Source organism: Chelonia mydas, chromosome 8, assembly GCF_015237465.2.
Source record: "Chelonia mydas isolate rCheMyd1 chromosome 8, rCheMyd1.pri.v2, whole genome shotgun sequence".
Taxonomy (NCBI): Eukaryota; Metazoa; Chordata; order Testudines; family Cheloniidae; genus Chelonia; species Chelonia mydas.
Window position 1 is genome coordinate 5,997,704 of NC_057854.1, and position 71,420 is coordinate 6,069,123.

Consider the following 71,420-nt stretch of genomic DNA (forward strand, 5'->3'; position numbering starts at 1 on the left):
ATGGGGAGGAAACAGAATGCCCAGATACTGTAACTTTTCCATGACTAGCCATCCTGACGGAGAAACCCTTTCCATGAAGGGGAGGAGGTAACTGAGGACTATTCAGGATCAGCTATTTCTTTCCGGTTCAATGCTGCAGTTTCCTCCCCCCCCGATGAACACTGGCAGCAAGAAGCATGACAGGGACAGCTGGCTCTTTACTCTCTGGAGGCTCACGCTACAAGGCGCAGAGACAGGTAGTAACTTTTTCTGGGCCAAGACAAATGTCAGCCAGACACATGTTGTGATTCCAGCTGCCTCTCTTCAGGACAACCACGCTATTCATTCAAGGCACTGCACCTTCTCCAAGCAGAGGTAGCACAGCCAACCTCAGGAAGAGAATCAGGGACAGCGTTTCATGCACTGAAATCCATCTTATCACTCAAGGGACCAACAAAAATTGTTGGCATATGAGAGGTGGTTAAACCTCTTGGCTATGCTTGTCTGCTGAAAACAGGGGCTGCATACTAGAGAGGGCCTTAGCACAGTTGCGGACTAAGGTTCATAACAGCAGAATCATTTATAGAAACACCGTTTAGCCCAGTAGTTCTCGAACTTTTGTACTGGTGACCCCTTTCACACAGCAAACCTCCAAGTGTGACCCCCCCCCCATTATAAATTAAACACACTTTTTTATATATTTAACACCATTATAAATGCTAGATGCAAAGCAGGATTTGGGGTGGAGGATGACAGCTTGCAAACCCCCATGTAATAACCTCCCAACCCCCTGAGGGGTCCTGACCTCCAGTTTGAAAACCCCTACTTTAGCTAGTCATCAGTTCCATCCCTCTTCAGTTAGAACTCAAAGTTGAACTCAGACCACAGCTTGCTAGTTTAATAAAACGTATTATGTTTCCCCTTCAGCTGAGGAGAAAAAAATTACAAAAGACCACGACATTTGACTGAAGTGAGTTTAGAGTTGACCGAAAACCTTTATTCTTGGGGGATTTACTGTTCCCCTCCCGATACTTCTAGAAAGCTCTGATTCAGGTACATTTATGTACGGAGATTAGAACTGAAGCATGGGGACATGCCCTCCATTCCTTACAATGGGGACTTGATAGTACAGTGATAAATGCATATGGGCTAGACCAGCAGGTAGAAGGCAAAATAGATACGTTTATACTCTTGGCACTAGTGTTAATTCGACACAAATGCCTGCTCCCTGGGAAAGTGACTATGCACTTGTTACCTCTAACCTAGAGACAGGAAAGCTGCTTAACACCCCACTTCATTTTTGTAGAAGTCTGGAACCTCAGGAACCCTTCAGAGCAGGGCTTATGAAGGCCTGCTGCCGCCTTACTAAGCAAAGGGGCCTGTTCGCTTGGAACAAGTACTTCCTCTCTACCAGAAAGGCATTGGGAGCAGACATATGCAGTCACAGTGCCACTCAGCTTTGGCACATTCACCCCGCCACAGATGAACAGAGGAGCAGACATGCCCAAACTGGGTGACACTGCAACGCGTACCAGGTCGCAACACTTACAGGGATGAGCCGGACCCACACCCATGGGACAGAAGCCACCTTGGGTGCAAGGTGGGCTCATCACAGACTTCATTCTGATAGTTACTGTGAACAACGTGACCTCTATGTGAAAACTGTAGCCTTAATCATGAATTCATAGAGTTTGAGATGCTGTCGGCATAAACTTCTTTTTTAAGAAGTAACATTTCTCCGATAACAAAAAACACATGAAAAAGATGCAAGACTTAATTTCTGCATTTCATTCACCTTAGACTATGACAAATATCCGATCAGTTTTGCCTCCTGGTGTTCTTCTGGCACTATAACAATGACGTGGTTCACACCACAGAAGACTGGCTGTCTAAACAGAGAGAGCAAACACAAAATCACTTAGGCTTTGCAAGTCTTCTCCACTGCCTTCCCGAAATTATATTTTGAGTCAAAAACTATGACAAAATCCCTTTGAGGAAGTACTCCTTTAACAAGTGGAGAGGTGTTCGCAGCTTTGGCATGTGCAAGGCAAAGGTGCTATTTACTGAAGCTTTGATAATCTGAAGTGCAGTATCTGTTGCTAGAGTCTGATTTCCCCTCAGCAGAGGACGTTCTCCTTTTCCTCCACAGTATATTATACGTACCCATCATTATGGAGCTGTAGGTATGAAAAGCAAAGAAAGAACACCAGTGGGGAGACTTCAGAGAAGGACTTGCACTTAACCCCTTGACAATGGTAGAAACTATGTTTTCCTGATCTGAAGTTGGGAAAAGCATTTAGAACAGACACTACCAGTTATTACCGCAAGAGGGAACTGTACATTTCCTTTATGTCTGTGCACTAAGGTGGCATACTGCCAGGATAGCCATTACAGTTAGCTCCACTCAAGTGCCAGGACGTGCCTCTATACTTTTGGGAGCAGGTGAAAAAAGTCAAGTCAGTCCGTAAAATGTTTGAGGAGAGGTGGGTTGAACAACAGTTTTTAAACAAATACTGAAGTCTCTGACAAAAGCTTCCGATGACTTTAGTGAGGTCCGGACCGTTTAAACTACACCAACTCTCACAAGTAACTTTTTCTGGTATGGTTTACAGTGACCTCCCCCTGGCCACAGACAGCTCTGTTCTAGTTTGTAAAGCGGAACGTGTCAGAGGCCACGAGATATGTATATGCCATTACATCACATCTGCACAGATCCTGCATTAGAAAACCCAGAACTTAGACACACTGAATCCTGGTTCACATGGAAGACAATTACTAATAAGCTCTCCAGGGTGCCCGCTGTGATGCAGATACTGCAGGGGGCATATGAGCTTGATGTACCATCCAGTCACTTCATATCAATGTAAGGTGGTGGGGCACTGAGCCACCGCTCTAATCGGACTGCAGTGGCTTCTGGTATTAAACTGGAAGCAAGATTGCAATTTTCTTCCAGATGTTTTTCCATACAATGGAAGTTAATTACCAAAATAGTGAGCTGTTCCCCAGAATCCTTTAAGACTGCTGTAATAAAAATTGTACACAGTCTTGCCTTTTATTTTCAATTTTAGTTGAATCTGAGAATGAAAAAGATACTTATTCAATACCAGGAGCATATACCAGCAATTGATAAGCAATCAGTACACCTCTAGCATAATTGTCACAGGCTGCATCTGATCTAGGCAGTTTCACCTCTGGGAGAGGGGAGTTTCTAAACTAATGCCCAAACTGCAAAAGCAGCCCCCCCATAATAAAGAACAGAGTAAGTGTACATGATCCTAAAAAGGTCATTTACATTTCAACAATAAAGATATCCACAACCACAGTTTTCTAGTCACAATGGGAGTTGTTACAAAATCACGTAACTTTTCAGTCAGCTGGATAAAGCAAACATTCAGCCAACCACCAACGTGCTTTATAATATTAGACATCTCTATCTACTGCCACAGCAGAGGTTGCTTCAGTTTCCAAAGAACCTTTTGTCGTTATCTTCAACAAAGGCAGTGATGGGAGGAATGGAGGGGAAACTCACCCCTCCACAAGAATTCCAACATACTCCACTTGATAAAGCAAATCTAGACTTTTTTTATTTTTTTAACAATTTGCCAAGACTGGAATGAGAGATAAATAGAAGGCACAACAATTTTGCTTTTTTTTTTTCTTTTTTTTCCTTTTTTCTTTTTTTACAAATACAAACTAAAACATGAAAAAAAAACTCCCTATTTCAATAAAAAATTTCACAAGTTCAGGAAAAATGTTTTAAGAGTCAAGTTCTAGACATTTAAAACCTATCCCACAATCCAAAATTTGTAAGTGGTAAAACAGTAGTTAGAATTCCTTTTCGTGATCATGTATCAAAAGAAAAAAGATTCTATGGATACCCTTTATTCCACTTTACAGCGCCACAGAGAGAAGAGCGAATGTCAATTTTCCAAGTGGCAACATGGCCAGACCAGAGGATGTGCACGTGACCCTCAAGGGACAAACAATAGTTTCTCCTGCCTTGAAATGCTTGCCAAGCGCTAGGTTTTCCGACAGGCTCTTGAACACATGCAGGTGAAAGATTATTCCACTGTCTGAAACGCACCCAATTTCAGTAGAGAGAGGGAAAAAACAAAAAGAAAAAAAACCAACCACACATTCCTTTAGGAAAGACCACTGGTACAAAAAAAAAAAAAAAAAAAAAATCCAGTCCGTAAGTTTGCAGTGAGCAAGGAACTTCAGTTCTTTTCTTTTTAAAATCCACTTTTCCTAAAATATTGTTCCACAAAGCTGGAATCTGGGACAAGGACTAGGGGGGGAAAAAAAAAAAAAAATCACAAAACCATAACAACAAACGAAAAGGGGCCAAAATAGTATCAAACGTAGCAGTCTATAACAGGCTAGGGCCACATTCCAAGATACCCAAGGCTGAAATTCACAAATCTGCAGGAACAAGGGTTTGTGCCACCACGCCAACATCCTTGATGCATTCACTGACGTTGCCCGACGCCCCTTCCAGCTCCAAATCCTGGTTTCTGAGACATGCCTCCACGTGGAGGCCCTCGAATCCCACCCCCCAGCCCTCCCCGAGTGCCTCCAGGTCCACGTGGTCTGTTGTCTCTGCGGTCACCCTCTCTGGCAGCTCGTGTTTTCTTCTCCTCCACGTTCAAACGCACCTCCCCCCTGAACATGATGGGCTGCAAGAGAAAGAAAAGAGATTTACCAGCATTAACACTGCAGCTGTAACTTTCCAACAAAGCCTTTCACCTGGGTAAATTTATGCTGTTCCCTTCAATGGGATTAGTATTAGGAACAGGAGCAAGACAAGAAAGAAGGAAATAAAGCTCATGACAGCTACCTATTTACAGGTTGAAAAAAACAAAACACACTATCTCAATTGTGTACTCAGCCACACATTTTTGGGGGTGGCAGGAGAAGGCTGGGGGGGGGGGGGGTGACTGTTCAAACAATTGGAAGGATGGATCAACTTGTGACTTCTCAGGCAGTTGAACACTTTACATGCTCCACCTTTCCTGGCAAGTGGTTAGATAAGATGAGCTTGTTTCACTGACACACTTTAATACAATGAAAAAATCATTAAGATCACTGCTACAGTGTTCCAGTTGACTTTTCTTCTGATTTGAAGCAGCTCAGAGGCCCATACTGCACCCTCCATGCATTCTGGTGAAATCCTTCACTTTCAATATAGCAGCATTTTGTATTGCTGTGATGAGGAGTTACTGAGGGCTTGTCTATATGGCAGCAAGAGACACACATAGTGTACACAGCCACACTCTGGGACGTTCAGTGTGCTGCAGCAGTGTCCACATGGTGAGTTAGCACACAGTGCGCTGTAGATTCGCTGCCTGGCTTGCCACGCAGTAACTCGCTGTGTAGACAAACCTTGAGTTGGCAAATTTCACTGAAGGAGAGAAGAGGCCAATCAGAACACATGGCCCGTTAGCATAAGTAGTAAATAAGCTACTGCCACATAAGGCTGAGGAATTAAGTCTAAGAAAAAAAGCTAAGAAATTCAAGAGTGAAGGTTCCTTCATACATATATCAATTATACCTCATTAGAGACCATGAGTTATTCTGGATGCTGTAATATATAAAGAAGGGCTTGAAAATTCCTCTTAGCTGAAAAGCTTTCTGCTTGTCACTGGCAAGATTCCCACTTGATGATCAGTTCTCACGGAGCTGCCCGAGCCAATACCCTGGCATGAGGGGTACCAACACCCTTCCTAACAACCAGGTATGGGAATAGGGTTTAAGTATCTCTCTGTCACTTTGCCCCTAGACTCCACTGGCAGGGGCTCCCTTTCACACGAACTGCTAGCAAGCAGGTTTAGCTCTCTGGTTGATAAAGATTACTAGTAATCTTTAAATTCCAATATGCAGTATTTGTAATGTAGCAGAGATAGTATTGTTGCAAGAACCGGTATAGAATTAAAGGAAACGTGCTTGTGTCCAGCATACTGTGCATGATCGTTGGAGAAGATCAATACAGATAACTAAAGTTAAATTACAGATGAAAATAAGGGTTCTGAATTATTAGAAGTAAAAGATATTTGAACTGTTCAGCTGTGGGTTAAATATACACATAAAGCCCAACTACTATCTTATATTATCAAGAAGGAGAGCATCACAGTTAATTATACTTTAAGTCTGACACAAACATTCCCTAGAGCCTGCAGATTTGAGACTTGCAGGAAAAGAGCACAAAATGACATAAACAGATATAATACAGAAAGGGCCAAGGACTGGCCACTCTTCTCCAAAAGCCTGTAAGTGTGGGGTCACACCGAAGGGGTGAGGGACGAAGAGAAGTGCCCGACTGCTGCGAACTCTCTAACGGCTGGCTGTACAGGCGCAGATGTGCGTGGGTACAAAGTGTTTAGATCTACCACATACACAGCAATCTCCATGGGGTCACTAGCTATAACCTTTTACATTCATAGTGGCTGTGGCCAGGCTGAGAGCAGGTGACTCTGCACCCAGCCTGTTTAGGATGTAAATTCCTTCTTCAAAGCAAACACAAACATGGTTCCCCCCACTTTTTCAACGCTTCTTTATTTGGGCTCTGTTTTCTCCATGGCAGTTTTCTCTCTCTTTTGGTTTGCTTTAGGGATGTAATATCCATTTTAAAAGTTAACTGTTTAAACTATTAAAATTATGTCATTTAAATGGTTAACCGACTAAAGGGAGAGGAACTGCTCCCGAAGCGGGCAGCTGGCAGGGCCTGGGGCGGGCAGGCAGCCAGCAGGGTCCGGGGGCTAACAGTTAGGTTTGGTTAAAGACTAATGCTTACTGGTTAACTGTTTAGGTTTGTAAAATACTAGTTTGCTTCAGCATTAAATTTGGCCAACTGCATGTGTTAATTTCCAAACAGCGTGAACAAGTAAATCACACTTATTCAGAGTGGTTCATTTATGGATGTAAACTGGGGGCAGAGGAAGAAGAGAGGGGCTAAAAGAACATCCCTTCTCCTTAAGGGACAGACAGACATTGCCCACCATTAACAGAGAGGAACGGATTCAAAAACTTTACTTTGCAGAATCAAATCTCCGCTGGTCCAAACACCGCCACCTTACCCTATTGCTAAGGATCTTCTGAACTGGTTCAGGATCATCAAATACCACAAACCCAAAGTTAGGGAGCTTCCCACCACTGTTGATGCGGAGTTCCACAACGTTCCCATAATCTGCAAGAGAGGAGGCAAGTTCTTTGGTCACACATTAGAATGTTCTGCAGAAACAGACATGTGCTTATGGTTGCAGCCCCAAAACCCTGTGGTGAACAAAGCAAAGTCAGCAACTTACTTTGGAAGAAGTCCTTCAGTTCAGTTTTATCCACATCATGAGGAAGGTTTCCAACAAATAGCTGGTGACTGTCTGGGTACCTAACAATCCGTCTTGTTTCCATGTCACCCTGCTCACCTTCACGAACTTAAAAACAAACAAACATACTTGCTTAAAGCCAAACAGCATGCATAATACCTGAACAGTCCTAATCATCAGAGTAACTGGCAAGCAATAAGATTCAGTCTCAAGTTCTAGTGGAATTTCAATAATTTTCACAACAGCCATGCATTAGAAACTCACACTGATGAGCAAACCTAAAAACAAAAAAAACCCATCTAAATACTACAAACTTTTTTATATTTGTGAAAGTTCATTTCTAAAACAGAGGTTCAGGTCCAGATCATCTAAAACATCAACAGCAGCAGAAGTGACTTAGAATATCTATCATTAAGAACTGAAAAAACAACACTAATCAGCACATCGTATATTGAGTGCTTCATATGCTCCTTAGGCAATTAAAAGGAGATAGAAACGGGAAAAAAAGTGAAGTACTTATGCTCTTCTAGTTTTTCTTACTTGGTCTAGGCCCTCTTTGTGGTGGGATGCTTGTTCGCTGCTCCCTCACCCTCTGATCCCTCTGAGGCCTTTGTGGTGGAGTCTGGGATTCAGGCTTGGATTCAGGACGGGGCTGCAGAAATGAACAAGCAATAAGTGATATGTAAAAACAGGCAAGGCTAGTAGCAAAGTTCATTTTTCAGAGCTTACTATCAAATTTTAGATTATACTGAGATAATTTCCAATTTGCAAAAGATTAGCAGTTCTTTTCATCAGTGGCAACAGATTGCATTTCAGCTCAAGTTATACTTGTAACCTCAAAATGAAATGCTGTTCTGTTTTTACTGTGTAGTGCTAGACTTTTAATAGTTATCCCTCACTCAATAAAATGTACCCTGGTGCTACATAATGTTGGAAAGGCAGATGAAGTGTATCTTGCCTAATCATGGCTGAAAGATTTTAGTACCTCTAACTTGGCAAGTTTGCCCAAGCTCTGTGGAACTGCCCTCACTAGATTTTTGCGTATGTTTTTCAAGGCAGATACACTCAATACACACTGTGAACACATTTGGTCCATATTGATGAAGGTTTTCTTCCCAGCTACAAAGGGTTACAAATGTGATTTTTGTTTAAAAGGTTATTTACAAAACCCCTAACAATTCCAAAACCCCATGAAGAATCCTAAAATCCATGCTATAAGCAGGGAATTTCTACTGCATATTTTCACCCAGGTCCCCAAGTATTCTGTGATTAGTGCAGTATTCCTACTTGCGAGGCTGGTACTTTCACAACATGAGGTGGTATTCCCAATACTGGAACAGCTCCACTGGGTGGGAGGTTCTTGCTGGTTACAGACGCCCACGAAAATGTCTAAAGGAATGAACAGTGTTACTAAGTTACTCAAGGCCTGCAGTTCTACTTCTAGCAAGAGGCCCAGACCCTGAGCTGTGCCTCTCAGGAGTGGCAGCTGAGGTGGTGGTAACAGCTTTAAAGACACCTTTGAGCCTTCTGAGTTCTGGATCCAGCCCTCAGCCGTTTCCCCACAGCTGCCTATGAACCATCCCAACTCAGAAAACCAGAGTGCAGAGCATTAGAGCCACACACGGTCTCCTTCCTAGGGCTACTATACTAGACCTGTGGCACCCATGGATCCCCCTCCCCTGCTACAATGGGGGAATCAAGCTGTTTCTAACCCCTGAACACTGCATAAATAGGCAGGGATGCAGCACAGAACTGGGGCTATTGTTAGACTCATCACTGCAGGGGTTACACCCTAATCATATTTGGAAAGATGCCTTCACAGCCATAAGTTGGCTGGGCAGAGTCTGACTTCAAAAAGAAAAAAAAATTTAGTGCCTATCGATGCTTATTAAATTTTCCCAAATGTGCAAAATGCATTTTAAGATTCCTTGTACCCAATTAAATGTTCCCAGTTGTGGGAAATTACGAGGGGAAGACGCTTATTTAACGATAGTAGACGTTGAGATTCAAAGAGTTCAAGCTTAATAACCGTTAACACACAATATCACATGTCAAAACACAAAAGTAATTATGCTGAAATCAAACTCTAGTAAGTTCTCAAGCAGTATTTTTCTTACTTTGCCTAAATTTCGATTATTAACAACCAATAAAAACATAATTCTTCCAAGCCTCACCATAAGCATTCAATTTATTGGAAAAAAAAAAAAAAAAAAAAGTCAAGAACAAATTCAAGCCAGTTTCTGGAGCAAACTGAACAGGTACAAAATAGAGGGCCTTGATAATGTGTCCTCCTATTGAGATACCAGCAACCAGCTAACTGACCCATTGTTTTTCTGTGGAGAAGCTCAATTTGAGGTGAAAAGGATAATTCAGGAGCAGGAGAGAAAAGTCATATGCAAAAGAATTTGGATACCTCTCATCCAGCTACCCCCATCTTGCCAGAGCAAAGATGTTGGTGTGTTATACATAAGGAAGAGGAGGAAAAAAAAAAAAAAAAAGATGAACATATTGATTAAACAATACAGCGAAAGTCACTCATTTCATTACCCTGGAATCCTCTTGCACCACAGGAGCAGGGTCTGCAGGGACTGGAGAAGGACTCTTTTCCACCGTTTCCTCAGGAACAGTTTCCTCCAATACCGGCTCAGATTTTTCTTCCTGCACTTCTGGTTCTGGCTCCGGTTCAGGCTCTGGTTCAGGCTCAGGTTCTGGTTCCACTACTGGCTCCTCCAGCTGTTCCTCCAAGTCATTGCTATAGAAAAACATCATGAATGGGAACAATCTCGCTTTTCAATTTGGATAAAGAACCGTACTGAAGGCATGCTTATAACCCAGGTATGCAAAGTACAATGCAAAGTACTGCGGCATAGCAAAATTCACTTAAATAGGCATATACTTCTGGGGGACGTGAGTTACAGGTTATTCTGTAGAACGTCAGTCTCAGCCTCACAGCTAATAGTGTATCATTTAACAATGTTGATGCTACAGCTCCTGCAGCAGAAGCCCAACTTCTAGAGATAAAACATGTTCATTCCTGACTTCTCTTCACATCTGACTCCAGACCTGGTCCTTAAAGAGATCACAACGCACAAGGTTTGACTTCCCCATAGTAAAAGTATAGTCTTTTTACCTGACAGACTGCTCGTAGTAAGCACCGGGATCATCAACAGTCTCAGGGGTCTGCTGTCTTTCCTCAGGTTCCTCCACCTCCTCCTCAGATTCTAGAGTGGGTTAGGGAAGGAGGAGAACTCAAGTTACACCCATCACACTGTCCAAGCTCAACAAAGGGATTCTTTCATAAATACATATATGTTTTGGGAAGTTTTATTTGAATATCACTGCAGGAAGGAGGACTGTGACAGCAACTGCAGTATCTGTATTCCACCAGCCCATGCTGAAGTACCAGCAGTAGAGAAGGGACAAGGGGAAAAAAAAAACCACAGGAGACACAATTTGAATTTACTGCAAATATGCCTTCTCGTAACAGAAGAATCTCCTCTAGTCTGAGGATTGAGAGTTGCTTACTATGCCCACTAATGCCACAAAAGCTACCACCACTAGAATTCTCCAGGCTCCTGGTACTTACTTACCCTCTGGAGGCTCAGTGTCCGAATCACCAAAAACCTCATCTTGGTAGCGGAAGATGTCGTTATGGACATAAAACTTATTTGCAACAGAACCCTGGAGGCAAGCAGGAATAAGAAGTTGGTTCCATTATATTCAGTCCCAGAGCAAAACATTACATGATTATGAAGAGTTTACAGCCACAGTGAAAGATCCTGGTCACAGTTCTGCCCCTCCTGTGACACTCTGGCAGTGCAGAAGTAGCAACTGCCCAACAGAGGGAACCTCTGGGTGGCACAAAACCAGCAAAGTTGCTTCCACACTCAGCCCCCAAGCAAAAGGGACATTCTTAGGCAGGCCATGAGGGGAGAATATTAGCATGTGCTGCACTCCAAAGAATCACCACACTAGGTGATGCAACTTAAAGCAAATTTGTAGTTGAGGCTGTCCTAAGCTAGGATAGGACTGGTTTGGCCTCCAGTCAAGCAGAGGATCAAGGGAGTGGAGAGGTTGCTTTGTACCACTTTTTACCCTCCATTCCATGTACTGCACTAAGCAGTTTGGCCAAACCTAGGGATCTGGGCCACAGCGATTGGCAACTATTTCCTATTCTATGAGGAAAAACCTATAAACTCATCTCCAATATGGAAAATTCAAGTACTAGGTTCATATTTGCTTTGACATACATATAATTTTTAAAAATAAAGGTTTGACACGCCTGTCAAAATGGAAATACTATTGCAATCATAAAAGCCATTCTACCATAATAGCAAGCATACACCTGTAGGCAACAGAGAGGACTATGACATAACCCATAAAACTCAGCAGAAAGCAATGAGACACTGTACAGCTTTTCAAATGATTCCTGAAGCAGAAAGGAAAAATGCTATTCAGTCCAAACAAACACCTATACCTTGCTTCATTATGGCTGACAGGATCAATAAGGCCAAATTAAAGCCAAACAAAAGGCTAGCAACTGCATCTAGCTGTGGATTTGAGAAAGTTTTTTGGAGGCCAGCTTGAGAACAACAGATCACAATTACAAAACAGACTTATGGGCTTGGAGCTGCTCTACAATAATTCATGAATACTGTCGGTTCATCTGGTAAATTGGAACGTTTACTGTGGTAATATAGAAGGAAAACAAGCAGGAAGGAAACAGAATGGCTCAAGATAAGACACCTGATGATAAACACACTGGGGCATTAAAGAGACAATTCTAGGATGCAAAAAGCCTGGGAATCAAAGTCAAAGACTATGGAAGTTTAAAAGGGGACTCAAAAGCAATGTTCCCTCTAATTTTTCCCATGCATGTGAGGAATGAATTTTATTATGTGCACCAATATGGAGGTGATGTGTGGCGGGGTTAGGGCTGAGGGGTTCAGGCAGAGGCTTGGGGTGTAAGGAGATGAGGGCTCTGGCTGGGAGTGCGGGCTCTGGGATGGGGGTCAAGGATGAGGGGTTTGAGGTGCAGGCTGCCCTGGGGCTGGACGGGAGGCGGCCACCTCTCCCCAGCCGCGGCAGCTCTGGGGCTGGAGGGGGAGAAGAGCTGCCTCTCCCCGGCTGTGGCAGCTCTAGGGCTGGGGGCCATGGGAGAGGTGCCTCTCCCCGCTGCCACACAGCTTAGAGAAAGTTAGTTCAAAAGGGGCAGGCAGTTGTTCAGGGAAAGCAAACCTAACCCAGGACCGGCTGGGATGTCTGAAGAAGATAGGCCCGCCTTCACTACCATGAGGATGATAAGTGTATAGTAATAGACATGTATATACCAACTATTTTGCTGCACCTTGTCCGTGTTATTTTCTACTTCTAAGACACAACTGAGTTTTATTTCAAATAGAAAAGGGTCAGAAGTTCATTCCACTTTATAAAAGTAGTTAGCACTTGGTAATCTATCTGTATCCTGATAGCACACCATAGCTCGTGTGTCTGTGACTGTACTTCAGAGAAGAAAGGGTGATCAAATACAAAACAGCCAGCTCTTTATGAATACCAAGAGACTGATGAGTAATCTAAATGAAATACCTGAAAGCATCTTGACTTTATGGATAGGTCTAGTGTCATATTGCCTATGTAAGCATTAGAGAATTTATTAATATGCTCAGATGTTGCATAGCAGTAGTTTCCCTAATGGTGCTGTATTTAAGAAGTAGTATTTGAAGCATGTCAAATATAAAAAGTGTAATAGATCACAAACACAAAAGCAGGATTTTAGGTCAAACTAAGTCCATTTAGGAAAGGCTGGAGACATGGAGATTAGGAGCTACCCTCAACTATACAGCCTCTAGAATGCAGAAGCAAAAGCATGTCCTCAACCTAGCAAGGTACTTGTAAATAAGACGGGTGGGCTGCAATAATGCTCATCATGGACCTCTCTTTCCATGCGTTAATCAAGACTCAGGGAAGAGAACAATTTGTTATGAACTACCAAAGTTGAAAAAAAGACTGGGAGCTACAGCTTCCAAAATGTAAATTGGAAATTGCCAAGTTAAAAATGTCACTCAATTACCATCTCTCTTTCTTCACTCCCACTTTCAACTGTCACATGATTTTGAAAACTGCTATTTTGAAAACAACTGCAGCAAGAAGTCAATACTTTATAGTATCAGAAAGCTTGGAATGCAAGTCTTCAAATGTTGGAGAGCATTGTTCTCCAACACTAGATGTCTGAGGTATCAGCTGCAAGATACAACTGTTAAGTGGACATCAGCAATATTTTGAGAATACCTACCTAAGCAACATTTTAATGATACTTATTAGGCACAACTCAAAATGTTACATCCCCTCCAGATACTGTTCCATGTTAGCATAAACAAATTAAAGAAATGTAACTTCTTAAAGCATTTGCAGCACACCATGGCTGGGCTCTTGTGCAAGAAACACTTTCTAATTGGAATCCTCAGATTCCAGCGTGGAGCTGAATAGCTGCAGCTATTTTCAGGTCAGCACTAGCCCACGATTGAAGTACAATAAAGCGTACCTCAGGTGCAAGTACAAATGTCTGCATGAACCTGCGCACTGGCTGCATGTTATTGGAGAGTTCTCCCATCACCTGGACTACAACACCATCATTAAGAGTAGCATGGGCATCCACATGACGGATCTTTGTGTGGCAGTCCTTAAAGTTCAGTGACAGCACCTTCTTGTGGATGTCCTGCAAAAGGCAAAGAAGAATCAGTTACCCATTTTCTAAGTTAATTCAGTTTATCAGAAAGACTTCTATAGTGCAGATTGGCGGGTATAGAGAATATCAAGTTCAGGGTGAGGCTTGCAGTCTAGGGTTGCCCTCAAAGCCCTACAGAGCATAGTCCCAAAAGCCACTCCCCCTTGGTGTAGTTCTTTATATTTAAACTTTCCTTAATACCTTCAGCCTTCACTGTTTTAATCTCTCTAGGTCAGTCTGCTGTTTGGCTTTTTTCCCCCTCCCTCTCCAATTTTGGTGCCACTTGCAAATTTGATCACAAAATGAACTCACATCAAGGCAGCACCCAGACAAACAAAAAAACCCAGGCAATCATGCCATGTGCTTTTTCTTCTGAGTTGAGACAAGAGTCAAAGAGGACACTTGGAGTTCGTGTTAATTTGCAGAAGATATCACTGCTTGAATACCATTAAATGCTTCACCACTGCAACAGCATAGCCCAGGGCACTCAGCTCTAACGTGGTGTTCTTATCAGTATTTAATATTCATCTCCAAATTTCATAGCTGTCGACAGTTTTCGAAACATGTGACAAGTTTGCCTATCAAGCACAAAAGGATGACAAATTACTGCAAATTAATTCTCAAGTCCCAGAGTAGGTTTGTCCAAGATGTTCACATTGCACCAACTACGAACACCCCAGAGAGCATGGACACACATATGCTCCGTATCTAATAGATAGATAAGATGGATCTGCTTGAAACACTAAACAAGCCAGAAGACCTTAGATCAGAAAAAAATCTAATTGTAACTATTTAATTCCCTGCAAAAGTATTTCACTCAGTTTTACAAAAGCTTACAGATTGCCCATAGACGGCATCAGCTGGTTTTCCATTGGAATCCAAGCCACCATGGACATAGGAAGAATTCTTTCCATAAAACCTGTAAAAAAGGGAATTTATACATTAAGCCTTGCTGTATTAAAAGTCGAATCATATTACTGGTCTTCAGAAGACAGTATTTTACTATTAAAATACTATATTTGAACTAAGTCTTAGTAATAGCACATGGTCAAGATTGCTCAGTCCAAAATTTCACTGCATGCAAATCCAAAAATTCCTATTTGCAAGTATTTGTTCTCCAAAACCAAAATTCTTCAGTTGTCCGACTGCAAGGTGCAGAGTTCAGCACAGAAGTTAATACTCTCACTGAACAGGCCATCAAGTTTTCTGCTCTTTTAAAAGAATTTGAGGGTGTCTGACCTGAAGTCACCTGGTCAATTCCAGGTTCTCTGAATAGGTTTTAGGAAGACAGTATCTTGGGGGGGGGTCGGGGAATTGGTATCTTGAAATCCTTTGCAAAATGAAACTTCCATTTTATACATACTAAAATGTTTCCACTAGAGCGATTTATTTTAATTTTGACAAGCACCACAGCTCATCTTTAATTTTTAATTTTCCTTCTAAAGTTAGCAACCTAGTATGCAGGAACAACATCACAAGAGTGAGAATGCAGCGATTTACAGACAGAATAGTGTCATCTGTAACAGATCAGAGTGCGGGGGGGGGGGGGGAGAACCCCCCACAAAAAGAGTCCTGTTTCAGTCGAAAGTACCTTGACACTTCCCATTCAAAGTGCTGCTCAGTGGAATCGGTGCCACAAAATACATTCACACTACAAATAAACTTTGCCTGTCGTTCTCTTTGTACAGTTTGCCAAGGCTATTTTTGAGAAATACGAGTAATACTTCCTAGACACTTGTATGTCCTTCACTTAACTGAATGGATTGTCAAGCCATCTATCAATTTCTGTAGAAATTCAGCTTTTTAAAAGAGTTCTTAACACTGGTAATTGCAAAATAAACCTATTCTGCACACTTGTGAACAATTTTAAATCATCTTCACCCAATACCTGGTGACATTTATACATGAAGAGGGGTTTCAGGATTGTAGGAGTTCTTAGCTTATCTAGTGTGGCAAAGCATAACCCTAAGCAAGCATACGTCTCCCAATGAATGATATAGTTATCATCAGGGTGCACCTATTTAAGTCAGCAAGCAGGAAACCCTAATTTAAATCATTGATTTTAACTGTATTTAGCATTTGCTCTTCTTTTCCTAAAGAGAGGTTAATTTTCACTGATTGGTGTAACCATTAAAACATGTTGATTTCCAATCAAATATACTTGGCGTTTACACTTCATGTGTCTTTTTGCTAACAAAAAGAAGGTTATGGGGTGACTATCACAGTTTATAACTAACTACATTAGAAACAAAAATGTGATTGATAGGCTCTTCAATTTAGCACACAAAGGTGTAAAAAGATCCAAGGGCTGCAGAGTAAAGCTAGACACATTCAGACAAGAAATAAAGCACAGATTTTTATCAGTAAGGGTAATTAGCTACTCGAACAATTTACCAAAGATTGTGGTGGATTCCCCATTACTGGTAATTATCTAGATGGGATGTTTGTCTAAAAGATATGCTCTAGTTCAAACAGGACTTAATTCAGGAAAATTCTAGGACAGGTGTTATGCAGGAGGTCAAACTAGATGATCACACAGCAGACTCTTCTGGCTTTATAATCTAGGAATATCCAGGATGATAAGCAATATAATTGCTTAAATAAATGTGAATAGATATACTATAACATACATTAATTCAGATTCTTAATTTTTACTTTAGGTTAGAAACTGATGAATGATGCATTTCTTATTTACTAGATAATGATTTCCCTGAGCATGCGTCAAGCTGCACTTGGATGGAAATTGGAGTTCAGTTAAAAGTGTACAAAATTCAAAAGGGCCAGGCTTTATCTTGAATGAACTAGTCCAAATGAAAATATTCTCTCTGTACCTGTTAGCTAACCTGAAACCCAAAGTCATCAAGACAAAAAACTTTTCTGCCCAACAGAAATCAGAAGTAGACATTTTTCTAAATGTAAATACCAGCATTCATTTCATTGTAAAGACTGAAAATATGGATACTTAATGCAGCACGTGACATTGTGAGTTATAAAGCTTGAGTTGATCTCAAAAGTAGAGATGTTTTTCCTCTGATTCTCATACAATTTAAAATTTCAGAACGCTTTAATTACTTACACTTTTGGAGCAGCTCAAGGATATAATGTACCTTTGAAAAATTATTTTAAATAATTAAATTAAGTTTAGGCCTTAAAATAGGTTGCCATAAATTTCAGATTTAATTTAAATTTTTTTTTTAAAAAAGGACTGATTTTTAACCAACCTTGTTATGATACTAAGTCTTACAAATGAGACCTGAATGAGTAAAGAAGCTTCAGGCTAACAGCGAACAGAGCAGTTCTCAAAATAAAAGTACTGACCATTAGAAATACCTCAGACAGATAAAAAATTGCCTGCTGTAACCTTTACTTTTATTTTTGTTCTATTTGGTCGCAGCTGGGAGTGAATTAATTTACTGTAAGATTAGTGTCCACCCAGCACAAGTTAATACATTAAAAAAAAAAGTATTCATATCTTGCATCTGGCAAGCCAAAAAGGAGGGCATAGGTTTGTTACAGTTTATAACATAAAAGTATTGTTAAATACATGCAAAGAAAAACAAAGAGAAACGTTCAGGAGCGTTACCTGTGCAGGTAGTCTGGTGCTTGATTCAGCAGAGTATAATACTGCCTTACAAATTCCCGCCCGACCAGCAGGGGACTTGGCTTCTCCATCACCATTTCTTTGGTCAACTGAAAACTGAAGAACAAAAGCTCCATGAAAATGTAGCTGACTATTTTGTTGTACATACTGAAACAGGAGAGAAGATGAAAGTATAGAGTTACAATGAAAAGCACACACGGCCAGCTACAATGAGCTTGAACACAATAATGTTACCCACTTAATTGATAAGGCTGTACTATCAACTTTTTTTTTTTTACTGGGGGGAAATGACAACGGGAACTCCATTTGAACAACTGGATTTTTGTCCTGTTTCATCCACAAATCCTGGTAGCAAGCATACAAGTAAGGAAATCCTCTTGAAGAACCTAAGGGGTTAAGTCATTCACAGCAGATTCAAGCTCTATTTACCTCACCTGACTTCACAGGAAGAATTTAGAAACAAAACAAAACATACCCATGACACTCTAAAGTGAAGCCTATGCTACTGTATTAAGACCATTTTAAAAAAAGGTCAGTCCAACCCATCTTTTCCAACAGCACAAAACTCCTACAGGACTCTAATGCAGTTCTAAACAATCTCAAATTTAACAGGCATACTGGACTGTATTAATGTAGCCTAACGAACAAAAGCAAACTCCTTCCTTCCCACCTATCTTCCCCCACTTAGCTGATCATGTGTCAGCTAAATCCAACAGATAAGTCAAATGAGTTACAGCGTACCCAGCCTCGGACACAGACAGTCTATTTACCTTTTACTTAATCCTGCTGGATCAAGAATTATAAAAAGAAAATTTTTGCTGCTGAGCGATTCACAAAACATTCTAAATCTTAATGTCTAGGTCAGTCTAAAAAAGGAATCTAAGAACTCATGGTCCCTATGTGCTTCCCCTCAATTATTCACATAAAATTGGTGCAGATTATAAATCAATGCCAGAGTTTTTTTTTGCTACCAGTACCAGAGTTCAAGCTGGGCGATTGTTGCTTCATACGTCACCATTACAGAGATGGATACTAGGATCAGTGCTTGGTTGACAGTTTTGTTGTTGATGTAAGGCAGAATACATGACGACTGGCTCTCCTGCCGCTATACTAGCTCCGCAGTGCTGGCAGTAATAAAAAACTAGCAAAGGTTTGTAGTAAACCGAGCAGATGTTACCCAAAAGACATATGAAAGACACATTCCCCCCAATGTTTGACACTCTAATCCCTTCTCCCTGCTGCCAACCAGGGTTTTAGAAATGTGACATACCTGCCCCCACACCCATCACTCAACTTGAGCCTCACAGCCAAGTAGGTCAACAGTGAATTTTAGATTGGTTTCATTCTTTTAAATTTGTGCTACTAAAAATAACTTCAGGGCTGGAATCTGGTCTCCAACAGCTTGAAGGGGCCATAACAACCTCCTGGGGAATTTCTCCAGCACAAAAAACAGCATAGAACCAACAAAGGCAGCCCTACTCTGCCCTCTGGTATAACGCCAGCATGGAGGTATACACAGAGAGAGAGAGAGAATATCCTTTCTGAATATTCTATGATGCATAGCAGCCTGTAAGTGGTCAGGCTAGGCTGCCCTAAGTCAGAACAGCCTCTGGACTGGCTTTAACTTATTCTGGAGGCTACACCAGCAAAGGAGGTAGCCCATGGTACATAGCCAACTTTGCCCTCTCTTACCTGGGCTACATCTTTTGTGCCGCACCTCTGAAGAAGTACAGCACGACATCTCAATCTTAGGCTGCGTCTACGCTGCCACTTTCAGCGCTAAAACTTTAGTCACTCACAGGGGTGAAAAAACACCCCGCTGAGCAACAAAAGTTTAAGCACTGAAAAGCTCCAGTACAGACAGCGCTTTATTGCCGGGAGCCACACTCCTGGCAATACAGCTGCCACCTCTTGTTTGGGGTGGTTATTTTTTATCACTGGGAGAGCTCTTCCCCGCTGATAAAGCGTGACTGTAACATGGGCAGTGTAGACATACCCTTAGTTTTGTTATTTTAAAGTGAACCAATTGGAGTTCATCACAAACCAATTAATCAGAAATATTCTGAAAGCGAAAGTCAATAGCTTCAGTGTTTGACTTTAAGGACATGTTACTTCAAGTGCATCTTAAAAACTGCTTGATTCACATGTTTTATAAAAGCTACATGCAAGGAAGCAAGTTATTCACAGATGAAGAAAAGTACAAACACAGACATACAAAATTTGACCATTAAGGGATCATAATGGTCCCATTCTCTGTAGGACAAGTTGTTATCAAGATGCCTGGTTTATTAGTCAAGGGTAAGTTTTGCACAAGACTCAGTCTTCTATAAAGAGCCAGTGGGGGAGGTGGGAGGAGAGATCAAAAAGAGAAACAGCAAGAGATGGTCTCGAGAGACAGAATTCTAACGAACAGTCCTGAACAGAAGTCGCTTGACTCTCACAAACAACAATCGAAATCTAATCCAAGCCTACAGAGTTTTTTACATTTACATATATAGAGTATTGCTCTTGCCCTTAATTGTATGCCATCTCATCCTGGGCCAAAGCCTCAGCTCTGCTCTGGCAATGCAATGGGGATGGAAAGCCAGCTGGGTACTCCCCATACGTAGAATATCCAGGGAAACCAAGCTAAGGTAGCTGGCTCTGACACCTGCTCCTGAACTTTTCTTCCCTCCCGCCCTGCATACAGGGACATCCAGAAGCCCAGTGCAACCTTGAGTCAGAACTGCCCCAAATTACCTTCAGGATTCAGGAGTGAAAAAAAATTACTGATGTCCCCTGCCCAGACGCACTATGCCTGTTCCAGCATACCTGAGGGTCTGGGCCTATGCCGCCACAGAAGAGTGTTTTTGCCAAAATTATAGGCAAGAAGCCCCATCAAGCTTACAACATGTGGCAGTCTAATGGTCTGTAACGAAGATAACACCAGAACAATTTAGTAAGCGACAAATATTGATGGTTTCCAGTATGCACATAGGCATGCAGAGGAAATTATGGCCACAGTGGAAGATGTAGCAGATACACAAACAGTAATTTCAAACTCCAAAAAGAAACACAGGGAAGTCCTGAATATTACAAATTCCTAAGTCTACCTTATCAGATTCTTTATACATTTCAGTTTTGTACGTCTGATAGCCCACAAGATGCCTCCTTCTCTACAGTAACCAAACCATGCAGATGAGGTTTATTCTCTGTTTGGCAGGACTTATGAATAATACATTTAAGTATTATGGTAGCACCCAAAAACTCAGTTGTGACGAAGATGCTACTGGGCTGGGTACTACGAAAATGTAGGAGATAATCCCTGCCCTGCATGATAGTCAAAAAGACACAAAACAGACAAAGGTTAGGGGACAGGGATACAACACACAAGCAAACTAATATGCTGACGCTTGATACAGCTTTGCAAGTTACACGTTCAGTTGTTTAAATTGCAGCGGAGAAGGGTGAAAAATGACAAGGATTGAACAAGCATGAGGGAAGTCAGAAAAGGCAAGTGGGGAAATAGCCATGCCTAACCATGACCTGCAGTGAGGATTTTGTAGACACATCTGAGATGAATCTTAAGTAATTGGAGGATAAGAGAATGGCTGAACAGATTGTATCAGGAGTTTTGCCTATATAGGCAGTGGCGTGGGAGAGACTGCAAAAGTGTTTATAAAGTAACAGCCTTACTGATGGGCAAAGGCTGGAAACTTTTACAGACTGAAGGAGGAGCATGGCTCAAACACTGTTACTAGATCAGCTAGGTAAAGCAGGGTTAAGTTGTGAAGGGCTATTTAAAGATGACCTACAAGGGATTAAAAGAAGATTTGTGCTCTCTTCCCCCACCCCCAGATGTATATAAAGAGGTCTAATATGTGACTTAAGAAACGTATTCGTGTTTTAGCAATATCAGGAATGCCAAATCCCGGAAGATCAGATTTGACATGCCCCAGAGGATACATATTTGTGAGCTCCTGTTCCTTTCATTGAAAAGGCTGGTGTTTCAACTCTTGGAAACAAAACAAAAATCACACATCCTTTCTTCAAGGTCCTACAGGTAATGGTGTTAAACAAGAACTAAAACTAAAATCAGGTTCTCTCAAAGTTAACTGAATAGCTTTCAGCCTTTTGATATAAATCTCAAGAGTTCTGCAAGTCCCCACAGACCAAGGAAGTTACACATATCTGGCCCACAGGACATACTCCAATTCTGTAGACTCAGCGTTCATTAAACAAACAAACAAACAAAAATTTCTCACCATGACGGTTATGCAAAAAGCCTTCCAAATGTGAATCATATGCATAGATCCAGCTCCCCATCCACTATTAATTTAATTGGGTACTTAATTTCATTGGGTGACACTGCAAATAACCTCAAACTATTAAAGAAGGGGGTGGGGGGGGGGAACGCATTAAATTGGTGGAACTACAAATAATGAAAAATAAGAGTAAAGTCCTATCCAATACCCACTTTAAGAAAAGAGGCAACATTTAGTTACTGCACAGATCTCATTCATCAATAAACTCATGAATGATAGATTTTTTTCATGCCCATCTCATTGTTTACATTTGAAAATGAGCTGGATTCCATGTTAGTAGAGGACATAATACTTGCTTGTTTGTCCTATAAGCTTGGTTTTTGTAGCACACAAAATATTTGGGAATACCCACATATAGGGCCTGTTCTAACTCCCAGTGACTCAATAGGAGACTTTTCACTCACTTCAGAGGAAGCTGAATCAGACACACAAAGGTAACCATTTTCTATTGCTTTCAGAATGGAAGTCCAATTTGGTACACTTTTGTTTCACAGAGCCTTCATGACCTACTACCACAGAATTCTCCACAGAATTTGACACAGTCCCAAATCCAACAGAATATACTGTACAAAAAACATGAACATTTTATCAGAATCCTTCCCCCTTTGATTTGTATCTTTTCCCTTTCATAGATGAATGTTTCCTAGCTACATTCAGCCACTAGGGTTCACATTACTTTGCATGCTGCTGTATTAAACTGGGCCACTACTATACTGAAGACAGATTTCTACCTCGGCTAATCAAAGATGGATTTTATCATACAAATACCAAACTAAATTAGCAAAGGGCAATTCTAATTCAATACTTGCTACTTAGTTCTGATATAGTCTTTTCATATTTACTGCTGACTTGTACCATGCAAGGAGCAATAAAAGGGAGTCCAACCCTTATTAAGCAGATTTTTTTTTAAAAGTGAAAAACCAACAGGACCTAATCAGTGGACAGCAATCTGTTTTTACTCCAGTTGCACCTGCTGCTTTTCTACCAGCAACCATCTGCTCATGTTCTCCAGCCAACAACCTGAACGATATAAACCTCATCTCTCCAGAAAGAATATTTGCTCCACACCACTCAGGAATATATTGCTACCATTAACCTATGTTCAAGGAACAGGATAATGTAAACGTTTATTTTATACCGTCCACACCACAGTAGTATCTGAATTATCACAAACCCATCTTTTTGGCAGTGGTGATGAGGGAGAGGGTCTTAAGAGAAGAGCTGGAGACCGAATTATTTCCTAACATTCATTCACCTTACTCCCAAGTGTAAGAAATAATTTATTAGGTTACTTCAGTGCTTCTCAAGCTATCTGATGTGGGGGACTGGCATTTTTTTTCCCCCCTCAATGTGCATGCCAACCAGCAGCCGATGGCTTGTGGACCTGCATCGGTCCACGGACCACCACTTTGAGTAGCACTGGGTTACCCTACTCCAACATAAAACCAACAGGCTATCTACATTCTGTATACTGCTACCAAAGTTTAAATCCTAGCCATTTATTAAAGCAAGAGATTAGATTTAGACAAAATACCTCAGCTAAACTGGTCTTCACTTGGTTGGTGGAATTCCCACTATCTGTTATAATGCTACAACTTTGCAGAAAATCTGTTCTAGTCACTGAGTTTCCAAAGTACAGTTATATAAATTAAAAATTGATTTATGCAAACAGTGCATTCAACAAATTTAAGATTTAGAGTCACATCACCACATTACCATATTTGGACTGGGACAGATAGGTGGTCTTTCATCTTAGTTTGAGCCAAAATTGATTAGCATTTTCTAAAACATTCACCCAAATTACTATATAATCAAAATAAACTGACCTGTGACTTTCAATAACCCAAGACTGAAGTTATAAAATTCAACGAGAGTCCTAGTTGTGTCACATTTCCTCCAGATATCCTTATCTCCTGTGCTCTGTATGCAGAGTTCAGGTTCACAGCGAGCCCAGCTAGTGATCACAAAAGCCATTTAATCTGTCATAATGATCCCAGAGGGGTAGGTTCAACTGACATTTTAAATCAAAAGGATTCCAGACATCCCTTTTGAGGAGACTGCTGTTGTGTTTAGTACTACCAAGTGTGCTACCAGAAGGGTGCTTTACACAGCTGAAATCAAAACAGAGAGGAAGAAATGGTTTCTAGAAACACTAGGATCAGGCTACAGGTTTTCCGAATAGCCTACCTTCACAGCCCCTTGTACCTTTATCTTCCACCTAACTCATCATATCGTCTTTTTGCCAACATTTCAACCAAAGAGAAAGTATCTACCAAACTATTAAATCACTTCAAAGCATTAGTTTCTTTTGATGGGAAGATTTTGCAGCATAATGAAGTGAATAATCCTGCAGCAGTCTTTGATTCCCAATCTTCTACTGTTACCATATGTAAAAATAAAGACTCCTCCGATATCTCCGTTACATCAGTCCGCTTTTTATGACTTACTGTAAATTTACAGAATTGTGAGGAAAGCTGTCCCAAGCCTTCGTAACCATAAGGTAAGTGTGCGCAAGGATTCTCATGGCACTGTCACACCACTTAAGTGACACCCACAATAGCCTTGAGAAAATACAACACATTTTTAGTTTTTTCACCTCCATAGCCTTATCTAGTTATAGAAGGGACATTCTGGCACCATGCACTCACTAGGTTCTCTATGTGAGGATTTTTGCAAACTTCAGGGTATGACTATACTTACTATATACCATAGCTCTTGACTGCGTTGGTAGCCGAGTAGTTCCTTAACCTCTATCAATTGCTACCTTTTGAAAGCTGAAGAATTGCTTATAAAAACTTGCACAGTAACAGAGATTTATAGAAGTTGTATATCCTATTCCATACTTGATAAATACTGAATCCAAAAGGACATTGGATATTTAAGATATAGTCATTAGTAATCACAACTGCAGTAATGAAGTGCCATTTTCAGATTTTTCCAGGTTGCTTAGTAACAGGTGAGAATGACCTGCTCGTGTGAGAATGGCTCAGTATAAACAGTGATTTGTAGAATAGCCTACACTAGAATCACAGTCCAACGTGAGTCCACAATGGGACGAATGAAACTATTAATAAAAGCATAAATATTCCATTCTGTTAGCTTCTGCTTCAAATATCTTTTGGATGGATCCATTCGGCTTTGTTTGCTCAAATGAGTGGGGGAAAGCAGCAAGTAGGTACCTGTGGAAAACTATAGTGTTACAAACACTACAGATCAGATAGACAACATGGTACAAGCAGAATAAACTTGCATCTCTAAGTGAAATTTAGAGCACTGGTCTCCTAGCTGGTAAAGCATATCATTAGACCAGCTTGTTCTAAAGTAGAATAAGTAATGTGAACTTTTCAAGGAAATGCATATTTAAACACGAAAAAGGTAACAAATATTGAGCTACCAGAGATCAGAAAGAATGGGAAGGCCACTAAACTCACCCTCAACTACCCGGGGAAAGAGGCTATTAAAAGAACAGTTTTTGTTGACAAACCAGTCTGCAAGACTGCAAGCACTGGTAGGGGCCAGCACCCAGTGAGCTTCAGGTACAGAAATCTTGAAGCATTAGTTAGAATCAGTAACATGGGCAATTAATTTCAAAGTTCTGTCTCCCATGAGTTGGGGAATAACTACAGTAGAACCTCAGAGTCACAAACACCTTGAGAATGGAGGTTGTTTGTAACTCTGAAATGTTCATAACTCTGAACAAAAGGTTATGGTGGTTCTTTCAAAAGTTTACAACTGAACGTTGACTTAATACAGCTTTGAAACTTTACTTATGAAGAAAAATTCTGCTTTCGCTTTTTTTGTTTTAGTAGTTCACGTTTAATACAGTGCTGTATTTGGTTTTGGTCTCTGATGCTGCCCCATTGTGTACTTCTGGTTCCAAATGAGGTGTGTGGTTGCCTGGTCCATTTGTAACTCTGGTGAGGTTCTACTGTACTCGCAAAGATAAAGGGTGCCTTTAAAAAAAGGTGAATACCATTTAGGCATTAAATTTCAAAAGCCAAGAACCCTAAATGAAAAAGAAAGCCTTTATATAAAGACAGATGGAAAGCAGAAAGCATTATAGGAAGTTACCTGTTTATAGACACTAGCACTGTTTTGTACTTCGACTGTATGGGAGACTGTATGGTCTGCCTGTGAGAAAATCTTACAAGCTGGCCTTCCAAGCATAGATAGTTTACAGTAAAGCCGATGAACTACAGCAGCTGAATGGGCACAAACTGCTCTATTGTATCTAAAGATATCAAAAACCTCATCTCTTTGGAAGTAGGTGCACAAAGCTAAGTGATGGAATGTTTGACGCAAGGTCTTTTATCCATGAATAATGGGATTTGTAATGAGTTACAGTGACTGGTATTTTAACTGTTACGTTACTTTCTCCTGTGAAATACTACTAATGCAACCCGTAAGTGACTGCCCACTGAAAAACAGCAGCAGGTGAACCTCAGTCAACCAAGCATAGAGTAATTAAAAAGTGTACCGTGTATATTAATACAATTAAGTGGATTATGATTACTAAAGGACATTTTAACTCAAAATGTAGCTGTGTCTAATAAAAAGTTAACCTGGATCACCAGCACATTCACACATTTTAGCCAGCCATACACTAGGTCTGCCATAAACTCTAGTCACTGCTGTAGAAGGAAAGCCACATAACTTATAGAAGGGTGGCAGCAGAGTCTAGTGGACAGAGCGATCGACTGGGATTCAGGAGATTTGAGTTCTATTCCAGGCTTTGACACCGACTGCTAGATGATCCTGAGCAAATCACTTTTCTCCTGTTTCCCCATCTGTTAAATGGGGATAACAACTTACCTCCTTTGTAGAGAGCATTGAAAATCTGATGAAAAACACATTCTAGAGAGAGAGACACACACACACACACAAGCAGCTGGAGGGCAGGGGTCTGAACCAGAGGTATATTTCCTGGTTGAAATAATATAGCCAAACCAACATGACAGGAAAAAAATCTAAATTTTAAAAAGGGTCCTTGAAAAATATGCTTTGTACCACACAGAAATCTTTTTTATATGGATGTAACTTTTTTGCTCAATGACACATGCTAAAAAGTTCACACGTAAAAAACATGCAAAACAGCTCAAAATTAAGTTTAAAGTTAGCATTGCCCTGACCAATACTTTTGGGGGGGGGGGGGGGGGGGGGGGGGGGAGGGGAGGGGAGGGGAGAGGAGAGGAAGAGGTCTACTTCACCACTTGCCAATGGCAGAGGGGAAACCTTCCCAGACAGGCCTCTATACAATATGAATAAATAAGCCACAAACTTCCTAAATGACTTGTATTCTACAGAAGTTACACTTTCTAGTCATCATTGTTGCTAATAAACTTTCCAAACGCGAACCAAGAGTAAATAGATGCAGCACTGTCTGCCAGTTTGTAGACAAAACCCAGTGTCTGTGCTGCTGTTCGCAGTTTTGACAAGCAGCAAGAGCTAAACTAACCAGTGCTTTTCATTGCTGCTATTTAGAATCGGAGAGCAGTAGTGGCTCAAGAATGTTAATTTCATGTTATAGAGGCAGGCATAGGAGGATGTTCATAAGAGAAGAAACCCCAGAATATGAAGGATAAGGTAGAGTAGTGGAGACCTGCTCCCCTCAGAGAAGCCGAGAAGCTCTTAGCAGGAAAGAAATTAAACAGACCAAAAAAATCCACACCCCCACCCCGGCCACCTGCAGCTAGGGGCATGGGAGGGTGCAGCTTTCACTCTATCACCACCCGTACTAGCTAAAGGCAGATATTAAAGACATAGTCCCACACAAGTAGGGCTCGGAGAGAGCAACCTGGTAGAAATCCCAACTTTCTCCCATTATCAGCAGCTGAGGATAGCAGGGCTCAAGATGTCACTAAGATGTTGCCCTTGGACCCCACTGACTGAGCTTCCTCATGACATTTCATAATGGGCTCTGCCTAATAGGCATCTAGTAAGTTTTTCATACCCTGGCCCAAATACCACATTGCTATACAGTGCTGCTGGAGATACTAGTGGTATTAGAGGTTAAAATATTTCAGTGAAACAAAAAGGACTAACCCACATAGAGTTCATTTTTTCAGAGAAATATACAATAGGTTGGAAGCTAGTTTACTATGCTAAACAGACTCTTCCCCATATTGCTGGAGTCAACAAGAATAGTCAGTCAGCAGGTGAACACAAGAACCAAGCTCAAAAAAGGACTAATATATTTAGTGTTATTTTCACCAGAAGGTAATAAGTTTTAAATATTTCCCTAGCAGATCTGGATACAAGGGGTCAAATAAAGGGACATCATGAGAGTTAAAAATTGAGTGCTTGCTATATAGAAGGTGGTTTGGGTTTTGCTTACATTCTAGACAAAAAAAATTCATAGACCCAGTTTATTTCACCATTTATTTATTTTTTACTCCTGCTGGAATCCTGCACCACTGTGTAATGCATAATTTGCACAGAATTAATGTTTCCTGCAGAATTTTATTTTTTCCCCCAGTACTCCTGCCCAGGGCTGGCAGTGGGAGTCCCATTATTCTGTGTTATTTTGATATATAATATATAGAATTTTAAAATATTGTATGCAGAATTTTAAATTTTTTGGCAAATTCTCCAAGGAGAACTTTTTGTCCAAAATGAGATGTACCACGGACTAAGAAGTTTCACTTTCAGGTTCTCCTGCTACTAGCACAAGGTTGTACCATGTGTTGCAAACACTACTGGGTAATGTCTGTTTTTATTACTGGCATATCTCCCTGTAAACTCAACATGAAAGCAGATCTCCAACCCTACTTGCCTTCTAAATGCCCAGAAAGAGTAAAAGAGCTTCAGAAAATTCATAGAAATTTCAATTACCCTTAGGTTTCGTAAAATCCTAGGACACAATCCCCCCCACAAATGCTGGTCCTAGTGCAGGCATAGGAAACTTCTGATCTGTGGTACTGGATCAGTGCCTGCAGAAGTTTACTGATCCTAAAACCATTTGTACTGATTCTCTAGTGCAGGGGTGGGCAAAATTTTTGACCCGAGGGCCACACCTGAGTGGGGAACTTGTATGCAGGGCCATGAATGTAGGGCTGGGGTGCAGGAGGCGGGTATGGTGTGCAGGAGGTGTGTGGCAGGGGGGTTAGGGCAGGGGGTCGGGGTGCAGGTTCTGGCGCAGCACCGCTTACCTCAAACAGCTCCGGGGTGCCAGCAGCAGGCAGTGGGGCTAAGGCAGGCCCCCTGCCAGCCCTAACCCCACACCAAACCCTGGAAGTGGCCAGCATGTCCAGCAGTGGCTCCTGGGGGTGGGACAGGTGGCTCAGCCGCGCGCTGCGCTCACCTGCACATACCACCTCTGAAGCTCCCATTGGCTACAGATCCCCATTCCCAGCCAATGGGAGCTGCGGGGGGCGGTACCTGCAGGCAAGGGCAGCGCACCAAGCCCTTTGCCCCCGACCCCACCCCAGGGGCCGAAGGGACATGGTGCCAGGAGCGGAGCAGGGCCAAGGAGCCTGCCTGAGCCCGGCTGCACCACAGGGCTGGCAATTCCATGGGCCAAACTGAAAGCCCTGATGGGCCAGATCCAGCATGCGGGCCATAGTCTGACCTCCCTCATCTAGTGTTTCTAGTCCTGACAGTTCACAAGATATTTGAGCCTAGAAGCATGAGGCATCAGTTTATTAAAAGAGTCAATATTTTCTGTGTACCATGCACCAATTAAAGTACTGACTTATAGGAGTATTGAAGCTTTTTTCAGTATTTTTACCTTTTCTGCACTTCCCTCAACCAACCAAAATGACAGTGGCTATTGCTATGTTATTGTCATAATAGCCAGTTGTTTTGACAGTCAAGAGCAGCTACAATGGCTCAATGAAGAGAAGAAAAATCATTCATCATTAGGTTCACAATTTTTCCATCTGGATTCATTGGGCCATTGCAGCTTCTTCTAAATATAGACACGGGGTCTTATTTCAGTCCTGTTTTATTGTTAACACAAGTAGCCCCTCAGATTTCACTTTAAGAGGGAACTAAGTAGCAATACAAATGTTAGAGTTAAGTATGAATGCTATGAGATATTGACAAAATTAGCATTGGACAAGCATACGGAAAAGAGGTTTTAGTATGTTAGGCAACATGCACACTTTAAAAAAGCAGCTTATCCTGACCATCTTGCTCTTGTCCTCACGTCAATGCTGGCATGACTTTATAGACATGAAAAAATGTTTTTGCCATTTGAAAACAGGATTCCAGAAGTTTTGAAATGGATGTGAGACAGGCTGTACCCCATATTCACCCCTTTTACAAGATGATAAATTTTGTGCAGGGTGTGCCTTGTGAGAGATCATTTGAGAGTGATCATTGTTGTCCTGGTGGGATGTGTATGGCAGCATTGTGTGTAGTGCTGCAGAATTCTACTGTGTGATGTTGCTGGGACATGTTCCAGGTCTGGAGAGCAGTCACGGGCCAGCTCCACTGAGACAGGGGGGTGACTGACACCTCAGTCAGGTGTCAAATGGAGTCTGGTGGACCATCGCATGGTTGAGTGGCTGTTCTTTGGCAGGAAAGAAGGTGTGAGTGAAAAAAATAAATCTACATTTTGACAAAAACAGATTGTGGCTCTCATTAACTCAGACGGTATCTCCTGGACCTCAGCTGGGGATGATTCTTGAAGAAGAGAAAGAACTAAAAGGGAGAGCAGATGCCCCAAATTCTCTCCCCCTTTCTCACTCTACCCACAGCATCGACAAGACCTGAGGAACAAGGAAGCAGCATTGGACTGGGGGAGGGATTCTGACTGAAAGACATTCAGCCAGTAAGACTGCAAAACATAGTGAGACCCCCCCCGCCCCGCTTTGAATTCACTTCACTTGTTAAGTTAGGCATTAGTTGCATTTTACTTTTATTTTCTTGTAACCAATTCCAACTCTTTTGCCTCCTTACCTGCAGTCACTTAAAATCTATCTTTCTGTAATTATTAAACTTGTTTTATTTAAAACAGTATGTCTGGGAAACCCCATTTGGGATTACTGGATTTGTGCAGTATTAAAATGACCGACTTTACATGAGCATGCATTGTCCAGTAAAGAGCTGGATAGTATAAGACATACACTTCTGGGGAAAATCTGGGACTTGGAATTTCCTAGTGTTGTTCTCCAGTGTAATTCATGAGTGGCTGGCTATAGCACTCAGACTCTGTAACTGTACGTAACATGCTAGAGTCTGTGAGTGAGCAAACCAGGAGTGGTAGCTCTCACAGCAAAGCAATGTAAAAGGCTCCCCATGTTGGAGAACTGAGGAGACAGCTGTTCATCAGTTCAGATTGTACCTTGGGTAATTTCACAGCGCTTAACACTGTTTTTTCCTTCATCTAATAGTCAGCACAACAGCACCAATAAATTAAATTGGAACCGAAGTGGTCTGGGATATGACAGAAGATGCAAGATAGTGACCAAAGTTTAGAGGGTGATTTTAAAGGATAATATTACACATATCATTACAAATGTGTAGGATATTGTGGGTGCCTCCAAAAATATTTGTAAAAGTTGGGGGGTCATGATTCAAAAGAGCTTGAGAACCCCTGTTGTAGTATCAGATGCATTCATTTAGTAATTTGTGTTTAATATCCGACCTCTCTTTTTTCCTAGTCAAGGCAGCTGGAGACATTTCCAACACAGCAGCTTTAGCTGAAACAATTCTGACTGATATTTTAATCCAATGCTAAAGACTTTCAATACCAGTCACTTGACTAAAATGCATGTCAATAACTGTACACATCCCCACACTTTGTGAAAAAAAAAAGTCTCATTACATAAATGAAACCAAAGATGAAGTGCAACAAACTCAGTAGCTGACATGTATGTGCACAGGACAGCATCACTTGTCATAAGATCTGAGACCCACTCCATTTTAATCCACCTTCTGACTTCTCCTCTTCAACTTCCCACCTGCCATGTCACTTAAAAATACGCAGCGAAAAAGGCTTGGATTACGTCATTGGAAAGCTGCAGCAGTTAGTTTACAAGTGTTTCGTAACTCATCCAACAGGGCTTGTCATTTGTCAATTTCAGCAGCTCTCTCTCAAAGTCACTACAGTTAAAGGCCAAAAACCAAACAATTGTCCTACAGTTTGAGAAACTAGCCCTCAGGTTTGTTTTTTTTAAACTATACTTTCTTTAACCAGTGTTCCGCCGTGTATAATTTGGTATACACACTGTGCAAGGGGAAAGAACAACCTCAATTAGCATGTGTTTTCAGTGGAGTTCTCAACTATCCTCAGCAGGTGACATGTGCTAAAGCCATCCTGGGAGATGTTTTTCTGCAGCATGAACTGAAATGTTAATAGGAAAAGGTTTTTTGGTCTAAATTTCAGCCTTAAGAATGCTGTTTGATAACAGTGAGCTAAAGGAGGTAGACTCAATACAGTGAGTCTTTAAAGTACTTCACATTATTTCTAGCAACCTTTATGGAAGTTTGAGACTAAAGTGAATATACACCGGACTCTAGCTAGAACATAAGATTTGGGATCCATGCGCAGTACCGCGTTATAGCGGGGACCACATTAAAATGAATTCCAATTAAAGCAATTAAATTTGGGATCCATGGCTGCGTTACATGAGAATTTGTGCGATATAGACGTGTGTTCTAGCGAGGGTTTGGTGTAGTTATTTCCCCTGAGAGAGCTTCTAGCCTGGTTTGGTACTTTAACAAATAGATAAGAATACCAGAACTACAGCTCCTAGGCAAATAATGGACTTCTCAAAAATATTTTCAGAAGTTTTAGTAGATTTTAAAAACAGACAAAAAGTTCAAATTTGTGTCATTACTATCCTTGACAGTCACCATCAAATATGATACCATGGCTGCAGCAGAATGGACAAACAGCCAATTGCAGACTAGTGAACTATTATACAAAAAAAATGTCCTCTTGTCACTAACAGACATAAGACAAGACACTATGTTTGTACCTTTATTAGTTTTGCTGCTTTTGTGGCTGCCCAGGACCATGAAAGGGCACATGCAAAGGATTCTTTGCTATGTCATTCCATATTAGGGCTCCTACAAAAGATTCACGTTTTGCCAGGGAGTTTGGGAATGTCAGGAACACATGTGGCAAGTATTTTTCCTTTCCTTGCTTCCATCTTCTAGCTTTCAAGTTGGTTACATTAAGTATTAATGTAAATTCACCAAATCAGACACTGAAGGTTTCCCCATCTTCCTACTAAGCCAAGACCTTATAACCGATTTAATCAAAAGAAACTTGAAATGTACTCCTGCTTTCTAACAACTAACTTCTAACACAAGAAAAATAAGTAAACAGGTATATTTTGCATGCTTATATAAGATATTTAGAAATTGCTCTTAGGGCATATTAATCTGAGGGATACATTTTAACATTTAAATCACACTTCTGATACCTGGGAACATAAATGTATGAATTTCTCCTTCACACAATAGTATTACTCTGTTTCAGGGAGCTCTCTAGTTATCCAAATACTTAAAGTAAACTTGCAGTTTAATATGACATTCAAGTGTAACTGGGTAGAACAAGCAGCTGCACTTTAGACATTTTGCTGCAAGTCATGACTCGATTTTACTTCAGGTCAGCAGAGAAATGCGTAGTATCTTCGGAAAGATGTGAAGAGTGTGAACATTCTACCACAGCCAATAACACTGCCATAAACATCTGAGAATCCTAGTCAGTCAGCAAATATGTTGTAGTCTACTCTCATCTTCCCTGAAATCCTATTTGAGAACCTGGCATGTTTTCTTAACCTCTTTTGCCCATGAATAAGTGAAAGTGACTGATTTAGTGAATAGAAGATGCTGTTTTCTAGAGAAGAAAGTAAGCCTCGGTAGCTGAAACATGGTTGATAAGATGTGCATAATGGCCTAACATACGCTCCAAATGATTTTATTTATACCAACTGGAGGTTACTGTTCAGGGCTTGATTGCCTCTCTACATTTCCTAAAGCTGTCATTAGTTTGTGAAAGGATAGGCCTGACAAAAATAGCAGACTGGAAACATAGCTGTTTGGTGCAAATACTCCTCACATCGAAATAGGAAGATGCCACTTCCTTCACATGGAATACATTATAGACACAAAAAGAAAAGGAGAACTTGTGGCACCTTAGAGACTAACAAATTTATTTGAGCATAAGCTTTCATGAGCTACAGCTCACGTCATCGGATACAGACTAACACATCTGCTTCTCTGAAACCTGTCATTACAGACACAATGCTTAATGTGGATGTCTCACCACACAGATAACATCCATGTACCAATAATTCCAAGTACAATCTTGCAAACTAACTCTATGGAAGGCACCCAAAGCGATGAACAGTAATACAGGTAGGGCTTTCACAATCAAGTAGGTCTGGGGCCTCGCAAGTGACTGGGAGCTCTTCAGACACACTATTCTATACACAGTTCTGCATTTAATCCCAGCTCCACCATTGTCTTGCTGTGTGACCTTGGATAAATCATTTAATGCCACAGACACGAGAATGTTATCCCATCTGCAAAAGAGGGCTGAAACTTACCCTCTTTTGTACAATGCAGAGATTTACAGGCGACTAAGGCTACACAAATGCTAAGCATTATCGTCTCAGGTGGATATTTTTCCATGCCACCTTAACCCAGTAAGAAACTCTGCAGCCTAGCTACTACATGGGGGCATTTTACATAGTTGATGGAACACACAGGCAATGTAAAGCACAGAACAAAGGTTACAGCTTTGTATTTAGCCTCACACAATGAAGAAAAGGAGTACTTGTGGCACCTTAGAGACTAACCAGTTTATTTGAGCATGAGCTTTCGTGAGCTACAGCTCACTTCATCGGATGCATAGCATATCGTGGAAACTGCAGAAGACATTATATACACACAGAGACCATGAAACACAATGAAGTTTCCTTCTCTCCCGTTTGTATCCCTCCTCTGAACTGCCCCCCCTCCCTTTAAATGTTTGCCTTCAGAGAGAACACTATCCTCCACGATCCCAACAACGTTCACTTGTTTCTCTAGCGTCACTCCTTTCCGTGGGCCTAGAGGAAGGTTCTTCTCACATCCCGGATACCAAACATACAAGGGCTTTCAAATCAATGGAACCGCTTCGTAAAACGGTTTTGCTGTTCTAGCCCAAAGTGCTCGAGGTTTGCTCTCCCCACGTCCAGCACAGGCAGCCCCCGTCTCTGACGCGTGTCCATGGGGCCCGCTGAGCCTTGCAGGTCAGGAAGCTGCGGGAGCCCCGGGCCACCCCACCGTCCCCCCGCCAGTGACTTACAGCCCCAGGCCATCCCCCGTTCCCACAGACTCCCCGCCCGGCCCCCCCCTCGCCGGTGACTTACAGCCTCGGGTCACCCCACCGGCCCCCCCTTCCCACAGACCCCCCCCTTCCCGGTCACTTACAGCCCCGGGTCACCCCCCCAACCCCCCCTTCCCGGTGACTTACAGCCCCGAGCCGCCCCCCCGTTCCCACAGACACACCCCCGACCCCCCCAGCGATTTACAGCCCCGAGCCGCCCCCCCGTTCCCACAGACACACCCCCGATCCCCCCAGCGATTTACAGCCCCGAGGCCCCCCCCCCGTTCCCACAGACGCACCCCCGACCCCCCCAGCGACTTACAGCCCCGAGCCGCCCCCCGTTCCCACAGACGCACCCCCAACCCCCCCCCAGCGACTTACAGCCCCGAGCCGCCCCCCCATTCCCACAGACACACCCCCAACCCCCCCCAGCGACTTACAGCCCCGAGCCGCCCCCCCATTCCCACAGACACACCCCCAACCCCCCCCAGCGACTTACAGCCCCGAGCCGCCCCCCCATTCCCACAGACACACCCCCGCGACTTACAGCTCCCCCACGGAGGCACCGCCCCCCCCCCACCTTGCCGGGCCTGGGGGGAGAGAACACCAGCTTCCCCTCCCCATTTGCTGCCCGCCCAGCCGACAGGCCCCGAGCCCCACGGCTCAGCCTGGCCCGGGCGAGCCCGGCCCGCGCGTCTGTGACGCTGGGAGGCGCCGCAACCGTCCCGGGAGGGACGTGACGCCGTTCGAAGCCGCCCCGCTCCCGGCAGCCCGAAGGGGAGGCCGAGGCCGCGGCCGGCCCCCTCCCGCGTTACCTGCGGACGGAGCGGGACTGGAGCAGGAGGCTTCACGACAGGCCGGCCAGGAAATAGAAAGACCTCACGCAACGGCGTGCTCACCCGCCGGCTACATATATCCGGCGCGCAGCCTAACCCCGCCGCAACCCGCCAGCCAATCGCTGAGGGACGCCCTTCCCTACTCGGACGCCGTTTGGCCAGTGCTGCGAAAAAGGGGCGGTGCTTGTGGAGTAGCAGCCAACCCACCCTATCCCACTGCCTTGAGGCAGGCGGACGTTAAAGTGAGCGACGTAAGTACCAGCCAACAGAAGTTGTCGTTTCAGCCACAGAGGTGGGACAAAGCTCAACTGACTCCCCCGCTGGCCAATGAGGCGACGCACCTCTCGCTATTAGATCAGAGTTGGAGGAGGTGGGGACTAAGTCTTAGTAGTGTGGTTGCGTCGTCCAGCGGCGCCCTTGAAATCTAGCAAGGTAAACCCCGTTTTCGATCGGGGCGGCACTCACTCCGGCAGTGAGCGCAATAACCAATTAGGGAGCATGGCTGGGCGTGACTGACAGGCCGGAGATTAGAGCCACTTAAAGGGAAACGCACCACTAACAAAGGGGCTACCCTTCCCCAGCCGGGTAGACAGCGCCCCCCACCGCTGGAGGCAAGGGCCGCCTGCTTCCCATCTTGTCCCGGGCTGCTGCAAGCCCAGTGAGCCCGCCACAGCTCTCCCGGCCTGCAGCACCAGGCCCAGGCCCCCCCCAGCCTCCTGGGCCCCGGCCGCAGCCCACAGAATCAGAGAATATCAGGGTTGGAAGGGACCTCAGGAGGTCATCTAGTCCAACCCCCTGCTCAAAGCAGGACCAATCCCCAACTAAATCATCCCAGCCAGGGCTTTGTCAAGCCCGGCCTTAAAAACATCCAAGGAAGGAGATTCCACCACCTCCCTAGGTAACCCATTCCAGTGCTTCACCACCCTCCTAGTGAAATAGTGTTTCCTAATATCCAACCTAAACCTCCCCCACTGCAACTTGAGACCATTACTCCTCGTTCTGTCATCTGCTACCACTGAGAACAGTCTAGATCCATCCTCTTCGGAACCCCCTTCCAGGTAGTTAAAAGCAGCTATCAAATCCCCCCTCAGTCTTCTCTTCCGCAGACTAAACAATCCCAGTTCCCTCAGCCTCTCCTCATAAGTCATGTGTTCCAGCCCCCTAATCATTTTTGTTGCCCTCCACTGGACTCGCTCCAATTTTTCCAAATCCTTCTTGTAGCGTGGGGCCCAAAACTGGACACAGTACTCCAGATGAGGCCTCACCAATGTCGAATAGAGGGGAACGATCACGTCCCTCCATCTGCTGGCAATGCCCCTACTTATACATCCCAAAATGCCTCAAGGCATTTGGCAACAAGGGCACACTGTTGACTCATATCCAGCTTCTCGTCCACTGTAACCCCTAGGTCCTTTTCTGCAGAACTGCTGCTGAGCCAGTCGGTCCCTAGTCTGTAGCAATGCATGGGATTCTTCCATCCTAAGCGCAGGACTCTGCACTTGTCCTTGTTGAACCTCATCGGATTTCTTTTGGCCCAATCCTCTAATTTGTCCAGGGCCCTCTGTATCCTATCCCTACCCTCCAGTGTATCTACCTCTCCTCTCAGTTTAGTGTCATCTGCAAACTTGCTGAGGATGCAATCCACACCACCTTCCAGATCATTTATGAAGATATTGAACAAAACCGGCCCGAGGACTGACCCTTGGGGCACTCCACTTGATACTGGCTGCCAACTAGACATGGAGCCATTGATCACTACCCATTGAGCCCGACAATCTAGCCAACTTCTATCCACCTTGTAGTCCATTCATCCAGCCCATACTTCTTTAACTTGCTCGCAAGAATACTGTGGGAGACCGTGTCAAAAGCTTGTTGTCAAGGAACAACACGTCCACCGCTTTCCCCTCATCCACAGAGCCAGTTATCTCGTCATAGAAGGCAATTAGATTAGTCAGGCATGACTTGCCCTTGGTGAATCCAGAGCCAGAGCCTGCTCGTCCCGACCCCAGTTCCTCTGGCTCCTGCCCCCTTGGCTCCATGGGGGCCTCTACAGAGCCAGGGATCCGCCCAGAACCCAGCACAGCCCAGTCACCCGCCGAACCCGCCGCGGCCGGCCCCCTGCACGGCCCAGTCACCCGCCGAACCCGCCGCGTCCAGCCTCCGGACCCCTACATGGCCCAGTCACCCACTGGGCCCCGGCCTTGCTCAGCCTCCAAATCCAGCACGGCCCAGTCACCCGCTGAACCTGCCTACTTCAGCCTCCGGAACCCTGCACGGCCAGCCTCCCGCTGGGCCCAGGCCTCGCCTGGTCTCCATTCCACAGTGTGGCCCACACCAGTGTTGCCACCTGTCTTCATCTAGGCATGTGTGCTGCACTGATCATCATGGTATCTCAGTGCTTTTCCCCACCATTCCAGTCTCCCTGGAAGACTCCTGATGCTGCTCCACTTTGTGCAAAGCACTAAACCGTCTCCATTCCCATTTATTTCCCTGGGGCTGCCACAATGTGTAAGGCAGTATCAAGGTTCAGCAGTGCCATCATTACTGAAGCCTTGGGGCTGATACTGCATCCTCTAAATGGTTCTGACCCAGGGCTCCCTGGGTTTACAGCCCTGCCAGCTTGTGAGGCAGGAGTGCGTGATCTTCACTGCTCCCTTAACCCATTGGGAAAGTGAAGGACCTGCTCTTAAGAACTTTCAGCATAGGAATATAATCAAATCCATTCCAATTACACACAAAACTCCATCCTGGGAATTTCCCAGCAAACGTCCCAAGTGACAAGTCCACTTGGATATCAGATCAGTAAAGATCACCCGCTATGCACAGCGAGAAAAGCACAGACTGGAGATCTGTGCCCACCTCAAACGGAGTTGAGTGCAGGAGCACCTGGATGAGAAGACAAATAATCTAGTTCACCTGTTTGTACATTAGCATTCTTCTTTCACAGTCTCTTACCAAAATAAACAGAGAAATCCATCCACCTGAAACTTGCTCTTAGAGTTTTGATAAGAAACAAGTCACCAAAATGAGCCTGGGGTTCATTTTTTTGCATTGCCTTTTCACCTCTCTACCCTAAAAATATCACTCTCCAAGTGGAAAGAAATGCCCAGGTACTGATCCATCACATAAAATCCAAGTCACATTAACCCTTTTAGGTGACTAAAGGCAAAGAGCCCCATAAGGTAACAGCAGCTTTCATACCGCATCCCTGCTTTAACAAAGTAAAACCCGTCAGTGCTTGAGGTCAGTTTCCTAAAGCATGTGTTTGTTTTTGCTGTATCTCAGCAAGTCTGTGTGGAGGTGGTGGCCAGGAGGCAGACAATTGCTTGGACCGAATTGACTCTTCTTCCAAAGGGCCAAAATTTCCCTTCACCTGCATCTTGTGCAAACCCAGCTAAATCAGTGGTGGTGTGGAAGCGAGGATAACATCTGACCCTATAGCAGGGACTTAATGCCTCTTGTTCCCCTAGCGGGCAGTGTTTTAAGAAGCCATTGTGTAAACCTCCTCCCCTCTTCTCTTGTACGGAGATTTACAGCTGGCATTATGCCATCCCCAACATTAATATCCCCCCTCCCTTTTTTTTCTTTTTGCTATTTATATCCTGAACCACATTGCAAGCTGCCAGCTCATAAATCAGTAGCAAGGCCCTTGCAGAGTTTAATACAAGCCAAGGGACGGACAGCCGTGTAAAATAACCCCTCTCCCAGCCCCACAGTTGGGACACTTGTGATACAGATTGAGAGAGGCACAAGGCACAGTGCAGCAGCGTGGTCTCTCGAATAACCGCTCTTCTTATAAAAACGATCACATCAGCACCTACTTTTACCGCAGTGAAACAAGACGACATTTTCATATGCAGTGAAATGGATCCACCCTGACCCCTGTGCTACTGGGCCTCAAGGCTGGTATCATCTTCCACCCTGCCTCCCTTGAGGCGGGCCCATGTCCAGCTAATTCAGGGAGAGAGAACGTCATGACTCGCAACTGGAACCTGCTGTTAAGCTTGATTCAAAGAATGACTGCTTTAAGAAGCAATTTAGCTTGCTTTGATCAAGGGCCTGCAGGAGATGCTCCCCATTCAGATTATTTATCCAACTGAAGCTTGGTGCTTTTGCAAGAGAGTGGTGTGAGCCAGGCATACAGTGGTCAGTTGCTGTTTGTAACTGCCTCCTACACAGTGCACTTCCTGTCTTATCCCACACAGCTCTGCCAACGCACTTCATTCCTGACCTGCAGCAGGCCTGCTATTCCAGTCCTCAACTCCCCATGCACGACTCAGACATTTCTTCTAATCTGACCTGCCGCACCCCTTTCTATTCCAGTCCTGGGCTCCTCAGGCAGCTCTACCAATGCATCTCAATCCTGATCTGTCACACTTTCTACATCGATTACCTACACCACTGTCCATGCCTCTCAGTCCCACCGTGCAGCACCTCCTTTACATCACACCCTTCTCTCAGATTTACAAAGCAGATTTCTTCCACTCCATTTCTTCCAAAGATTAGTTTAGTGCCGTGCTTTGGGATGGGGGCCAAAACCAGGAATCACCACCTCACTAGCCGGCGCTTGGGAGATACTTGCAATTCCAGAGGGGCTAGGAGATAGTGTTCCCAGATGGATTTTTATCTGTCATTTCACCTGACCTATTCTAGAGCAGAAAAACCAGAGCATCTATCAGGCTTTCACTCAATGCTCTACCCCATGCTGGAGGGTTCTCCTGCTCCTATACACTTCAATAACCTCTTACAACTCATAGGCTGAAGGGTGGTTTCCTGATGCAACCAAGCCAAGCCAGCTCCCTCCAGCCCATTAGGCATCTAATCCTCACTGTTACCTCCCCACCAGTGGGACCTTCCCCCAGCCACCAGCACCCTTTTTATTCCAGTGCTGAGAACTATCGCTCCAGGGTGCATGTGGCTCTGTGCTAAGGATGGTGGAATTCCCCAACAGCTCTTAAGTATCCACCATTGATTCAGAACTTTCCCAATTGTTTCACCAACTTCTTTCTTTTACACTCCCGCCCACATCCACAACCCCCTTTTAAATCTGCAGCAGGTATTTCTATTGCTCTCTCACACACACATTCTTATGGAGCAGTTTGTCCAGCTGGGAGAAAGTCTTCTTTCCCCAAACCCAATCAGATTCTCAGTATCAGCACAGTTGACATCAGCTTTAATCCATTTCCTAATTAGGAGTGAAAACTCTTTCATTATTTAAAAAAAAAAATTCACCCTTCATCCTAAATTGTACAATCCCTGATTTACTGTCCCAGTCACAGCTCTGTAGAAAAGGGAGGAGAAATGGAAGTGGGTGGGGTGACATTTGGGTCTCACTTACACTAAAGAAATTTACCAGGGTTCCCCCCTAACCTTAGGTATAGTGTAGACATACCCTTAGGACACACTAAGGAAACATTGGGTCCTCCACAAAAGTGCTCCAAATAGTGCACATGCATCATGCCAAATATAGCTTGGATTACATTTGCTTTCAGCAGGCCTAAATGCAGGGCAGCTCACTCTAAACCAACTTGATCCCAGAACTCCAGTCCTCCCACAATTACCTTTTCTCTCTCAGGAGCAAATAACTTCTGATCTCAGTCCTTGCCCTGCACTTTTTGATTTGTCCTCCCTGTTCAGTTAACCTCCACGTAGGGTTTCTGGCTACTGCCCTCTGGTGCAGTGGTGGCATTGCAAAATCTCCCAGAACCCACTGCTTCTGGAGCTGCGGAGGAACAGGGACTGTGGGATAGATACGCAGAAGTCACCGCAACTTGGCTTGGCAGAGTCTAGCCTGTGAGGCTTGCACCCAGTACTCCTGGCAAGTCCATGCTTTGCATGGATGCACATTAGCAATTATTGGGCCCCCTTAGGGTGGGGGGAACACAGCGACATGCCTGTAAAGGGCCTTCCCCAAGACTCTCAGCTGTCCCAAACCAAAAAGTAACAATCACTTAAACATAAATAAATAACAGCATCTCCCTTTAAGTGAATCTGGACAACTGCAGGGCTCCATAGCTCAGGGGCTCTCCATTTTCTTTACGGCCTGCCTGGGCAGGACCCATCTATTCTTCCTCTGTGTTACAAGTCCCCCTTCTGTGCTCAGTCCCGGAAGCTATGGGTCTGTTATAGCCCCCCGTAGGGTGGCTCTGGAGCTCTACCAGCCCATGCTTTCAGCTCTGGAGGTTCCCCAGTTCAATCCCCAGGGCAGCAGCCAAGAAGGCAGGAGCTCTCACCTTCCCCTGCCCGGGTGCCCACAGCCTAAAATGCTGGGGGAGGAAGGGATGCTCCTGAGACACCCCCTACAAGTCTGGGGTTAAGTAGGGATGGCTGAGTGTCACTGGGCTCCTGTGCAGGGAGCTCATACAGAGCTCAGCCTGCCTGTGGGGTTCTGCCAGGGGGCATCATTACGGGGGGGAACTGGAGAAAGCGCCACGGGGGATTATGTTCATCCTACAAGGCGGGGGGCGTGGAGGGGAGGCAGACCCTCTCCCGGCAGAGCGGGGCGGCGGAGAAGCCAGGCAGGGCTGGGGCCGGCTGCAGGAGCGGGTCTGGGACGCGCCTCCGCCCGCAGCAGGCAGCGCGCCCCGTGCAGGGAGCCGGCGGAGCACCGCGCCCTCCCGCGGCACGGAGCGGGGCGCGCAGGGGCTGGGCGAGCAGCCTGCCCCCGGCAGGAGGCGGAGGCGGAGGCGGTGGGCAGGGCACGTACCGGCGCCCTGCGCCTCAGTCCGCGCGGAGCCGGGAGAGGAGCAGCGGCACGGGCCGCCCTGCGCCGCTGCCATGCCGGTGGGTGCTGCGGCCGCGCTCGCGGCGCCTGGCCCGGGCTGCCCGCCGCTGGCTCGGGGCTGCTGGGGCACGGACCCCGGGGGGCCCGCGGCTGCTGGCGGGGGCGGGGCGAGGCGAGCAGCCCCTCGCCCGACTCGGGCTCACGCCTCTGCGAATCGGGCCCTTTCCTGCCTCGAGCCCCGCTGGCCGGGGCGGGGCCGGATCCGAATTCGCCCGAAGCCTGCCGAATTCCGAATTCGGCCCGCTAGAGAGCGGGGCGGGGGGTTGGGTCCGGATAGGAGGCTCAGAGGCGGATCCAGGCTTCCCCCAAACCTGGGGCGGGGGGCCCTGGGTCAGCGGTGCGGGTTCAGCCCTTCTCTGAGCTCACGCCAGTGAATGCTGCGCCCAGCAGGGACCAGGGAGAACCGCTTCGTTGCAGGCCGGGCTTTTGCCTGAAAGCAGATCACTTGTGACTAGTATCTACAGTGGGGGCCTGCTGGGGCTAGGGGGCCTATGGGAGAGAGTCATCAGTGCAGCTTAATGGCACCTGGTTTTCTGACTTGGGGGGGGGGATCCTGCCCCTCACGCCTGGGATAAGCCAAACATCCGCAAAACTAGCTCGTTCTCCTCCTCCGGATCAACCCTTAAAATTCTCTTTTGCTGTCGAGGCTGCAAAAGGCTTGACGGCCAGGCTGCGGGTGTATGGAGACCGCTGCTTGTCATCGCGCTGAGCAATGTTCTCAAGGGGTCCTTCTGCTCCCCGCTCTGTCTGTAGCATGTGTTCTCTGTTTGTCCTGCCCTTAGACTGTAAGTTCCTCGGGGCAGGGGCTGTGTTTGTGCAGCGCCTGGCCCAATGGAGGGCTTGGTCCATCACGCCCTTTATTTATACCTCTTGCCGCCATCCAGATGTTTGCACCCAGTTTAACAGAAGGGGTGGGGCCTCATCCACTAAGTCTGGGGCGGGGGGTTTCCAGAGTTTTTCATTTGGGAAAATTCTCCCAAAATCAAACTAACCTTAATGAATTTTTAAAATGTCAATGAGAACCAAAATTGTTGTTGTCTTTCTGGATGAAAACTTTCCCTTGGAGCCTTGGGAACTCAGACACAGTGGGAGTGAGACATAAACTGGCTACGGGCTTGTCTGTTCTTAAAACGCTACACCAACACAGCTGCAACACTTCAGTGTAGACACGACCTACGCTGACAGGAGGGGTTCGCTGTCAGCTTAGCTAATCCACCTCTCCGGGAGGCAGCAGCTAGGTTGGCGGAAGAAATCTTCTGTTGACCCAGTGCTGTCTACACAGAACGTAGATCAGCATAACTATATTGCTCAGGGGTGTGTGGATTTTTCACACCCCTAAATGATGTAACTGGGTCAACCTAATTTTTTAGGATCAACAAGCCCCTGGCCTTGAAGCAGCAGTAAAATGAGGCTGATTGGTTTTATTATCTGAATAGTGAACATACAGCGTTAGTGCAAAAAAAGAAATTTAGGATTCTTTTGGTTGTAATAACTGAATATGTTAATTAATAACACAGGTAAATATATTTTATGTTACTGATAGAGTTTCTTTTAGTAGCAGCTAGGATCTAATTAGTAGCTAATTAAAAATATGTGATTTTTTTTAACAATGTGCCAGTCATGTCCCTTTAATCATGTTTTAAAAGTACAGTAGTATGGTTTGTATTGCAGTGGCGTGTCTAGGAGCCCCAGTTAGGGATAAGAATCCTATTACACTAGGCCAGAGTAAGAAAAAGAAAGCCCCTGCCTCAGAGAGCTAAGAGTCTAAGACATCACAGTAGGTGAATACAGACAGGTTGTGGAGCACAAGGAAACAATGAGATGAAGTAACTAGATAAGCTGGAGTTTGCAGAAAGCTTGGTTTTATGCTAGAGGACGTTTGCAGTGTTTGGATTACGATCAGCGTCTGGTAGGATTGGGGTGAGAGCATATTTTGTATGCGACATCATGAGGGTTTCAAACCCAGGTCTCCAGAGGGCCTGGGTCAGTGTATTGGGATAATTGCTGACAAAGCAAGAAGGGCTCCTGGTTGTCTCCAATCCGTTCTCTTCCTTATTTCAGAAGCATGAGTTTTCTGTTGACATGACCTGCGAAGGATGCTCCAACGCGGTCACGCGCGTTCTCAACAAGCTGGGAGGTGAGTGGCACTGCTCTGAGCCAGGTGTAGAATTGCACAGGGATCAGCAAACAGCTTTCACGGATGTGGGAGTTTCCATACTAGCCTTAAGGGACCAACGGCTCCTATGACAATGAAATGGAAACCCCACTCATACGGGTCCCCGCCTCAAGCTAAGTGTCCTGGCAAAGTCACCCATCGCTGGGGGTAGTTCTCAATCCCCACGGGTGAGGGAAGGCCTCGTTATTCTGACTCCTCCTTTGGTAAGAGACCATGCAACCCCCCCAGGAGAGGAGTATTGCTTTGGACTGACCAGCCATGGCGTTTGCGTGGGAGGCTCTGGCATGCCAGACAACGCCCTCCACAAACAGGGAGCTGCTCTGTTGGCAGGTGGCATAGCCAGCATAAGCCCCTGCCAAGGCAAAGTGTGGATTGTCTGACCTGGATGAAGAGCCATGAAATCCTGGCCCTGCTGACCCCCAGGGGAGTTTTGCCATTGACTTGAATAGAGCCAGGATTTCACCCTGTATGTTATAAATGATTTCCCTAAAGAACTGGGTCCTCACTTACAGCCTTCACCTGCTCCCCTCTCTGCAAAACCGGCTCCCGCTTTTGTTCCTAGCATTCGGTTTGCTCTTCGCCATGTGGCACGATTTCAGGACTGGTTCCAGGGAATATTCAGGCTCCTCTTGCTGCTACCTGAACACGTTCAGGCTGGCACCTCTGGCCCAGTTGGGGCCCTTCTGTCACTGACCGGTTGCATTCCTGGCAACAGACAAGAGTCTGCCAGGTGATCTTCTCCTGAGAGAAACTTGCCTGGGCAAAGCAGCATTTCCGGGCAGCCAGGAGAAGGGGTGTGAAGCAGTGGCATTAATGCGGTACCTGTGAGAGACAGCGAGGGACAGAGCCCCTGCAGGGGGTTTGTGCAGCTCCTCTCTGGGCAGCCTTGGCAGAGAGGCGGGTGACATTTAAAACACGACCTGCCCGTTCCTTTTTAAAATCCACCCTGCCCCACCCCTTCTGGCTATTTCACAGCCAGACCCTTCTTCCTCTGTAGTCTGATGGAGCCTCTCAAGCCCATTCTCGGGGCACTTGCCTATCCAGGCCTGCGGAAAGACTCCTGGCAGAGAGAAGCAGAAAGGACTTTGGCCGGCTTAGCATGGCGTTGCCCAACCACGCTCGCAGAGGAACAATTAGGGGCTGGAGGGTTGCCTGTTCCAAACTCGGTCCTGCCCTCCCCCTGCAGATGAGCTGGGAGTCAAGCCGCTCCTTGAAAGCCACCCACCCTGTTCCCATGGGAGCCGCTGCTGCAGCTGATTAGTCAGTAACGAATTATTGATCTGCAGTGGCAAGATGTCTAATTGGAATCTGTGACCTTTGGTGAGGTGGGGGGAGGGAAGTTGCTCGGAGCTCTCTTGTGACTACAGGAAGTTGCAGTCACCAGACTGCAGCCGTTTCTATTCTCCTTTCAGTGCCTCCTCCCAAACCCACTGACATCCCTGTCTTTCCACGGGCTCCGCTGGGCTTTGGACCAGGCCCCGAGAGCAGAAGGCGCAGGGGCCTGGTGCATCTAGCATACTCCTTCCTCTGCACTGCTGCCGTAGGGATGGCTGTCGTGATTCCCCTGAGGGATATTGCCAGCGTCAGAACAGCGGCCCTGCCAAGCACAGGGAGTCAATCACTGCCGTGGCTATGGAGAAACAGGCTGACCTTCCCAGCCACTGATCAAGCAGCCTGCGCTTTCCCATCCAGGTGCTTTTACCACCTCTTCCAAACGATAAACCCCATGCCCCATCTGTATTACAAAGGAGTGGAGTCAGCCTGGGGTGGGTAAGTTGGCAGCTGCCTTCCCCACCCAGTAGAGGAGCGACTCCTCATGGAAAGCCCAGCTTTGTTCAGCTTGGCTGAGAGTGGGCCAGCCCAAGCTTCAGCTGACGAGCTAAGACCACCAGGGAAATGCCCGGCACGCCAGTGGGCCTGCTGGAGCTGAACTTTTATTTAGTATAGACTTCAAAAATAAAATCAAATATTGAAGCTGATGTCTGCTGAGCTGTATTTACCAAGAAAGCCGCGCTGGAGTTCCCGGATAGCCAGATGGCCGCTCCCTAGCAACATGGCAGGTGGAACAATAACTGACAGGGCAAAGAAACCTCAGAGCGCTCTGAATGAATGCAAATGCACCCAGCGCCGGTGGCTCATGCCAGTTCTGGTTTCTCATGGATGCCTCTCCCTCCCTCACCCTGTGTGGCCCTGCTGCCTCAGGAAGAGATCAGAGAAATGCCATTTCCGAGCAGGAGGGCAGTGCTAGCACTAGATCAGTCCAGCCCTGCTACTTAGCCTCTCGTTGGAGTCACTAGAGGCCACGGACAGTGCTTCCCTTGGAAGGGAAGGGCCAGGCGGGAGGCGGCAGGCGAGCTCTGGAGCGGATAGGTCACTGCAATGTTTTTGCCTGGTGGTGGTAATATGCTGACATGCTAGCTGGAGGCGCACAAAACCTGTGTCACCAGAATATCCTTTGACTGCCCACTCTGTGTGACGTACTCCATGTATCCTGGGGGTAGTTTTTCTAGTTAACAGTGTGCCTTGAGCGTCTATGTTTTCAGACCCCAGCAGACAGAGAGGGACTTTGCTCTGGGGGGCCGCTGGAAACGAAATTCCTGTCTCTCAGCTCAATCCTGAATCCCTGCGCCCTTCGCCTGCTTCTCAGCACTTTCCTCGCCAGTCGCACATTTAAGAATTGTCCCTTTAAACCAAGGGGGCGAGGACTTCTGGTGGTTGGAGGCATGGGCAGAGAAGGAGCCCCACAAAGCACTCTGAAACCTGTGGAGGAAAGGTGCTGAAGAAATGCAGTAGAGGGGTATTTGTGCCCTCTCCTGATGTTGCAGTGAAGTCAAAAGGCTGAGTTAGCAGCATGAGAAGCTGCATGGCTGGGGGCTGTACCCGTGGGGCAGGACTGAGATGTCCGAGCAGGAGCAGTGGTTGGGTGATGTCTGAGTTTGCATCAGAGCAAGGATGGGCACACACTACCCAAGTCTTGTTTATTTTTTCAGCCTGCTCACCTGGTTCTTAATGGGATACTCAGTGCATCAGCTCTAACCCATCCATAAGGGAGGGGGCAGAGTCGGGGGGCGGTGGCCATGACGGGTCCTCTGGTTGGAGGCTGCACGGTTCCTCTCACACGCGGGATATCCTTTCACCTCCCCCAGGTGTCCAATTTGAGATCGACCTGCCCAACAAGAAGGTGTGCATCGATTCGGAGCACAGCGTCGACACCCTGCTGGCCACGCTGAAGAAAACCGGGAAGAGCGCCTCCTACCTGGGGGAGAAATAACCCCCGAGCCGATGGGTCTGAGGGTCAGGCTTTCTCCACACTCCAAAGAAGGTCAGTCTGCTGCTAAAGGGCTCTCCTTACACAGCTAATGGATGCAAGCCGCTGAGGAGAAACCCTGAGCTCACCCGCTCTGCCCAGGGTCCCACGGGAAGTGATGCTGGGTCAGGGCAGCCCCCACAGTGCAGGGGCAGCAGGGTTTGGGCGCGTTCCAGCGTGAAGAGCTGGGCAGCAGGCTGAGCTGTGATGCCAACAAGGTGGGTCTTGGGGAGTCACTGCCAGTGTCGAGATTGGAAGGTGTGGCCTGTGCTCAGTTGTGGCACGGGAGCTAAAACCACCGTAACATCCCACTCCCCTGCCCTCCTTGCCACAGGGCAGCGGCACTAAGAATTCCCCTGAGCCAAAGGCACCAGCCCCTGGCCCCATCCGGGATGGGATCTCTATCTGAGGAGGAAGCATTCCCAGCCAGCACAGCCAGAAGCCTGTAGACGGACCCCTCTGAATGCTGAGTGGACACGCCTGCAGCAGTGCGCGTGTAGGGCCGGGCTGAGGGAAGTTAAAGAGCGGTTGCTGTTTCCTGGGGGAACCTTGCACAGATTTTACATTTGGAAACCTTTTGGCTTCCCTCCGCCAGCTTGCAAATGTGAGCTTGGGACTACCAGTTGCCCCATTGTGGTCGCATCACCGTTTGCTTCTTCAGCAGCCACGTGTGATCGTTCAAAGGGCAGGCTTGCGGGGGGTTGCGTGTCCCTGGACTCTGCTCCAGCAGGGTGTCAGGGGAGCAGAGGGTGGCTCCTTCCCTTTCTCACCCCGAGATGACCAAACTCTGTGTGTGCAGGGGGAGGGATGAGGCTGAGAGGGGCTCTCTCCTCCTCCTGATGCCCCTTCTGCCCTAGTATTAGACATGGCCCCTCATTCTGAGAGACACCCTCCTCCATGCCAGCATGTGAGATGTGACGGGAAAAAAGCCCCGGCTGGGCTGATTTAGTTGGGGATTGGTCCTGCTTTGAGCAGGGGGTTGGACTAGATGACCTCCTGAGGTCCCTTCCAACCCTGATATTCTATGACTCAGTCTCCCTCTCACACTGTTATTTTATAGCTTCTCCCTACCTGAGCTCTGATTGGCTAAGTCCTCAAATTCTTAATATTTATGACTCCGCCCAGCCACCATTTTCTAACATACTAAATGTACAACTAATAAGAATCGGAAAATATTTACTTATATAATTGCTTAAATAAATGTACATAATTATAGCATACCCTCCTAGGTAACAAAAAGATGGACCAAATCTATTGTAAAGGCTCTGTTTAGTTGTAAATCAACATGTATTAGTGGTTATATCAACCAATGAGAATGCACCTGAAGGACAAATGGAAAAGTTGATCAAACTTGATTATTTAAATTGAGGCTTTCCAGTTGGTGATTTAAATCAATCCACCCTGGAGGACTCTTTGCTTACGGTTAAATTTTCAGGATTGCTGAGCACTGACCCATCCTACTGCAGTCAATGGGAGCTGCACGTGCCCTTTGCCTCTGAAAATCTGGCCCTTATCTTTGGTATAGCACTCTGACAACTGAAAGCACTGGGTAGAGAGTGGACTTGGATCACGTACATTATATTTGTTGCTGTTTAAATGGGCACTGGCTCCTTGATAATCACTCTTAGAAAATCCTTTGTCTACCCTGGTTACAACGAACCTCTTAGATAAGTGTAGCTGGAGGATTAGAGGACCCTAAATGTTTTCCTCTATTTTCAGGTAGTTTGCTTTACATCTGACACCGGGCTTCTCATACAGCCCGTTACTTCCTGCGTATATTACACACAGCAAGAAGGGAGAGGATTTTTTTCTTTAAAATGAGGATACTAGTTGTGAAACCACATGCACTGGCTGGGGAGTCCTGGGGGAAGTTAATACCTGGAACTCTTCAGTTCCTATTTTGAAATTGACTAGATGTCAACTTGCTGAGTTTCCTTTAAGATTTAACCAGCAGGGGGCACCCCAGTATAATTCCCCTCCTCACTGTCCTTGTTTTTGCAGGAACGCTAACATGATCGCTTCAGTGAGAAGATGGCCTGTATACACATCTGCTGACACCCTCTCTCATTTGACCCCGGTTACCCTGCCAGCTGTTGGAAAGAAGGCTGGGAGGAGGAAGACCCTCGGAGGGAAAGGACCATGATCTACTGGAACCATAGTTTGTAAAACTCCCCTCTTGAAATGGAGAGTTCAGGTGTGCTCTCCCTCTCTGGCCTTGCAGTAAACGAAGGAGCTGCTTCTATTTTCAAATACATGTTCTGGTGCCTGGTGTTTTCTTCAGCTGGGAGAGGTGGCTGATGCACAGGTAGAAACAGGAGACTGCTTGTTACTTAGGAGAGGATCTCCAAGCTGTCTGTTCTCCAGGGAACTTGCACTGAGCCCTGTGTGCTGGCTACAGAGTCGGCTTGAGATAATGTCTCTGGAGAGCCGAGTTCAAATGCTGAGTAAGTGATAAGTCACATGGGTTGGTGCCTCAGTGGACCTTGATTATAGTCAGACTTTGCAGCGGGGCCTCAAAATGTGAGAGAAGCACAAGATTTGCTGAGTGGATCCTTTGGACAGTGGAATCAGTCCCTTCCTTTGAACAGTGTCATTTTCCCCCTATCCCAAGGGAACAATTATATTACAGTAGCACCTAGTGATCCCAGCTGAGATCAGGGCCCGGTGCTGAACATATACGTGCTTAGAGACAGACCCCGTACTCCAGGTAACACCGCAAGTCAGTGGGTGAGACTGGAACAGAACCCAGGTCTCCTGGTTGCTAGTCCAGTGTCCCATTTACTAGCCCACATTGCTTCTTAACCCACAATAGTGTCCCCCTGCTGTTTAATTGAGATTTCCTTTGTGATTCCTGTTCCAGCACCACCTCTTTGTCCCCTCCCCGCATCTGCTACCTCCCAGCTGCATTTATTATCATTGGCAATTAGCACCTCCCTTGTGCAGCATCTTCCAGCCACTGTGGCTGAGTTCCTGACATCCGAGCCCTTTAGAAAGTCACCAGTGCCTATGATAGATCATGGATGGTGTGTCAGTGGCTGGTCCTGTAGCACAATGTGCCATTTTATTCATCTCCATGAGTCTTCCTGGGGCAAAGGGCATTTCTTTTAGTACAGCTTCTCTGTGAGCATCACTGAATTAACCCTTATTATAGCTCTGACCAGCAACAGAACCTCTAGTTAAGGCTGAGCCCTAGTTTCCAGTCGAAGAGCCCCTTTTCAGATGCTGATGGCATTTGCCAAGAAATTCCTCTTGGGCCGACATTTTTCCAGTCATTTCCAGCCAAAAGCTAATTCTGAGTAAAATCAGTTCTGCTGCTTTTGAGTTCTATGAACTTTGGTGCTGGGGAGTGAGTATAGTAGACTGCCATGTGTTCTGATATTTAAAACAAACGAAAGGAAGTATTTCTTCACACAATGCACAGTCAACCTGTGGAACTCTTTGCCAGAGGATGTTGTGAAGGCCAAGACTATAACCAGGTTAAAAAAAAAGCTAGATAAGTTCATGGAGGATAGGTCCATCAATGGCTATTGGCAGGGATGGTGTCCCTAGCCTCTGTTTGCCAGAAGCTGGGAATGGGCGACAGGGGATGGATCACTTGATGATCACCTGTTCTGTTCATTCCCTCTGGGGCACCTGGCATTGGTCACTGTTGGAAGGCAGGATACTGGGCTAGATGGACCTTTGGTCTCACCCAGTATGGCCATTCTTACGTTCTTATTTTTGACTCTGGCAATTCTCTGAAGCTGGAAACATCAAACTTGGCTTGTTTTACAGCCTTCCTCAAGGAAGGAAAATCAACTCAAGTTTGAAGGCAATCCATTTAGAATTTTAAGTCATGGACATTTTCGTTCATGCATATTTGTGTCCGTTGAGTTGTGACCACGCCAAGTTTAGAGAGGTTTAGAACACTGGCTTTTCTCTAACGCACGTTAGCTCCGATCCAAGATATTCCACAGCTGTGGCTAAACTGCTATAAGCCCTCAGGTAAGGAGCATGTCTCTGATATGGATGCCCAATTTTTCCTCTTAAAAAACCATGGGAACTAAATGCTGAAAACTAATGTTAATGCAACATTAAAGTTATGATATAAAGCACCTACATGTCAGGAGAGCTAAAGGGCTAGATCCCTGCCCCGTTCCTCCTGCTTTGTGCCGCTCCAGCAGCCAGAGCCCAGCTGATTTGCCTTGCTGAGGATTTCCCCCAGTGCAGGAGAATCTCTAGGTGGCTTGGTGCTGGCACAGCTGCCTGTGCACCACCCCTCTCCCAGCCTACAATGAGGGGCAACTTCCCCAGGGGAAGTGGGCACAGCCAGATGACTCCTGCACTCCAGCAATCGCTGCGTTGGTCTGACTTCCTTGGGGCCAGGGGTAGCCTGTGTAATTTAGAGCCGTCCCAGAACTGGGGAAATGCAGAGATGAGTTAAAGCCACTTTTGCCATCCTAACTTCCACCGCCAGCTCTGCTGCCACCAAGGTTATGTCTACACAGCAAAAAACAAACAAACAGAAAAAACCCACCCAGATGGCAGTGAGTCTCAGTGATGTACCCTGAGCGTCTAGCCCAATTGTTCCACCCAGAATGTTACCTTGGCTGCATGACACACATCTTGGATTTTTATTTACTAAAAAAAACCACCCTCCTCTTTCCTCCTCAATTGCGTCCCTCTCCCCTCCCCCCCCCCACTACAGAAAGGATGTGGACAAATTGGAGAGAGTCCAGCGGAGGGCAACAAAAATGATTAGGGGGCTGGAGCACATGACTTATGAGGAGAGGCTGAGGGAGCTGGGATTGTTTAGTCTTCAGAAGAGAAGAATGAGGGGGGATTTGATAGCTGCTTTCAACTACCTGAAGGGGGGTTCCAAAGAGGATGGAGCTCGGCTGTTCTCAGTGGTGGCAGATGACAGAACAAGGAGCAATGGTCTCAAGTTGCAGTGGGGGAGGTCAAGGTTGGATATTAGGAAACACTATTTCACTAGGAGGGTGGTGAAGCACTGGAATGGGTTTCCTAGGGAGGTGGTGGAATCTCCATCTTTTGAGGCTTTTAAGGCCCGGCTTGACAAAGCCCTGGCTGGGATGATTTATTTGGGGTTGGTCCTGCTTTGAGCAGGGGGTTGGATTAGATGACCTCCTGAGGTCTCTTCCAACCCTAATCTTCTAATTCTATAATTGATTCTATGATCAAATACAAACACTGCTAGTATTTATGGAATCTTTCCTAAGAACTACACAGGGTGTGCATTGGAGCCACGTTAACGGAGTGGGTGAAACCTAGCCTTCTGGAATTTCCTGCCCGTTACACACCCAGTTTCTTCACCTCACCGTTGGGTTTACGTTAACTAGCTTTATTTATTGACTCGATGTTCTTTGCTTTGGATTTCCTTCCTGCCTAGGTATGGCAGACGTGGCTGGGCATTCATTTTGCAGCCAGTCATAATGTACATGCGTTGACTATTTCTTTTTTGAGGGGGTGGGGAAGTCTGGCGTTAGCTTGGCAAGGAGGTGAAGGGAACGGTGTGGCCCGGAGGCACAGCTACCAGCTCTGTCTCGGTGGTAGTTAAGTGGAAACAGCAGTCTTTAAGGAGCTAGCCCTCCCTGCCAAACCAGCAGGCGCTGCGGCCTTGCTGCTTTTGGAGAGGAAAGTCACGGGCGTTCCCATTATAAATCAGAGAATTTTCCCTCATGTCTTTGCTCCTGGCCACAGAATCCACTCCCCAGCTCTTCCTTTGTTTTCCTCTCCCCTTGGTGTTTCCCAGAGATGCTGGCACCCTCGCTCCCATCAACGTCAGTGTGGATGGAGGCGTCTAACTTTGCCCTAAGCTCTTGCCCACCGTGAGAAGGGCCATGCACCTATGGGTCCCATCTACACTACCGATGGCACGGCAGTGGATCTCAAAATGCACAAGGCACAGCAAGGGCTTGACTGTGCCATGGCACTGGTGGCCTGGTGCCCCATGCCAGTGGGGCAGTGGGCAGGTTCAGTGCTGCCCAGAGCTCACCTGAGGCAGTTTCTGTGCAACCCTGATATGCCACTGTGGCTGGTAGCTTGGTACAGCATCCTCACTCACTCCCATGTGCCCAGCCCCTACCCACGGAGAGATGGGCAGCCCCTTGGGAGCTCTCCCTGCGCCCCCATTTGCAGACGTACATGGAAGCCAGGTGCAGAGCACCTCCAGTTAACTGCAAATGAAGTGGGAGCCTCCCCCTGTGGATAAAACAGGTTCAGAGGGACTAGGGGCTGGGTGAGTGGTGGCTGAGCACAGCATGGCTGTGACATGTGTCAGCCCAAGTATTGGCCTGTCTTACAGAGCACTCTGGGGTGCCCTGCATACAAAGGGCTCTCTGACTACCCAGCTTTATGCAGCCCTTCACAATCCCCCCAGATGCCATTAACATCTGCCCCCTTAGGCCTGCCTCTCATTTGCTAAAAACACAGGCAAGGGGAAGCCGGTTTAGTCTTTAAACGCCAGTAGGCTTGTTTGGGACAGGAGATAAGGCCTGGACTGGGGTTAAGCTGCTGTGTGTGTGCGAAGCTGGGAACAACTCCTTGACTCCCCCAGACGGTGCAGACTTCTCGCTATCGGTCCAGCGTCAGCTGGGAGCGGCGGGTGCATGACGGACTCAGCATTGGTGCCTGCATGCAGTTAACATAAAATTCACTGTAGTGAACCGATGTCCCGGGGCTGATGCCCATCCCCAGCCCCTATCTGCTTTGGAGTTTGAGAAATGCCACTGGATGTGTCTAGTAGCAGGCGATGGTTATCCTCGGACCCTGTTCTCTTCCCCCTGCTATTATCTCGTAAGGAGAACAAAACCCTGTCATTACGGCCTCTATAACTTTCCTGCTGCGCTCAGCCTGGTGGCTTCCAGCAGCAGCCTCTGTGCCAGTGGAGATGCCGGTAACAGCAGCTTGCTATGGAGACAAACCCTCCCAGCCCTTTGGTGGGTGGGATTGCGTTGCACAGCGACGTGCTTTTCTGTGTTAAACTTAGCTGGCACCGGAGGTTGGCGTCTTCTCGTCCTGGGTAGGCACAGAGCGGGCAGAGGCAGGTACATTCTCCCCAGGGCTGTCACCCCTCCTACACCACTGGAGGGCCCCAGAGAGAGGAGTGGGGTGTGCGTGCCCAGCGAGAACAGACCCTGCCAATGGTGGTGTGTGCTCCTGGCTGGTTGGAACTGGACAGGCATCCGTCGCTCATTTCCCATGCACTTCAAATCCTGCCAGGCCCTGGGGTCTTTCCCTGGCCCCGCGTGTAGCCTGCGCCAAGGGGCTGTGTGACGAGCAAGTCAGACAAGGCGTAACCTGTTCTTTGCCCAGCTGTGGCTGAGAGGGGGCATGGGGCTGCACAGCCCCCACTCTCACAGTCCCTTTGCTGCAATATGTGCCCTTCGCTGGTGGAGGAGCAAAGGGATAGATCCTCCCACTGCTTGCTCGCTGCCTCCCTCTCCTCCTGCCTCCAGGGAGCAGAACTTGGAGGGCTCGTTGTTCCATAACCCCTTCTGCCCCAGAGGGGGCGTGCTGCCCAGCAGGCCTTCCCCCCAGCACAGAGCGGCTCGTACCAGGTGGCCGTTAACGCACGCTGCAGCACGGCGGCATTCCGAGCATGTTCATGTAAAATCCCCAAAGAATTCAGCAGGATTAATGTTTATGTGAGAGCAGAGCGAGCAGCGCAAGCCTGGTTCGCTGCATACCCCTACCCCGAGCAGAGCCTTGGCCCTGTGGGACAATGGGACGGCTCCCGGGGTCCCACAACCTTGCTAGCTTATCAAAGGGACAGAGCATTTCATCCAGTCCTCACAACAACCACAAGGACACCCTCTTCCTCGCCGCCTTGCGTCCTTTCTGATAAGATAATAAGCCTTTATGGGAACTAGTTTTCTCGCTGTCTCAGTTACCAGCAAACCACTGTATTTTATAACCCACTACTCTAGGGATTCCCGGGATTGCTCATGCAATACCTGTCCTTCCCCAAAAGCGTAGTCTAAAGATACACTATGATCATCCTGGTGTCAGCGGGTGGATAACCTTTTACCTTTCAGTCTTAAAACAAGAATTTGTTTTTGTTCGATGGAAATGTGTGCGGGGCTCAGTCGCGCATTGGCAAAAACCAGCCTCACTGGCTATTCTGTAACCGTTGAAGGAACACTGGGATTTTCCACTCTTCGTAATTAACAAGTGACATTGTGGGTCTGGTGTAGGGCAAGGAGCAGTTCGATCACGTGGAACAGGCAGGAAATGAGAGAGTTTCCAAAATAACATTGCCCTCTGTGTAAAGCAAAGGAAGGAGACACACAGACAAATGGTCCTTCTGACAGGTCTGGAAGTGAAAACATGGGGCAAACTGTAAACTCTTAATGATCTTGTTGAAAGAGGAGCGATGGTTTGGCTTATGGGAATCTCAGGCTTTCTTCCTTTGGTAACAATCCAACTGGCACGTGGTGTGAAGGGCAATGAGTGTCAGCCTTTTACAATGCGGGATTCATTAAACTGAGACAGGGATTTTCTGGCATTTGCCTATTAAAATTTCACTTTTAAATTTATGCTATAAAACAGCATGCTCAGTGCAACACACAGGCAGGCTCACACCTTCCAGTTTGTCCTCACAGCTCCGCCCCCCTAGTGCTGCTCCGGAGCAACCATGGTGGGTGATGCTCGACATGCAGGCAAACACGCAAACCCCCCCACCTCCCCACTTTGCTTCAGCATTGCCAAGTATAGCGGTACTCTGGCAAGTTGCCTCTGGAACTGGAGCAGTGTTCAGCCAGGCCAGATGTGCAGTCAGAGGCACGTGTTTCCCTCTGCTGGCTATTGTCATAATTTATAAACACCAGTCCAGGTTGCTCTACAAAACATGACAAAACACACGTCCATGTTCCCTCGCTGGAAGATCCAGGTGGAGGGGTTCAAACAGGGAAACTGGCTGGAAAACTTTTGGCTGCCTCTCTGACCTGAACCTGAACTTCACAGCCTTCAGGTTCGCCCATTCCTACAAGGGGGAACCCAGGGCTTAAGAGAAGGAGGAGTACAAAGAGCCAATCCAAGGGCAGGACCAGGCTCAGAATATTCTCTACCTGCCATCAAACAAATAAAAGGAAGTATTTCTTCACACAAGGCACAGTCAACCTGTGGAACTCCTTGCCAGAGGATGTTGTGAAGGCCAAGACTATAACAGGGTTCAAAAAAGAACTAGACAAATTCATGGAGGATCGATCCATCAATGCCTGTTAGCCAGGATGGGGCAGAAATGGTGTCCCTAGCCGCTGTTTGCCAGAAACTAGGAATGAGTGACAGGGGATGGATCACTTGATGATTCCCTGTTCTGTTCATTCCCTCTGGGGCACCTGGCACTGGCCAGTGTCGGAAGACAGGATACTGGGCTAGATAGACCTTTGGTCTGACCCAGTAGGGCTGTTCTTATGTCCTTATCATGCTGACCTGGTCAGTTATCTCTCTGCACCTGATGCTCACGTGAATCCCAGATGAGATTGCCGGCATACCAAGATGCCCATGCCAATGCACTGTCTTCTGACCGTTCCAGGCAGCTTTCTGTGCTATGAATGGTAGCACAAGAGGGGAACGAGGACACAACTTCGCAAACATCTCTTACAGGCCCACCCCCAAACAGATGCTAAAATCAGTAAAAGAACATCTATTAAACAAGCTTAATTAATGGTGTCAGAATATGGAAACACACACACCAGTGAAGCCAGTGTGCAAATATTTTATTTCGGAGTGACTCTATAAAAGGCTTAGGAAAGGTGGTCAGGGCCAAGTTAAAAATAAAGAGCAGAAATCACGTCTCCCAGCCGCTGTGGAATGTAGAAGCACCGCGAAGAGCTGTTGTTTTGCTTCTCTTTTCTCTGGCAATTTGGCCTGGTCTAGCTCAGGGCTTGGCTTCGGGTTCCCACTGTGGAAACTGAAGCTATTCAACCATTTTGCTGAGAGCAGATGGGGAGGGAAAGAAAACAAAGTCAAAATGAGATGCAGAAATGTAGCTCTTGTGGCGGGATACGTTTGTAAAAGCCCCGTACTTCTTTGGTCCTTGGTCTGACAGAGAATGAATCTGACTCCACAGGTGCTGATTAGCGTGGCTGCTTTCACGGCCAGGCAGCTGCCGCAGGAAGTGGCATGTCGGGTGGCAGTGGATAGCAGCTTGGGAGACGTCTCTCATGAATGATCAATACAAATGAATGGCACGAAAGCCTTGGACGCTCTGCCAAGCATCCCGCTCTTCCTGACTCACAGAGATGGTTCAGTTCTCTGGGAGGCTTCACAGGATACAAGGAACGTGCTGAGCTTTTGCTGCTGTGCTAGGAAGGAAATTCGCCACTGCAACCAATACAATACATAGACTGACTATCTATCTAGCTATGTTTTACGGCACAAGACAGTCTCTCTCTAATGTAACTTAGGAAGAAACTTTCTCTGTGGATAGCCTGTTCCATAGCTACCTACAGCAGGGTTTCTTGCACCTTTATAGCTGCCTGAATGCATCCGATGAAGTGAGCTGTAGCTCACGAAAGCTTATGCTCAGATAAATTTGTTAGTGTCTAAGGTGCCACAAGTCCTCCTTTTCTTTTTTCTTGCAGACAGGACGCTGGACTCAATGGATCACAAGTCTGAGCCCATCTAGCAATTCCTATGTTACTATCTATATGCATACACATTGCACTGTAGCACTTTCCGGTGTGTGTGGAAGATGCTTTAGAACAATCTCTGACACTACGGATAAGTAGGGCTACATTTTGCCCTTACTTCCACCCAGGCAATCCTAATAGAAGTCAGTGGAGCTGCGGTGGGTAGCTAAGGGCAAAGTTTAGCCAACGGTAAGTGGAATGTTGCAACGCAATGCTTAAAACAAAACCATCCAGCTTCCCTGCTGTTATAAAATTCCCGGGGCAATACAATCTCTTCCATACAATCTCAGAGTTCGAGATCCAGTCACATATTTTAAACAGATAGATAGAGAGTTGACAAATGCATGGAAAATACAGCTTGTTCCCCTGCAGAAGAAGAGAGGAAGAGGAATCTATTGCATCCGACATTATGCCCTCCCTATTAGATCCCAGGGCTAAATTCCCTGCTCAGCTGCTCTTGTGCGGCTCTTACTGAAGTCCCATTTAGCCATCCACAGGCCTCTTAGGGCAGAGTTCGGCCCATAGAGCCTGTTGTCAACATCATGCAGGCTGGGATTAGGTGCACAATGCCCAGTAATCAAAACAGGAGTCGCTTGTTTAATCCATCACGTACGACACTAACAAAGCGTGCAGCTATTGTCAGAATCATTCCGTTGATTTGGTCAGAAATGTGTTAAAAAAACCTGGGCGACCTGACTGCAGCCTTAACACAGACAGTGACTAGTGCAGAGCAGACGGTAACAGCACAGATTGCTCGGGACTGGGCTGTGCGGAGCGGCTCTGAGAGCCTTGAAAATGACAGGAGCCAAGTGAGATGTAAATTTCAACCTCCCTAAGTGAAAAGAGGTCTTTGTTATCAAGGTTTTCCATACAGATAGCTTGGAGACACTGTACAGTATGTTATTGTTACGGCTAAGATGATTGGTGCCTCAAGATAATAGCCAGAAATAAATAAATATGCCCTGCTTTTAGATATGGCTGTGTTGCATTGTTTTCCCTTTACATATTTTGCATGAATAAAGGGCATGAGATAATATTAATAGACTTTTCCAAACCATAGAGTTTGGGAGATATCAGCACCTGCATGCAGAGCAAATGGCTGAAGCCAAACCTAGCCAAAAGAGACGTGGGGCAAAATTGCTAGAAAACTTGCCACCAATCCAAGATCACCCTCCGCTGAGGGCATCTGGCCTTTGATCATCAGAATGGTCCATGGCCCTGGGGTCCTTCAGGACCCATCATTGCTAGTGGTTACTCAAATAGCTACCCATGGCTGCTAAAAAGGCCTTCTTCACCCTAGGGCTGGTCAGGAGGCTACAGATACAGACGTGCCCACGCTGATCCTGGCATCCGGGATCTCCAGGCTTCTATGTGGCAGTAGGTTATTTTTAGGATACTGACAAAAGCGCCAATTGGTTCAGAATGTGGCAGCCCATCTAGTAAATGATACACACCACTCAGAGCTCTTCACCCTGGCACTCAGCTCGCTGCACGGAACAGGGAGTCAAATTCAAGGTCATGGTGCTAATCCTCAAAACCATCTAAGGGGCCAGCATGGCTCACCTAAAAGACCCCTTCTGTTTCTACCACCAGGACAGGAGGAACAGTGCTGTTTACAACAAGGGTGAGGCTAATGAATGCAGGAATGAGAGCTCCTTTGGTAGCTGGTCCTGGCCTGTGGAACTCACTTCCACAAGAGATTAGCATGACCACAAATCTTGCCTCGCTCCAAACAAATTGCAGAACCCACTTTGTCTTTGATATAATAATAAATAATAATAATAATACATTAAATGCTGTCTCTATAGGAATGGAGGCCAAGAACCATAGACAGCAGTATGGTCTGGTGGATATGACAGTAGAGTGGGACTCAGGAGACCTGGGTTTAATTCCTGGCTCTGTCGCTGCTTTGCTGGCTAGCCTTCGGTGAGTAATCTCTCTCCTGTGCTCCACTTCCCCCAGGAGGGTTGTAGGGATAAATATATTAACAATGATGCAGTATTCAAGTGCTACAGTAGTGGGGACCATATAAATAACTTTGCCAGCTGTCTTTTTACTAACAGGGGCATCCAGTCTGTAACTGCAGGGTCATCTCATGTCAGAATCTTCTCTGCAGGTCTCCTCTCTAACACCAGAGAAAGGGAGGATTTTCTAAAGAACTTTTATTATTAACTAAAAAGGCCTTTCGAAGCATTTAAATCATCCGAGGGAGCTTCGCTCAGAGTGAGAGCACTGGGCTGGGGATCAGGATTTCTGTGTGCTCTTTCCGGCTCTCTCACTCACGTGATCTGTGACTTTAGGTAAGTCACTTTTCAGAGTAACAGCCGTGTTAGTCTGTATTCGTAAAAAGAAAAGGAGTACTTGTGGCACCTTAGAGACTAACCAGTTTATTTGAGCATGAGCTTTCGTGAGCTACAGCTCACTTCATCGGATGCATAGCATATCGTGGAAACTGCAGAAGACATTATATACACACAGAGACCATGAAACAAAACTTCCTCCCACCCCACTCTCCTGCTGGTAACAGCTTATCTAAAGTGATCATCAAGTAGAGCCACTTCCAGCACAAATCCAGGTTTTCTCACCCTTATCCCCCCCCCCCCCCCAACACACACACACATACAAACTCACTCTCCTGCTGGTAATAGCCCATAACGAGAGGTTTCAAAGAGGGATGGGCTATTACCAGCAGGAGAGTGAGTTTGTATGTATGTGTGTGTGTTGGGGGGGGGGGGGGGGAGGGTGAGAAAACCTGGATTTGTGCTGGAAATGGCTCTACTTGATGATCACTTTAGATAAGCTGTTACCAGCAGGAGAGTGGGGTGGGAGGAAGTTTTGTTTCATGGTCTCTGTGTGTATATAATGTCTTCTGCAGTTTCCACGATATGCTATGCATCCGATGAAGTGAGCTGTAGCTCACGAAAGCTCATGCTCAAATAAACTGGTTAGTCTCTAAGGTGCCACAAGTCCTCCTTTTCTTTTTAGGTAAGTCACTGACGCTCTCTGGGCCTGGTTTTCCCAATATTGAAAAACTGTGATCTTCACATCCACCTTTCCGGGAGCTGAGTAAAGCAAAGAGATTGCAAAGTGAGTGCAAAGTGTGACCACTCAATCACTTTTCTATTAGCCAGAGCCAGACAGAGGAGAATGAAAACAATTCCCTGAGCTGAGCAGTTCTTATCTTCTGTTTGTTTTGGGAGGGCACAGTTGGGCCTCTCCTGCCTGCATTCCAGCCCGGCTGGCTTTCAGCTCTGAAACAAAAACAAGAGCTTGGGCTAATAACTGCTAAGATGGGAACAGTGAAATCTCAGGTTTCAGGCCATCAGCTGATTGCCACAGGAAACCGGAGGCATTTTCCCCTCATGTGCATCATTGCATTTCTGGCCAGAGACATGATGGGGCTTTTCACCTTTCTCTGAAGCATCAGGCACTGCTGGATTGATGTTCTGGGATCCTAGATGAGCAATTTCTTTGGATCTTGGTGAATCATTTTTAAAATGCCCCGAAAACCTGCAAGATGCATATATGCCTAAATCCTGCCTTCCTGCCAGCCCTTTACCCCCATTAACGAGGTTCCTTTCTCAGGCTTGCTACCATCCAGGGTGCAGGAGCACACTAGCACCTCTCCCAAGTGCCATCCTGTGCAGCAGGATCTCACCTTTCACTTAGAAAAACCAAGCCAGTCTCCAGTTGCCATGGCTCCAAAAAAAATCTTGAAAATGTGAAGGGAGTGTAACCAATGCAGTCATGTCTGCCTGCAGAGAGCCTGAAACAAGGGCCTGGCTCTGAGAGGAGTGAACAGCCCCATCCATCTCACCTCACAAGGCAAGCCCTCCGAAGTCCAGAGAGCCTGTGTGATCATATTTTAAACGTCTACATAACCTACCCTGAGCAGCGTCTCCAGCAGGTGGGGCTTATTTTATAGGCAGAGCTTGGAAAGGTACTACCATTTTTTGAATCCCTTCTGCTATGGGGGAAGCTGAACTCTATGGCACCAAGGGTGGAAAATTTTAGGACAGAAAAATGCTTATTTTAGTACAGACAGTCTGTTTCCACCCTGGTGGTCCATTTACCTCCTTAATCCTTTCTCCCCCACATCCAATGACTCATGTCAAGCCAGGCCTAGGTAGACAAGCCCTGATCGCCTCGTGCCAGGTACTAGCTGTAAGCGTTCTTGCAAGTCTTTCAGTCTCAGGGGGATTCTCTGTTTGTTACACTTGTGTCTCTTAGTGAAAGTGAAACACGTAGCAGGAGTGTCCAGAAATGAGATTGTCCTGCAGTCAGGGAACAGATGCAGGCAGATTTAGGGACCCTTCCTGGTGTTTCTCACTGTAATCCCTTTGGGGGGCACTAGACATTGGGAAAGTGCAGAACAGGCAAAGCCAGCTATTATTCATTGGTATTGTGGTAGCACCTAGGAGCACCTGGAGCCTATTGCGCTAGGCGCGGTACAAATGCAGACCAAAAAGATGCCCCCTTCCCCAAAGAGCTTTCTACGGTTTCCTCTCCTTGAAGGATAATAATAATTCATTCAGCTCTCTGGCCTCACTGTCAAAGTTCATGCCTATGGGGATCTTGGCAGCTTATTGCCCTGTGATTTCCTTCCCTCTTCCCACGGTGGAATGAAGGAAGTGGGATGTTGTTGGGGCAGGGGAGAGGGGGCCCCAGGCTTTGATCTGGTGTTTTTTCAACACAGCCCATGTTTGGCTGGAGGGGTCTGCCGTATTCTCAAACAAGTCAGATGAGACTCATCCAGAAAAACCATCATGCCCTTTCTTACCCCCAGTACCCACCCAAGCTGGGGGGTGTAGAGCCAGCTCCCCCTGCTTTATGGCAGCCAAGGAATCCCCCATGCTGAGGGCATCTTGAGATGCCAATTTAGGGCAGCCTTTCTACTGGCACAAAGGAACCTTAGCATGGACTGGACCAGGATCCAGCCCCACAGCCTTTCCAAAGTCCTTCTCTGGGCACCTTTTTAAAAAGGATCCAAGTCTTAAATGGCCTTGTCCGTGGCAGCACACGAGGGGCTGAGAAACGGTGCTCTGCAGGGAGTGGTCTCTCTTACCTGGTGTCTGGCAATAGCTGCAAGGCTGGGCCGTGTTACCAACATACAGAGAGAGGCTAACGCCATTTCGTTGGGTTGCTGCATGATAAAAGACTAGTAAGCAGGTGAGTGGGGTTTAGGCTGGCCTTCCATGCCATTGTGTTGTCCCGCAGCCCCTAATTCCACCCCACTAGGCTTTATTCTACAAGAGAAAAAAGAGGTTGAAGTTTCTCTTTTATGGATAAAATTCCTGGAAATATGTTGGAATTAACGTAATTTCCCCTTATTTACGTTGTCCCCAAGTCCGGTATTAAAACACCTGTGCCCTCCAAGCTGCAGCCAAAAGATAACAAAGAAGGGGGATCAGTGGGAAAAAGCTAATTTCCAGGGCCGTAGTCAGTGGGATGAATACTTGTGTCAGGCCCGTCCTGGACAAGTCTGGGGCTCCTTTCACAGTGCCACTGTTATTACTTCATGGTTTCCTCTCCGTTTGGTTTCTTAATTCAGCTGCTGGGGAGAAGCCAAGGAAAGCAGACACACAGCTGACAGAGGCGAGGGTGGGTTTTCTTGGGGGAGGGTCAATTGCTTGTGAAGGGGCAATCCAGCCCGCCTTGGGTTGTTTGCGTAGTGAGGGTAAGAGGTGATAGACTGAACATCTTGGAGAGTGAAGCTCGGCACAGGGCAGGTTCAGCGATATCAATTGCGCCACCCCACACTGCACCGTCCTGCCAACAGCCCTCAGTCCTGGCCAGAAGACGGCAGTTCAGACTCTGTGACCCACTGAATCTTTGGTCTCCAGCAAGGTAATGGAGAAGTGGACACCTGTCCACTGCTGTATATGGCTGTCTTAAATTAGGGACCTGGCCCTTCCCGCCCTGTCTGGCTTCTCCAATCTCCAGCACCAAGTCTTGCCAACTCCTCCTGCCCCTGTAGCTGTTTCCCTTCTCTGTCCCATCACCGAGACCTACACCATCTACACAACAAGATGTCAGCATCTCCACTGGGGCAGGTATCCACTGGGGCTCAGAGTGTCAATGGGAACAGTGTGTGTCGTTCAGCCCCTCTGAAAACCAAGCTCTTATTACATAGCATGAGAGGGGTGCATTCAAAGAAGACAGCAAACAGCAGCGGCAGAGATGCAAACTCTTGCCTGGCTACAAAGCACATTGGTTAATGGATGGACTGTGTTAAAGGGACAGATGCCGGAAGAAAGAGAGAACATGGGCAGGCTCTACTAGAGAATCATCTATTTTCTCTGGGTGGAAAAGAATTAGGGACACTTGGGTGTGTGATTTTAAAACATGTCCCTAGCAGGGGTATTGCAAAAAAAAAACCTCTCCAGCTCTTCTTTCCAGGCCTAGGATGGCAACAGGCTGGGAGCTGCTGATTAATGGAAAAATCAAGGCCAGAAAAAAAAAGGCACTCAGTGCCCTGCATCTCCCTGCAGAATGGACGGGAGGCTCAGAGCCTGGAACACGCAGGGATCTCTCGGCTGGCTCCTCGTTATCACTGACGCGTTGTCAGAAAGTTTGCAGGGTAGAACTTGCCTTTGGGAGCAGAAGGAGGCTGGGAGCCAACCCCCTGACACGTCAGCCTGTGATCATAGGGATCTGCTTTCATTCCAGATGCAAGTTATTGCTAGGCACACGCAGAGAGATGAAATCTCTCTCTCCCTCCTTCCCCCTCTCCCATGTGTGCCAGGACTGGAATGCTAGGAACAGGGAGACTAGAGCTGGGGGGAAAATGGGGATGTACTTTGTAACTCTATTGAACTACATTAAACTAGGAGAGATTTGGGGCAGGCAAGAGCAGAAAAGTGGTTAATCTCTGACTTGCCATCCAGCAGAAAAACAAACTCCTTCCCGGATTCTTCACTAAACCCCTCAATTTTTAATTCCCTGGAAGGCGACAAGTTGGAGCGGCAAAACCCTTTAGATCACTAATGTCACAGTAAAGACGGACACACTGCAGAGAGCTGGCTGGCTGGGATCTTCTCTCTGTAAAGTTCACTTGGAACAGGGTAGCATGGGCCAGGTAGCTTGTGGCATACCCCAGCAAGCCAACACAATTGCCCAACCCTCAGCTCATTTGGGAGGGGAAAGGACGCCTAGCTAGTCTCTGGATAGGTCTGTGTGTGTGTGAGAAAGGGAAACTTCTCTAGAAGAGGGTCGTAAACTGCCTAGATTTGAGCACGTGCCCCGCTTTAGAGCTAGGGCCTGATTCTGATCTTACATCTGTTTTACATGGGTGTAACCCAGCAGATTAGGACTCTACCATCCAGCCTCTGAGGCTGAGTTGGTATGTTCCTACCTCTTTAGTGATGCGCCTTCTCCCCAGTGATACACCGGCAGAGTTAGCTGGGATTCCAGTCCCAGTTACAAATTCTCTCTCGCACTCAGAGCAGGGCTCAGGCAGGCAGGTTAATACAAGTGAGGGAATGAGGCAGGTTTCTTGGGGCTGGGCTGGACCAGAGAAGCAGCAGAGGGGTTACTCCTTATGGGAGCTGGGGGTGTGGGGGGGGGGGGAGAAACATCACCAACGTGTTTCTCTCCCCCCCACCGCCAAAATTTTCCGCCTCTAAAGTCAAGAAAAAAAATTCTTCAGCTGATGAGGAGCTGATGCTAATGAACAGGAACAAACACTAGGACCGGACGATTCTGATTGGCTAGTGAAGGCTCCCACTCTACAGATGAGACTTTTTAACCTGTTGTTACAAAAGCGTAATGTCAAAACCGTATTTCTTAAACTCCCTTTAGACCCGATTTTTTAAACAAGCAAACAAAAAAATAACTTGCAAGCAGCCCTTGTGTGCTGAACTCCGGCCCGGCAGCTCCTTATTGTGGGGAGCCAGGGGGCGGACAGCTCGGAGAGTCAGCACTTGTATTCAAGGCATTAACAGCTGCCAGACTGAATTTCAGGGCGAGGGCAGCCATCCCTGCAGGGCCAGGAAGAGAGCTCACCATGGAGAGTCTTTGTCCTGTGACTTGGGATCTGGACCCAGGCCACAAAGTTTGGAGTTAGCTCCAAATTTCCCCAAAGCTCTGGGCTCTTTGGATGCAGGTGGGTTGGTTCAGACCCACCTCTAATCTGATTTCTTTCCAGACTGGACTGGCAAATGGTGATGGGTAAAGACACAGTGACAGTCACTCCTGGTGGGGAATGGGAAGCCACTACTATTGATCTTTGGGCATTTCCTTCTGCCGGTAATTCACCAGGCTCCTGGGACCTGTGCTAACGACTCACTCCTGTTTCACCTCACATGCTGATCAATGGAGGCGGAATGTTTGCCAGGCTCATAGTGGATTTTCTCCCCCCCCACACACACACTTTATTTAAACAGCTGCACTTCTCCAGCTGTGATCAGTTCAGGGAGGGTCTCGGCCGGCCGCGTGAGTCACGGGTTATAGTAGGGTGACCAGACAGTGAAAAATTGGGACAGGGGAGGGGAGTAATAGGCGCTTATATAAGAAAAAGACTGCAAAATCGGGACTGTCCCTATAAAATTGGGACATCTGGTCACCCTAATTATAGTGATGCTTCAAGGAGAAACAATGCCAATGGCAAAGAACTAATTTCAGTGTGTAATATGGTTAATTTTAGCAATCTTAAAACTGAAGGATCACAGAGTTAGTTAGAGCCAGGCACGGGACGGACAGTCATGGGGCAAACTTCCACTCACACAGCTCTACCAGTGCCTCTGCGTCCTGCAGCACCCTTGCTATTTCAGTTCTGGCCACACAAACACATTCAGCGTTGCTGAGGCACCTCTGTCCCGAGCCATGTGACATCCCCTGTTCTATCCGTCCCAAGCATCTCATGGACAGAGCACCAGTCTTGCCAAATCGTGCCACACTCTGATGGTTGCCGATACATATGAGCAAACAACTGCTGCTGCAGGGGCTAGTCTGAGACCCACCCAAACACATTTCACTGCAGTAGCGAAGAGCTGGTGCATTAACCCAGTACTCAACGGGTTCCTTTCTGCATCATCAATGTCTTAAAAACCAATGTTGCTGTCTCCATAGTAAAGGAGCTGAAGTATTTTATGTGCGTTAATATATTCTATTGGGTTATTATATTTTTAACCAGACTAAGTTTCCATGTTTCTGTGCTTTCAGATTTCTTTAGCCTTCCTATCAAAGAAATCCTATCAAATTAAATCCACTCGGATTAAGCAAGTAGTCTCTTGGTTGATTATTCCATGCATGGAATGAAATATTTATGCGTGGTCATAAATATCTGGGTGGCCGAAGCCAAGGCAGGTGAGGTAATGTCAAGCTTGTCTCTCTCACCAACAGAAATTGGTCCAGTAAAAGATATTAGATCTCACCTTGTCTTTCTAATGCCCTGGGGCTGACACCACTACAACTACACTGCATACGACAATGGATTGCCAAAGGCACAAGAACTCTTATGCACATCAAATTCTTCGCCCTTTTCTCTCCCCACTAGAAAGTCAACGTTAATCACTGGCCTAGCCAGAGATTTTATAATGGCTCATAACAGTATTGAGAAGAGCCCAAGAGAGCTTGAAGATACATGGGACAGGGACGCCGGGGCTTTCCTGCTTACTCTATTGGTTTTTGGTCTGTTCCTGAGAGATACTGAGCATTCGCAATTCGATTGCAGCAATGAGCACGCAGCAGCTCTCTGCATCAACCCGATTGCTTTATGCCTGAGAGAAAACACTCAGCCAGGGGCTGATGGCTTTCCAAGGATGCCTGGGGTCCTTTTTAACCATTCCCCGGGATCAGCTTGTGCTGTGTTTACAATGTTCAGTCTCTTTCTTCTAAACAGGGAGGTGGGGCCCTGCCACATATGCTGAGCTTGTTTGACCAAAATCAATCAGTTGCTGTCCATTTGTGGAGCCCTTTGAGTTTGGAAGCAGGATGTTTTGCTCTGTGTATCTCAGGTTTTTTTCAGCACTTTTAATTGGTTGGTGTGACAGCCCTAAAGATGGAAATTCTGCTTAGCCACAGAGAGGATTAAGCACATACTTGCCCAAACCGGTAACATAAGCAACACAAATGCTACTCACATAATGCACAGATATAAAAACACCCTCTGCCAGTGTGCCTGTGGTATGTCTTGTAAAAACACACACACACACACGCCCGAATCTGTGTACCATGCTGCAGAGCCTGTGTCTGGGGATGAGCCAACATTACTGCTCACGCACAGACCGGTTACCCTTCCATGCGCACTCATAACAGCTTGACGGTGAGTGATGCCAGTGGGGACGTGGCCTCCTGGGATCCCTTAAACTGTATCTCCCAGCGTACACAACCACGTCTGCAGAACCACGCCCCTTGGGCAGGATATGGACGTGCACCGTCCCCAGCTGCAGGGCAGCCATTTTGTACAGCTGGCAAACACAGGAAGGAGGGAGGGTGGGGGACAATTCACACAGGAGACACCCAGTGCAATCCAGTCGCTAAACTACTCACAGGCTGAGGCGAGAGGGGGGAGCATTTAACAAGAGTTCACTGAAGCTGAGTGTTATTAAAAGGACAATAAAGTCCCGCCTTCCAGCCACCACAAGGGAATTATTATATTTTCCAGGCTTCTGTTTCATTTTCATGTAAAATCATGCACCCAGCATCCCCCTAACAGCTGCCTCCAGTCTCGTTTGTCTTCAGCAATGCACAGGCCCGAACACAGGTTTTCTGTTCTGTTTTGTTCTGGTTCAAAGCAGCAAACTTCTCCATTAGCACCTCAAGAAACCAGAACTTCCAAGCCTAGGCCAAGCTTTCCAAAAGTCTCGAGTAATTTGGGGTTGCTGCTGGTTTTTTGGGAGGTGGGTGGGTGGGCTTTTGTTTGGTTGGTTTTTTGGGGGGGGCATACTGAGAGGCCTTAAATAGAGCCTGATCTTCAGTAAGTGCAGAGCACCTGCCCTCTGAGAATCAGGCCCCTTTAAGGGCTCTCAAGTGGCAGCCCCCAAAATGGAGGCACCCAAGCGCAAGAGAAACTTTGGCAAATCTTGGCCTTTGGCTGAAAGGTCACTGTGGAATCTGCAACATGGAGACCTGAGTGAATCAAAGGGGGGTCGGTGTCATGGGCCCAGCCAACAGCCTTCATCTGGAGGCCTTTGCTCTTTCACCAGCTCCTTCCTAAGCAGCTACATCCCTCACTTCAGGACACTGCCCTCCCGGCAGGAAAGCTCACACAGGCACTTTTGGCCCCCTTCTTGTGACTAGCTGGACTCCTAAGGGGAAGCAACAAGAGGCCACAACACATGTGTGGTGTCTCCCATAGGGACCAGTCCTGCAAGGTGCTGAGCAACCTCAGCTTCCATTGACTTCAATGGGAATTGAGAGCTCAGCACCACCTGGGAGCAGCATCTTTCAGGAGTGGGTACATACTGCACCTTCTCTCCTGGGCTGGTCTTTTCAGAGACTCGCCCTTCCCGACACAAAATTTGCAAGGTCCCAAAGCCGTTGGCTTGATTGTTTCTCCTGGACACCACTCTCTTGTCACCTCAATATCGCTCGCCTTTCTCCCCATCCCACAGGGCATCTCCTCTCATTACAGGCGCCACCTGCCATTTCTCACCCTTGAGGATTGGTCACAGCATGCACCCGCTGTCCCTAGGACAAGCAATTAACTGTCGGGCACACGCCTGCCCAACACAAGAACAAGAGACTCTGTAGCTTAAACTGTTCCTACTTGTTATTCCTGCCGCTTTGGCCGGCAGAGGCTGGGTGGCCAATGTTTGGATGTTATGAGGAGGCATGGCCCCCACCCTGATGTGTACATCAACCCTCCCTTTTAGAAGGGCCAGGTCCTCTTTATCTAGGCACAGCAGATATCATTATCCCCTCTCCATCCAGACACCTCTCCTAGTCCAATGCACATCAAGGGTGTTTGATGAGTATCCTGTTTATCGCCTCCAAGTCATAGCTTTCAAATGCTGGCCGTACAGTACGTGCGTCCACAGAGGAGCCTGGAAGGGCTCTCAGGCCAATCTGGGCCAGGTGAAGGGGCTGCCCAGGCATTGCCCTGTTTGTTGGGTCCCTCACACTGAGCCTTTGTCACCCATTTTAAAGGCCAGCGGCGTGGAGGGGAGAGAGCGGTGCTAGCCCAGCGTCTGACCAGGGTTTTGCTCTGAGCAAGGGGTCGCAGCTGGTCGCGCGGCCCTGAGAGCATGCCAGGAAGCAGACTGTGACTCCCAGTTCCTGTCTCGGCTGGGATATGCCCTCTCCCAGCCCTATGCCTGGCTCAGCATATATCTGTTGGCGCATCAGCACAGCTGCACTAGACAGTACGTGGCGGGAGGGACAGAAATCAAGATTTCACCCGTTCCCTGCCTGAAGCATAGTTGGGGTGGGGGGGCTATAAAAATCCTCCCAGAGATGCTCCCCCCACCCCACACCAGTGTCTGCAGTATGGCTAGCCTGTGCAGTTGAATCAGGGGGCAGCGCACAGCCATGATGTGGGCACTCAGG

At 46.5% G+C, this 71,420-nt stretch overlaps 2 protein-coding genes across 4 annotated transcripts; one reads left to right on the forward strand and one right to left on the reverse strand.

The window, feature by feature from the left end:
• Window positions 1-3,541: 3,541 nt before the first annotated feature.
• Window positions 3,542-36,290, reverse strand: G3BP1 (G3BP stress granule assembly factor 1). Of its 3 annotated transcripts, none has more exons than XM_007071514.4 (12): window positions 36,010-36,290; window positions 17,606-17,719; window positions 14,860-14,941; window positions 13,840-14,013; window positions 10,889-10,979; window positions 10,429-10,519; window positions 9,846-10,050; window positions 8,586-8,687; window positions 7,839-7,950; window positions 7,281-7,406; window positions 7,053-7,162; window positions 3,542-4,655 (listed from the first exon to the last, which is right to left on the reverse strand). In XM_007071514.4, the coding sequence occupies exons 2-12, from the start codon at window positions 17,698-17,700 to the stop codon at window positions 4,449-4,451; spliced, it is 1,395 nt and encodes a 464-aa protein (XP_007071576.1). In that variant the 5' UTR covers window positions 17,701-17,719; window positions 36,010-36,290; the 3' UTR covers window positions 3,542-4,448. The 3 variants fall into 3 exon arrangements, with proteins under 3 accessions (XP_007071576.1, XP_007071575.1, XP_043377195.1); XM_007071513.4 differs by having other exon boundaries at window positions 7,053-7,183; window positions 36,010-36,230; XM_043521260.1 differs by lacking the exon at window positions 36,010-36,290 and adding an exon at window positions 23,754-24,033.
• A 6,370-nt stretch (window positions 36,291-42,660) lies between these two features.
• On the forward strand, window positions 42,661-50,551 carry ATOX1 (antioxidant 1 copper chaperone). The gene is made up of 4 exons (XM_037907035.2): window positions 42,661-42,813; window positions 44,876-44,951; window positions 48,137-48,312; window positions 50,299-50,551. Exons 1-3 carry the CDS (start codon window positions 42,808-42,810, stop codon window positions 48,259-48,261), a joined length of 207 nt encoding a protein of 68 aa, XP_037762963.2. The 5' UTR covers window positions 42,661-42,807; the 3' UTR covers window positions 48,262-48,312; window positions 50,299-50,551.
• The last annotated feature ends 20,869 nt before the right edge of the window (window positions 50,552-71,420 follow it).

What these genes read in the sequence shown, in the direction of transcription:
- G3BP1 (XM_007071513.4), bottom strand. Translation starts at nt 17,700, where the DNA reads ATGGTGATGGAGAAGCCAAGTCCCCTGCTGGTCGGGCGGGAATTTGTA. An exon ending in GCACCAGACTACCTGCACAG is followed by an intron (nt 14,942 to 17,605) that starts GTAACGCTCCTG and finishes CCTTTTTTACAG; the next exon opens with GTTTTATGGAAAGAATTCTT. An exon ending in TACTACGAGCAGTCTGTCAG is followed by an intron (nt 10,051 to 10,428) that starts GTAAAAAGACTA and finishes GTTTTTCTATAG; the next exon opens with CAATGACTTGGAGGAACAGC.
- ATOX1 (XM_037907035.2), top strand. An exon ending in CGTTCTCAACAAGCTGGGAG is followed by an intron (nt 44,952 to 48,136) that starts GTGAGTGGCACT and finishes CACCTCCCCCAG; the next exon opens with GTGTCCAATTTGAGATCGAC.